Below are 72,089 nucleotides of genomic sequence, written 5' to 3' on the forward strand. Positions count from 1 at the left end.
CTGTACAATGAATGTACAGGTGATCTTGAACTTGTGAGCATAGCCAAAAGCCTTGGGCATGTCCTCTGCTGGTGAGACACAGGAAGAGAAGATAATAGAAATCTCTAGATAACCATATCCAGAGAAATGCTCCAAGGGGCCTGGTTCCAGCTGATAGGGGGCAACAATCCTATGGACTCAAACATCAGGGAGCCCAAACCATGTGTACATAGTATTTCTGTTTTAGTTAGGTCTGAAGAGCCTCAGAGACCCAGCTGGCTGCCCTGTCTACTAACTTTATGACATTTGAATAAAACTGAGACAGAGTGAGCCCTTGTTAGAAGGTCATTGTGAGTGATGTCCCTGGAGCACTGAAGGCCTCTCTTGGATAGTTAAGTGGTTCTCAAAGCCCTGGAGGAACCTCTTGAACCAGGAACCCAAACTAGTAGATCTTGAGGGAACCTCAGAGATCATCTAGGCCAAAAGAATGGAATGGCTTGTGCAGAGGCTCATTATGAGTTAAGTGATGAAGTCTTCCAAATCCCATTCAGGTGCATCCCATCATGCCCTGCAACCTAACATCAATCCGTGGTACACTGTCTCAAATACCCAGTGGGCCAATGGAGTGTTTATAAGTTCAGTATGACCTATTCTTTATGATCTTGATCTGCTAGGTAGAGATGGCTGTTTGAGGGAAGCCATAAGCCTGCGGTTATTCCTGGAGCTCAGTTTCTTATAAGAGTTTTATTAATCAGTTCTCATGCTGCTAATAAAGACATACCTGAGACTGGGTAATTTATAAAGGAAAGATATTTAATGGACTCATGGTTGCACATGGCTGGGGAGGCCTCACAATCATGGCAGAAGATGAAGGAAGAGCAAAGAGACATGTTACATGGTGGCAGGCAAGAGAACGTGTGCAGGGAAACTCCCCTTTATAAACCATAAGAACTTGTGAGACTTATTCAGTACCATGAGAAGGGTATGGGGAAAACTGCCCCAGTGATGCAATTATCTCCACTTGGCCCCACCCTTGACATGTGGGGGTTATTACAATTCAAGGTGAGATTTGGGTGGGGACAGAGCCAAACCATATCAAGAGTTAAGGGGATAAGGAGAGTTGTGAGAAAGCCTTTGTGGACATATGAAGGAAGAATGAAGGAGCTATCTGTGATGATTGGTATATGGCTCTTTCATAAATGACTGGAACAGTAAACTTGGGTCAGATCCAGTGGTGCAGGAGCCAGGACAAGTAGCCAAGACGAGGGGGAAGAAAAGAAGCAGATCCTAAGAATGCTACCAGGGTCTACACCCATGCATAAGAAATCTTCCAGATTAGCATCGGCATCCCAAGTCAGGGTCACTAAGTAGAAGTAAGGACAACCCAGGGAAGGGACGAAGTTCCATTATAAATGCTGGGACAGGATTGAAAGGCTGAGGTAATGACACCAATGTGAGGCATGTTGGATTAGAGATTCCACGTGTTGATAACATACCAACTCTTCTATAATAATGTTCATAGTGCAGGCTCATAGGATTCCAGAATGCCAGTGTTTTCTTGAAGGAGACACTATAAAAGCCTAGAAGAAATATGTGTAACATTGGTTTACATAAAGACCACTATTGCTAGAAATATGTAAAAGGATAACCAATTATAAACACAGACTGTCCAATCAAGGAGTTTCAAGGTAGCTACAGAACTGCCTAGGAATTGTGAGGGATAAATGATTGAGTGCCACATTTTGTTCAGTGATAACCTAGGCACCCACAAACAAACACAAGGTCAGGACAGTAGAAGACATCAGCTGCATGGTGAAGCAAAGGACAAAAAAGTGGACTAAGGAAGACCTTGAGAATAGGGTTTGAAGGTGCCCAACTGAATGTGGAGCTAACCTTAGCTTTCCTCACCATAGGTCAATTTGAAAATCATGGGTCTTTGAGTAAACAAGAGAGAATTTGTGTTCTCAGAAATAAAATCTTGAATAACTTTTATGTTAAAAATCAGTCTAGTTTGTCTTTGGCATTTGTTCTAAGGCAGTTGAACAAATTTTATTGCCTGCCTGTGGGCACTATACTTTGTAATAAGTACTGGGGGTATGAAGATTAATCAATAGTCACTTTCCTCTAGGGGTTCCTTGCTTAATAAAGGAAACCAACACATAAACAGACAATTTTGATATAATTTAGTAAGTTCCAGAGAGTTAAGGGAGCAGACGTGAACTACATAGTTCAGGATAGGATGTTATAGAAGCTTCTGGAAGGAGAGGATACTTGATTCCCCAGCGCGGCCAGTAATGGAACAGTGGGGCAGGAGGAAAACCAGGGGACATGGAAACCAAGAGAATGGAGAGATTCAAGAAGCAGTGAAAAGACAACAGTGCCAAATACAGCAGATAAGGACAAAAAAGTGCTTTGTTGGATTTGGAAATGAAGAGGTCATTGACGATCTTAAAGATAGCATGTTTCAGTGAACCAAGAGTGGGGTCCAAGAGCCGGTATTGAGGACTGAATGGAATTGAGGAAGAAGAAACAGGCAGCATAGCCTACCTTCTGAAGGGTTGTGACTGGGAGGGGAAAGAGAGCAATGAAGTGATGGACAGTGGTCAAAGGAAGTTAAAGGGAGGACTGGTGTGTGTGTGTGTATGTGTGTGTGTCTGGATTAGAGGGATAGTTATCATGTCTATAGTCTGAGGAGAAAGTGAATAGAAAGAATGCAGTGTCAGAAAAAAGAAGTGGGGTGAGTGACAGAGCTGTGAGGGAGTAGCTGGCCTTGAAGAAGAAGGCTACCCTCATTCTCTGAGATCAGAGGTGGGACTGAGGAGGGGTGGGTGCCATGCAGTTAAGCCAGTAGGTGGGAAAGGGCGGTGGTGGGGGCAAACCTCCATGGCTTCAAGTTTTATCAATCTGTAGAGGCACTGACATCTTCAGCGAGTCCAGGCTGTGGAGGCTGGGCTGGAGGCCCGAGAAAGGCAAAATAGGCCTGAAATGTCCCTGAGGGGAATGAGAACGATGCTAAGCAAGGACCAGCTATGTGAAAATCAGAGCTTGCCTGGGTCCCCAGGCACTGTGGTGTGGTGATGGCACTGCTTTGTATGTTTCCTTCTCTGTCAAGGTCACCCCATGACCTATAGCTCTGCTGTTTGTGATTATGCCCTTGACTTTGCAGTCATTGGTTCTGTGTCTCCCTGGGGAAGAAGAACATCCCTAAGGTTTTAGAATAACCAGGAGGCTAGCCAGTAGGGCAGAAGGTGGAGTTGGAGAGATATCCTGACTCCCTGCAATCAAGGTTGGGCACCTAATTAATCCTGCCATTCTTCAGAATGGCTCTGCCCTTACTTTACAAAGGTTTGTTCCAGGCCATGCAGCAGGCCAGAGTGAGAGTCCTGCATAGAGTAGAAACCTCTACTGCAGCCATTGTCCCCTACTATGGCTCAGTTGCACCCACTCCTTCCCAGTTTAACAGCCCAGCTGAACTGCCTGCCATCTTTCCTGCCCGCTGCTGAATGCTGTGAAGCTGTCCATGCATGGTTCAATCCCACCCTCTTCATGACCTCAGGCTCATAGACATTTTGACTGTTCCCACTGCAAACTCCATTCCTGTCCTAATGCAATTCACTTGAATTCAGTGCAATCACTGTAAGTTTTATTTTTTACCACTCTCTTGACATTTATTATCTACTGCTTTTTATTTCTAGTTTTTCATGTTAGTTTATCTTATCCCCCTCTCCACCCAACAAAACAGTGACCCTGAAGGCAGGAGGGAATCTTGCACATTTTGTTTCGGCATTCCTCAGCACCAACCTAGAGTTGCTGCTAAATAATTACTGGTTTATTTGGCTGAACTGATGGATAAAGCAGGTATGAGGTGTGCTTTGCCTTAGAGTAAGCTGGTTCTTTTCTGACCCATGGAATATCAGAGTTTTGAGAGCAACCTCCCTCTTTGGGTGGAGCCAGGGAAAAAGTTACCAAAAAACATGACTTTCTTATTGAAAAATGTGTGACTGGTGATTAACAGCTGCTGGCTAGTATTTCCTGATTGTCTGAGACACTGTGCAGGAGGGCATTTGGAGAAGGATGTGAAATGGAAATCTGCACCCTCTGTAGCTCCTAGGTCTCCTGTGTACCCCTCAGCCACCCACTCCTCCTGAATCTTGTCCTTGTTTCCAGGCACACATTATTGCAGATTATGAGGGCTGCCAGTCACTTAAGTGGCCCCACAAAGCAGAGGGCTTGGTGACCCAGCACACTCTCTGCTTGCACATGATGTGTCCTGCTACAATGGCAAAAAAAGGACTTTATTATTTTCCTTCCGATTTATGGAGCAGGAAAAAAGATCATGTAAGTAAGAATTACAGAGATAACTAGTATTCCTTCTTGGGTTTTATTGGAGACTTTTCAAGATTTGTGCTTTGTGAACTTTGGCTTCGCCTGCTGAATTAGCTGCACCTGGTTACAGGGCCAAACCATGGAGAGTTGGGAGGCTGAACTCTTTAAACGTTGATCTAAAGAAAGCGCTTCCTGGGATTTTCAGTGGTGGAACATTACTGGATGAGTAATGGTCTTGAGCATTCTTGTTAGGTAAGATGTTTGGTCTTAAAACTGGGACAAATCAAAAGGCCATTTCATTGCTTCTTGTGGGTGAGATGTGAATTAAAATCATGGATTTTCTAATTCACTTAAGGCCAGACTATCCTTCATTTTAAGCCTTGATGTGCTTGCATTTATCTTGGTTTCTTAGGTTGTTTCTCACACTACAAAAAAACAATGTAACACTTGGGCAATGCAGAAAAGGTTTCAAGGCATTTTTGTTATAAAATCTAAAATTCTCTTTGTTTGTCCGAGCTCTCCATTCCAGGCCACATGCCAGGTACACTTTACATTATACTAGACAGGTCTCTTATGCCAACCCTTCCAAAATACCACCAAATGCCACCAGTGTTAGAGAACAGGGTCATGTATTTTAAATAATGAGAGAACACTTAAAGGGTAGGAATGGCAATATGCTCACTTTCACCACCCTAAGGGCTCTATCTCCTAACATTGAATTTGTGGATTCCGGAGCAGTGGTTTAGCTCTGTGAAGGTTTAGTTCTCACTTAACCTATCCTCTCAGATGACATTAGGTTGTGAGATTCACATTCTCTTTACTTGAGACTAGACCCAAATTCTTGATTCAGCATGGAATCACTTGAGTAGCAACTGCTGGTCTTTCTGTAACCACAGGAACCTCTTTTGGCCTATTTTGCAGGCGGGATGGTCTCCATGCCAAAGATCCTGTACTATTGTCTCCATAAATATGTTCATAATTATCAGGTCATGTGTCTCATATTTGAATTGCAATATATGGCCATTGATAGCATAAGACAGCAACAAAGCCACTTTTTTTTCAACTCTAATGTACAACAGTGATTCTCAAATGTGAAGGCATCTGCAAACCACCTGGGCAAAATGCAGATTCTGGCTCAGTAGGTCTGGGAAAGGGCCTGAGACTGCATTTTTAACAAGCACCCAAGGGGTACCACACATAGATGCCGTTTCCCTTAAGTACCTGTTTAAAACCAGATCCTAAATATGTATTTTAAATTTGGCAGGACAAAACTATCTGATAGTATTTGGCTTCTGATCTAGCCTCACAGCCCCTTCTTAACTCTCAGTTCATCCACTTCTGAACCTACAGGACTTGAGTTATTTGGCTTTTAATTTCAAGAGACAGGAACCTTGGGGATCTGCTTATTATTAGTGCTTGATGAATGTTGTTTGTTCATACTGAACCTGATTATGATTATCCTTTGAATGTTAGGTTCCAAATCTGTCTTTCAAACATAATAACACCTAACTAATTTCTGTCCTGTCTCACCTCCATTCTCTCGGGCCCCCCAAGGCCTTTCATCAGGCCACACTATTTACTTGGTTTTAGATTCAGCTAGTATTTGTACAAGCTAAGACCTTATTCTGTAATTCACCTGCTTCCCAAGTTCGGGCTCTTCCCACTTAATCCAATGTGGAATCATAGCAAGTCAAGAACAAAAGGGACATTGGAAGCCACAACCCTTGTACATCATTTTGGAGCTTCCTTTGGACTTCTTTAGGTGACCTGGAGTTCTCCTGCCTCATGAAGCAGCTTGTTCCATGGTTGTGATGCTCTGATTGAGGGAGAGTTCTTTAGTATTTTCAGCCACACTTTACCTCTCTGTAATTTTTGCTGTGGTTTTGCCTTCTAGAATTAACTTCTCTTTTAAATATGGTTCTTCAACCCATTAAAAGCTACTCTTGTGACTCTCTGTTTCTTTTCTCCAGGTACAAGTGTCCCATTTATTCATTTAGTTCTTGTATATCGAAGTTTCCTGACCTCTTACTCTCCTGGTCACTAGGTTCTGACATGCTCCAGTTTGACAATGTCCTCCTTCCCCTAGTTTCTCTGCTATGATCTGGCCAAGCCTGGTTCTGAACATCTATGTTGGCAGCCATGTTTTGCTGTTGACTCATATCAAGCCAAGAAATCCCCTGGAGCTTTTTAAAAGGGAGTTGAGTCTCCTTAACTAGTGCTGCTGACTATTTGAATCCAGCACAGATGTTTACATTTATCTTTACGGATTTTACCTTGTTTCTTTCAACAATTCCTTCCATTCATTTGAGATCTTGAGTCCTGATTCTATCACTTGTTATATTAGGGCTTCCTCCCAGCTTTGCCATCCACACACATACTAGGTACATCCTTTATAGCTTCATCATTGGAAATAAAAATTGAAATGAACAAGAATGAATGCTGACTCCTGTGGCCTTTCACTCAATCTATTTACCACTTCTAAACTCCCATCCATGATTGTCAACTTGTCATCAGGAGACTCACATTCTACTGTGCCTTTCTGATCCTACCTGTCATCTGCCAGGCCAGCCTCCCATTCTTCTTATCACCTGTTTTCCTTATAAAGTGAGAACCAAGGCCCTAGAATTTGGAAGGGAAAGGCCCAGAGACTGAGTATAAACATGCAGTAGGCTCTACAGTGAGGATTAGAAAGGGAAGAGGAAAGAAAGGGAGAGAGAAAGAGAAGGGGGCAGGGAGAGAAAGGTGAAAGAAATCCCATGCAGAGGAAGCTGAGAGGGGACCCTTTGACTTCTTGGCTGGTTGGTTGTGGTTGAATGTATGTGTGAGGTGAATGAGTATAAATCAGGACATGCCTACATAACCAGTATGTAGACAAGCATAGCCTCTGACGTGAACAAAGCAAGACTTGATGGTTTGACTCTCTTCAGGGAGGGTAGTCTTCCCCCAAACCGAATGCAAACTGAACAAGTCTTATTTCTACTCATTGTTAGGTAATAGAAAGTCACAACTGAGTAATTAGAATGTTCCATTCAAGATGTGATAAGTCACAACTCCAAGCCTGGCTTGCCATTAAATCTTCTCTGCCTGGTTCAGGTCTCTTTTAATCTGAAAGGCAGCATTGGGGAGGTAGAGTAGAGGAGAGTAGAACTTCTCCTCTCTGCCTGTTCACCTCTTCCTCTGTTTGTTAGCTGTCATTTTATTGCAGCCACTAATGAAGCTTGGAGAGGGAGGAGAGGCCAGGAAGCAGATAGCTCTGACTCGGCAGTGACGTTGCTCTTTTGGGGCCTCATTTTCAGATGATTAAAGCTGGGGCCCTGGTTGTGGGCATGGAAGATGGATGAAGCATGTAATGGCCCTTCCCTCTCACCTAAATGGCCCCAGGCAAGAGGCAAACTCTAACCCACAGTGTGCTTTAGCTTTTGTGGGTGTAAGTGAGGCCCCCTGTGGTTACTAACCATAGCGAATATATTGCAAAGCAACTTGAAGGTCCCTCACTGGACTTGGGGTTAAAGAGTAACACCCCAACCTCTGTTTTAAAAGGAAGAGAAGAGGGCATTCACTGCAGAGCTATGACTCAGTTCCAATCTCCTCACATACAAGCCTCTCTTCCCACACTGGCCATTTCTTGTATTTTCTAAATGGGAGATGGGTTTCAAGAGTTCTCAAGAATAGCCATTTAAGAAAGCGGTTTGATATTACCTCCTAAAGTCAAGCATTCACACATCTAGGTCTATCCCTAAGAGTAAGTTTGGCATATTCAGTAAGAGACACGTACAGGAATGTTCATAGCAGCTCAGTTCTCAACCTAGGGTTGTCAGATAAAACGCAGGATCCCAGTTAAAATTGAATTTCAGACAAACAGCAAATAGGGTTGTTTTTTTCTGTCTGGCCTAAGTATGTCCCAAAGATTGCATAAGCTATAGTTCAAAAATTTCATGTTTTAAGTTCAAATTTAATTCAGTGTTCTTTATTTTTATTTGCTAAATCTGGCAACACTATCCTAAACCAAATGCCTGTCTAAGGGTGAATGGAAGAAAAATTGTGGTATTTACACACACTGGACATACGCAAGAGTCTAAATAAATGAAAAACAGTTACACAGAAAAATATGAATGAATTTCAGCAATATGAAATCTGAAAAAATAAGGCTCCAAAATATTACATATGGTATGGTTTTTTGTTGAAATTGGAAACAACTAAAATAAAATATTTCTATATTTTTAAAGGAATCTATCTAGTTGCAATAAAACTACATAAAAAGGAAAGGGAATGATGAATATATATATGATTCAAGATGATGATACATTTTCTCAAATGGGGAGAAAAGGGTATAAATTGATGGTGTGATGAAGTGTAGGCTATTAGCAAGGTTCCAAGGTGCTAGCTTTTGTTTTGGGTAGTGGCTTTCCTAGTACTTAAGGGGTGTGCCTAGACCAAAGATGAGAATATTTCATTAGCCAATGCTTACAACTAATTCAGTAATCTGCAGCTGATATCCAAAAAGAAAATAAAAATTTAAAGAGAATGAAAAAGAAGAAACAACTGAGGCTGGAAGAATTCTATTATAGAAGCATACAGTGTTTATCTAGGCAGGAAGGAAAGCGGTATTGGCAAGGAAGATGCCTCCGAGGAGGTAACAGCTGAATTGGCCCTTGAAGTATGAATAGAAATTCACTAGATGGAGAAGGAGGGCAAAACATTCCAGGAACAGCATGTCAGAAAGCAAAGCAGCACAACAGAGCCTGGCCTTCTCAGAGAACAGGCTCAGGATGATCACAGTCAGAAGTAGGTGACAGTGGCAAGAACAGAAGCCAGAGAGGTAGGGAGAAGGATAGGGTGTGGAAGACCTTATGTGCCCTGTCAAGGGGTGTGGAACTTACTATTGGGCCTCAGGGTGGGAAAACAGCAAAAGGATTATGCAGGAGGTTGTTATTGTGGATCCCCAGAAGATTGTTATACCAAAATGGGAAGTCTCTTGGCTTCACGTATGCAAACTATTGATAAAACTGTTGCATATGGTGGAGGGTAGAGAGGGCAATGAGGCAGGTTCTAAAAAATCATAGCCTCATGGGCTTCATGGATGCTGAGTAAAAAATAGGCAAGGGATGGATTATAATTATGGTTCAAAATCATAGATACAGTATGATTGACAGCTCTGAGAATAAAGATGGTTATTGATTTGGTGGGAAAGTAGGGAATAGCAGGAAAGGTTGGATAATTCTCCAAAGGGCAGTTCCAAGAAAAACTTGAAACCATTAATAAAGAAATATGAGTAGATTCCCTTGATGGCGCCTCTAGATTTCTTGTGTATTGTCTGCATCAGCCACTCCTCTTCTGCCAAACCCTTAGAATTTGTTCTCTCAATTCATTCTGTTCCATTTAGCAAAGTGTACTGTGCAACTATTATTGAATGTCAGGTAGAATGTTGGATGCTAGAGATACTAAGATAGATAAAATACAGCTCATCTCCTCATTAGGATTACATCTGAGCAGGAACACAAACCATCAACAAGTATCAATAATATATGTGAAAAGTACTAGAATAGATACAAGTTACTACACGAATATAGAAGGGAGAGCAACTGGTGCCACCTGCAGTGGGAGTGTCAGAGACGAGATGGCATTTGAGTTGGATGAGCAAAAGTTCAAGGTTGAGCAAAAGTTGGACAAGCAGATGGGAGAGGCATGCAAAGCAGAGAGAACTGCAGGAGCAAAGGCCTGAAGGTGAGGCTGCCAAGAGGAGGCTGCAGCCGGGTTGGGACAGGCTTTCTAGATCTTGCTGAGAAGTTCAAACTTTGTTGTACATGCTGTGGCTTTTAAGCAGGGTGGGGTCAGGAGCAGATGTGGGTCTTTGGAACAAGCCCGCTGGCCATGTGTGGAGGATGGAATGAAGGAGTTTGAGGCTGAGGTCACAGAGATCAGCCAGGAGGCAGCTGCAGGACTTGCCATGAGTCACAATGAGCCTATAGGACTGTGGAGGTGGAGAGCCAGTGAGGTCGGGATCAGAAAAGGCCTTGGTTGTGGGGTAGGTTGTTGCCCTCCCTGCCATCCACATGGGTGGGCTGTGTGAGAGGGACAGCGGCCTGCAAGGAGGCCAGGAGCGGGAGTGGATTTGGGAAGGACCTCAGTGACAGGAAGGGTGTTTCCACTGTGCAGCTGCCAAAAGAAACCTGTGACTCAGTGGGTGGCATGTCTGATATCCAGAAACTTTATAGTCCGAGTTATCCTGGCTCCTATCTACTTCCGTAAGTCAACACTGCTTCACAGGTGGGATGGCAGCCAATGGGTGGGGTCCATAATGCCTTTTCTCAAATTTAAATAGTGTCTACACCAGCCACGAGCCTATTACAGGGGAGTGCCTTTGTAGGAGGCACATGCCATGGGAAGATTGATAAGGAGCAGGAAAAACATCTTTTTTTAAGGCCTGCAATTCTCACACCCAATTAGAGTGGTCTTGCTTGTGTAAGAATTGAGTTGTATCAGTCATGAATAATATCAAGGCAACTCCTGTTTAGAGAGGACCCACTATGTGCTATAAGCTAGGTGATACACTCTTCCTCACTATCTGATTTATTCTCCACAGTAATCACACAAGGTAGTCATTTCTTGCTCCGTTTTACAGGTGGAGAAGTAAGGCTGAGAGAGTCCTAATGGGTTGGTCATCAGATGGAGTCTAGAAATATTCTCCCTATTCCAACTGGTGATGGCATTGCTTGGCATCTCACTAGTATATCGTTTTCTTTGTTAATGACCAGGGCACTGATAGCAATCATGCTAGATGCAAAACCTTCCCTTCCTCCCACACTGCAAAGTCCTTCTCTACAGAACAATCATTCCAAGAACGAGGTTTAGTTGCAAGGTCTTTTTAAAACCCAGTCACCATGGGAATTGCATTCCTGAAAGACTAGGGCTGTGATGGTTTTCAACAATGCCTGGTGTTCTGTTTGCTTCGGCTCATGCTTAACAGTCCAGCAGTTAGAAGATGGAAAATAATTATTCAGTCTAGCCGGGAGATGGGGTGATAAAAGGAAACTTTGGGCTGCTGATTGCATTGTTTATTTAAGCACAAGCTTGGCTATGTCTTCAGCATAATGTGCTGTAGGAAGAAGATAGGGATCGCTCCTTATGGAGAGACACTGACAGGGGGGACTGAAATCCCCACCTCTGCTCACTCCCACAGCTGCCTCTCTGCAGTGCCCTGAATCTTTGTTTCCTGCTTGGCTCTGGGTTTTGAGGACTTTGTGAGGCTGGGATTGGGCAGAGTAACAGAATAGTAGAGCTTTTTGTCCAAGCTCTGCATTTTGCAAAAGAGAAAGCTGAGGTCAGAGAGAGGTTGTGATGGTGCTGGGCAGGCCAGAGAATGTCCTGGAGTCTGGGTTCCTTGATTTCTGGTCCCGTGTTCTCTGCATTATTGCATGCTCACCCAAGTGTGTGTACATCACCTTTACAAAACATCTTTTGCCTTTTACCCCTCTTGGTCCTTTTCTGCATTCTTCTCCCTCTGGCTTTTGAAACAAAATCAGCTTTCTTTAATCTCTTTTTTGTGCACTATTTCTCTTTATTTTCTTCCTCCTTCCCTGCATTAGAGCATGTACAAATTGTACATAATGCATAATTTAAACCCTCAGTTTGCCTATATTTTGAGCGTACGCAAACTCAACTTTCAGGAAAGTACTAGACCAGTAGTCAGCAAACTACGGCCCACAGGCCAAATCTAGCCTGTGCCTGTTTTGGTAAATAAAGTTTTATTGGAACCTGGTCACCCTCATTTATGTATTGATTATGGCTGTTTTCATGCAACAGTGGCAGAGTTGAGTAGTTGCAACAGAGACTGTAGGGCCTGCAAAACCTAATATATTTAGTATCTGGCCCTTTACAGAAACAGTTTGCCAAGCCCCTGCACTAGAAAAAGATATTACTGACTAAATTCTAATTTAGGGCATTCCTGCCTCCAGAGAGCCCGGGCCTAACTTTTATGCCTGCAGAATAACAAAAACACAAGCTGTGTTTAAGTTGAACCATTGAGAGCGTGAGGATTCAGCAAGAATATTGCAATTCACTAAGCTAGGATTTTGTTTCTAAACTTTAATTTTTGATACTTTGAATGCTAAGGAAACTCAAGTTTAGTTCCCTCTCCCACTTTTAAGCCTTTGTGACTCGTCCTCTGAGCTCCATATCCCAGACCCTCACAGCCAGGCTGGCCCTTCCTGCTGGCCCTGCTCTGCACCTTGAGGACTCCTGGCTTGGAGCTGAACCACCTTGCTCCAGCTGAACCATATCTTTGCTCTAGTCATACATCTTGCAGGACAAAAGTTCAGAGGGTGGAATTTCCAGATCACAATCTCCTTTAGTGTTGCCTCAACTCATCTCACAATAAATGAAAGTTCTTTCCAAGAAGTGCTATCAGTTAAGACATTCCTTCTGGCATTTTCTTTCCTTCCTTTCTTTGCATTTTGCTTATGCTGATGTGGGTTCCTTTAGCTCGATTTAGATTTTGTCGATGCTCTCCTAAGCTCATGGAATTTTGGAGGAGATCATCAAGTCTAGCCCCTTTTCCACCACGAGGAAGCTGAGGCCCATGGCAAGGTAGTCTTTAAAAGACACTTTCTTTTCACGCTTCATTTCTTTGGTTGTAAATGAGAGTTTTTCTTTTCTTTTTAAGCAATTTAATTTTTTTCCAGTTCCTTTTCTGAATTTACATCTGTCTTTATTGTATATGGTCTTTCCTTCTCTTTCCTCTCCAGGTGCCTAAAAGTAGAGTCTGCAAAGGGTATATTTTGCAGAAAGCTCCCCACAGATCATAGTGCTCACATTTATTTGCTCAGAAAAATTCTCCTTAGGTTTTATTAGAGTTTTCTGGAATCACCTAGAAGGTGAATTCCTAGTGGAATGTTTGGGTTCAGATTGTTAATTGAATTGTGGGCAGCCTAAAGGTCTTTCTGCAACCTCCTGGAATTTCTCAGCCTGAATGTTAAAGATGGAGCATGGATCTTTGCCACCTGCAGCTACCACTTAATCAGGTGACTGATGCCAGTCCAGCAGCATGCTGGATCTGAGGTTTGCCACCTGGGAAGATAGATGATAATGCTTCTCTCCTCCTGGCCTGGATAAGGGGGAAAAATGGCACAAGGCGCGTGTGCTCAGAACATGGAGTTCCTCTTAGGATTAGGGCTAAGATGCTAGAGTCATTCTAGCCAGTGGAGACTCCCAAAGCTGCAATAGTATTGGGGCTCTCTTGGCACCTCAGCACACAATGCAGGTTGACCTGGTACAGCATGCTTTCCTAGCTGGCTGTCAGATGAGTGAGAAAATAAGCTGCTCCCCGTATGATGGATACCCCAAACAGTTTTCTTTAGGCCAACCCCTAGATGTCACAGGCAAGGAAACTGAGGCTTGATGTCAAAGTCACTGTGGTGGCTTTGTACTGTAGTAGCTAAGCTGGAACTGTGTTTCCCAGAATTCCTTTCTTTTTTCTCTCTGATTGGAGTTGGCCAGAAGAGAAATTTGTGTGCAATTTGTGGGTGGAAGTGAAGCAGCAGTCATGCCTATGCTCTGACTGTCAGGAGAAGGGCTAGTGGGCACTGTTGCAGCTCACAGGTGTCATCACTGATCTGAAGGCTTACCTTGCTGATGTGGGTGACAGCCAGGCCTGCAACCCCTCCAGTCCCATCCAGGCCTCCTACCTTGGCTTTCTGGGGTCCCAAGGCTGGGTGTGTGTGCAACTATGTTGGTAAAGGGCACTGGCCTAGCCTGAAGGTCACCTGCATCAGTAAAGTTGAAGATGGTGAGAAACTGATGGGGTTTTCATCTGTTGAGGGTGGGTTCTAGTTCGTCCATGTCCTCCCCTACTTCATGTGCATCTCTCCTTCCTGACAGCCAACTCTACTGTGTTCAGGCTCAAAGCTAGATGCAGAGCAACAGACCTACATAGACTGCTTAATCAGATTCTACACCTGTGGAAGGTTCAGTCCCTATCATAAGGCCTTCATTCTAGAGCCTCATGGTGGTTTCTGCTTCTCTGACTGAACCTTAACTGATACAATCACACAGCCTTGCAGTGGAACCCAGGCGCCCCAGGCTTCCAGGACAACAGGCTTCCTGCTTCCAGTGTCACCTCTGCTTAGAGGCTGTGTCTGCATGGCACATTGCTGGTGTTGATGAATGCTGGAAAGCAAATGAGGAGGTTCTGGCCAAAGAAATCTTCTGGGTGGTCAGCCACAAACTTGTCATCAGAATGCCTGGGTCACCCCCTCAAGCCCCATCTCACATTGTGCAGGGTAGACACTGCTTGCATTACGCTTTGTGCCAGGGCATTTGAGTACGTAAGTATGACAGAGACCAAATCAATCCTAGATGCTTGAGCCAAAATCAGATGAGTCCAAGATGCAGTTCATTTTCTCTATTGGTTACTCCACTTTCTTATGGGAAAAGGTGGTGGGGGAGGGTCAGGCAAACTTTCATTCAATCACTCTGTGTATGGTGAGATAGGAGAAGAAGGAGGGTGTTGTCTGCAGTAAGCCCGAAGGAGTTGGTGAGCGACACTTTAAGTCACCCTCTCTCTTTCTACGTGTCTCCATCTCCAAGATGCACTATGAGGAGCGCTGCTCAGAAGATGGTGGCAGGGGATTGTGTGGGAGACCCCATGGTCTTAGGTACCCAGCACTTCAAAGCAGGGAGAATTCAGCATCTCTCAGTCCTCTCACAGCATTCCAAGATTGCTGCTTGAGGTCTGAAGCCTGATTTGTCTTTACAGCCACCCTCATTGAAATGCAGGTGAGCTAAGGACTCAGAGGGGTGGGGCATTACTCATAGTTGGTTATTAATTAAACGAGACTGTATCTGAGACTAGGTGTTAGTTAATGGAGAACTAAGGAGTCCTACGAACCCTGCAAGGTGGGTACTGAGATCTCCGCCTGGCAGAGCAGGCTGATGGAGCAGTGAGGGCACCAGCTATAATGTTCTGTGATTTTCTACCGCACTCAGGACCTGCAGAGACACACAGCCTCTCCACTTCAGCTCCACTGGCTCCCATGGTGCACTTTGGCTCTACCAGGCATGCTCTTGCCTTAAGACATTGGTGCTCACTGTCCTCTCTACCTGGGTCCCTCTTACCCTAGAGAGCCTTCTGGCAGGTTTCATTCTCTCATTTCTTCACATCTTTGCTCTAAAGTAACTTCACCTTCATGAACTTTTCCCTGACCACCCTACTATAAATTGCAACCCTCCCCACTCTCCATGCTAATGTAGTCTTACTATAGTGGGCATTGCCGTCTACCTTCCTACATAACTTACTAATGAGAAGGTAAGTGTCACTGGGGCAGAGATTTGCTTTATATGTACTCTGGTGTATCCAAGTGGTGGCACCTAGCGGGCACTCATTGTGGCCTTTGCCTTTCTTCACTCCACAGGACACCGTTGGCACTGCATTCCCTGTTGCATGGTGCCCCCTGGAACACAGCTTTATAGACTTCAATGTGAATAGTGCCCCCTAGAACTGTGCAATTTGGCAGTACAGAGCCTAATATTAGTTGAAAAGAGGCCACAGGCGATCTACTCTCTCTGCTCATCTTCCTGATCCAGTGGCCTCTGAATTCCTTCCGGCGGCTTCTAATTGTAAACCTTCTCATACTTGAAACCTTCCCTGTGTCAGGATGAGGAAGCTGGTATGAAGAGTGGGCTGATTCCGTTTGTTTGCAGTTTATGATCAAACTTGGACATCTTATTTTGAAGAGATATAAGAAAGGCATTTGATAAGCTGTCTGCAGCAGTTTCTCCTAAGGGGTCTGCCAAAAACGGTGTGGGATTTCAGGGTCTGGTTTTCTTTGCCTTCTCCAGGTAAGCTTGTTTATAAAGAGGAAACATTTGTGCCGCTCAGCAGATTTGAGAGACCCGGTGGGAACTGCTGTTTATTTGTCTTTTGATCACAAAGCCTGGGGTTTGGCTCCAAGGCTGAAGGTCTCGAGGCCTCTTTATCTCCTCCCCTTGAGACTTTAATCTCTCCTCTGACAGTCCTTTGGCCCATGAGGTGGCTGGGGAGTTAAAGGAGGGGGAGTACTGCAGGTGGACAAAGATCCCCTGGCCTCATCAGAGTATCTGTCCTTAGTCTGACCTCCCACCAGGGACTGTGGTTCTTTTTGAGATCGGCTCTGGAGCCTAACCTCCCCCTCCCCTTTGTCCTACAAACAACTAAAAGGAAGAAACGACAAAGCCACCCACCCTCCCCCAAACCCCAGGCAACATTTATTTTGGGGAGCGAATCTTTTGTATTTGAAGCCACATCTTATCACTTGCCTTTTATGGAATCCAAGAGGTGAAGTGAGGTGAAGGGTCGTGGCATGCAATTCGCTCATTTTATAGATGATGACACAGCAGTCCTCAGGGCTTCTGGGGCCTGCCCAAATCACGCAGCCTCTCCATAAAGGTGGCTGGGCCAGTCCCCTGGTTGTGTGGCCCCCCCAGGTGGTTTTCAGGGTGCCCCACAGCCCTGTGCAATGTGAGCTGCCCATGACTGGCCTTAAACCCCTGTGAGCGGAGACAATTTTCTTTGAATCAGCATGCACACCATGCAGCGTTTCCCACAGGGGGACATATTGAGAAAATGAAATTCAAATCACCCCTCTGGTACAGTTTTCACTCCCTTTCCTGATAACACACAGAGAGAAGCCGATTCTGTGGGTGAGCAGGTGGGTTTTTATAGGGCCAGGCAGTAAAACCTATGAAGGCCACCCAGGTCCTTCTCCTGTCCCTAGGTGCTTCTGACAGGAGCCACAGAGAGCAGCCTAGGGCTGGGGACACAGATGAGCCTCCAGCCAGGACTTTGCTCCCTGACTCGGGGCTCACTTCCTCAAGTAGCTGAACATTTTAATGTATATGGCTGCACCCATATCCCACTCTCTTACTTGGCACTAGGCTGAGTGAACACCTGGTATTCAGTGACCTCGAGACACTGTGAACCCACTTTGAACTTACTTCAAGTCATTCAGCTACACAGTAGATTGCATGCAGTCTGTCTTTAAAAAATAAATAAAAAGTCCTTAGTTTGGTGAAGTCATTTTACGCGCACAGAAAAAAATGTAAAGGTAACCATGAAATTACAAGAACAAACCTTTATGCTCTCTGGGTCTCTTGGAAAAAGAGGGCAGGCAGGGCTTGTGTGCACAAGGCAGGAGCTGCTCGTGCAGAAATGGAAATGCTCCCCCATCTTTCCTTCTACTCTAAGTCGCTTCATTATATTTTCAGGCGAGCAAGTCATGGGTTCCTGGTGCGCGGTGCTGTCTTTTTCAATTAATGCTTTTCACAGAAGTTCAGGTTTTAAACATCTCCCCCTCTCTTCCCAGGTCTGTTACATTTCCCAGAATGGTTCCCAGTGCTGGAGATAATTCCTTTTCGGAGAACCTACATTTCTCACCTGCTGATTGCAATTAGCCACTACCAGCTGGGGCCTGGTGTGCAGCTGAAAAGCTAACAAGAAGTGGAGACCACGCGGAACCCAGACAGGGCACAGGATGTGCATAAATAAGCAACGGTGCCTGCGTTTATGAGATGCTCCTGTGAATTCGAGGCTTCCCCACCCTCTGCATAACTCTCCCTCTTCTGGCTTTGTGCTGCACACCCCTCCTCTAACTATATTTTTTTGTCTCTGGTTTTGTAGCCTACATTTAACATCACAGTCACGAATTTACCACTAAGTACTTTTTGTTAGGCAATAAACAGCCTTGGAAGAAAAATGAAATCCAACTAGGACTTCTGTTCTAATAATGTTTGTGAGCTGTGGTGGATTCAGGCAGGCCCCACATGCAGGTCTTAGAGCTAACCTTGACCATGAGGGCTAGCGGGGCTGGGAGAGGGCTCAGGGACCCCAATTCAACTCCCTTATTTTATGGGGGAGGATACTGAATCCCAGAACGGGAGCATGGCCTGTCCAAAGTCTTAAAGGAAGTCACGGGACTGGATGAAGCCCATGTCTCCCAACCCCCAGCTTAGGGCTTTAAACACTGAACTGCTTTGCTTTCAAACATCATGGGCAGCAGATTGGTAGTTTGTGAGGAAAACACCAAGGAGACTTCTGAGTGCTAGAAGGCAGTTTCTGTTGGACAATGTGGTCTCCAACCCAAGGCAATCTTTCTTTCCTTCCTCACGGGCCAGGCATGCCTCCTGTGCCAACGTTGTACCCTTTTCATTCAGAGTGGATACCCATGTTTCCGTAGCTCACAGCTGCTGAACCCAAATTCCTACTTGCCCCCTAAGGTGAGTGCTCTCGACCTTTAGAGTTGTCTTGGGTTTTTGCTGCAGGGAACAGCAGAGAACAGACAGGCAAGCAGGGGGAAGTTAGCAGCTGTCCCTGCCTGGTAGCTCTGCGGTGTAAATGGAGGGAGGCCAGCCTCGTGAGGTCTGTGGCTTCTGGTGCAATCATATCTGCTGGCTGGGGATGAGCTGGATTTTTTCTAGCCCTCTCCACTTAGAGGGTCAGCCATTCTATACGCAACTCAACTTCCATCAGGAGAAGCCATCTTGTAGGATTTAGAGTCAGGGAGTTAGACTGGCTTCCAGGTAGCAAGCAATAAAGTGTACGGGGACTTTGGACTCCAGTTCTGGCTTTGTTCTGCGGTAGGCATGCCTCTCAGCCTCTGTTTCCTTGTACGTAACATGGAGACTCATAATGCATAGTTCAATGGGCTTTTCTGAGAGGGTAAGGGAAGGAGTCAAAAATAGTTTTGCTATAAATGTGTTCACTTTACTTCCCTCTAGTACTAATTTCTGTTTTACTGATAAGGAAAACTGAGGCCAATGGAAGTAGAAATACTCTCCCAAGGCCACAGGTTCTTCTATTGCCTCCAGCCACCTGTTTGTATCCATCAGGCACTCAGGGGAAAAAAAAAGCTGCAATGAGCTTCACTAACACAAAATCCTTTCTCCAAAAATCAGTGGTTCTACATGCTGGTAAATATTTAACAATTAGCTGGGGGGGTGGAGGAGGAAAGGTGGGAGAAAGCTCTGCTTTGTAGACTTGCTGATTTTTATTTCAAGAGAATTGTAGATTCACATGCTGTTATAAGAACTATTATAGAGAGATCGCCTATACCCTTCATGCAGTTACCTCCGATGGTAACATCTTCAAAACTATAATACAATGTCACAACCAGAATACTGACATGATATAATCCACGAATCTTTATATTTTCCCAGTTTTACTTGTACTCATTTGTGTATATATGTGTGTGTATTTAGTTCTATACAGTTTTATCACATGTGTAGGTTCCTATGACCACTACCTGTATTCACAGTCAAGATACAAAATAATTCCATCACCACAAGAACTTCTCTGTTATAATCTTTACCTCCCTGCTGCTCTAACTCACCTTATCATTGACCCCTGACAACCTCTAATCTGTCCTCCATTTATTTAAAAAATTTCATCAATTCAAAATGTTATATAAATGGAGGCACACATATGGAATCTTTGGCAGTTGGTTTTTCACTCAGCATAATTCTGTCAAATTTCATTCAACATGTTGTGTGTATCAATAGTTAATTCCCTTTTATTGTTAAGTAATATTCTATGGTATGAATGTGCCACAGGTTGTCTAACCATTCACCTGTTGAAGGATACCAAGGTTGTTTACAGATTTTGGTTTTTGTGTATAAACATACTATGAATATTCATGTATAGGTTTTTATGTGCACAAAAGTTTCTATTTATTTAGAAACTTGGCATTCTATCCAATAAGTGATTGCTGGATCTCATGGTAGTTACATGTTTAGTTTTATTTTTAAAATGCTAAATTGTTTTCCAGAGTGACTGTACCATTTTATATTCTCTCCAGTGATGTACAAATGATCCAGATTCCCCACATCTTCACCAGCATTTGATGTCATCAGTATTCTTTATTTTAGCCATTCTGATAGATGTGTAGTGATATCTCATTATGGCTCTAGTTTGCATTTCTCTAATAGCTAATGAAACTGAACATCTTTTCACGTGCTTGTCACCCGTTTATCCTCTTTGATGAAATGTCTCTGTCCTTTTTTTTTTACTTTGCAAATTGTCTAATTGGACTGTTCATTTTTGCCTATTGAGTTCTGAGAGTTCTTTATATATTCTAAATACTAGTCCTTCGTGTGAAATATGTGGTCTGCAAATATTTCCTTTCACTCTGTAGCTTATCTTTTCATCCTCTTATGGGGTACTCCACAGAGCAAAAGTTGCTCATATTGATGAGGTCCAATTTACTAATTTTTAAAATTTTATCGAGTGTGCTTTTTCTGTTATTTTTAAGAATTCATTGCCTCTCTCTAGTTCTTGGAGATTTTTCTCTTTACTTTTTCTAAATGTTTCATAGTTTTATGTTTTACATTTAACTCCATGATTCATTTTGAGTTAATTTTTCCGTAAGCTGTGAGGTTTAGGTCAAGGTTATTTTTTTTTTTTTTGTGGTTGTTACTCATGTGTGTCCAATTGCTCTGGCGTTATTCATTGAAAGGCTGATATTTCTCCATTGGATTACTTTTACATCTTAGTAAAAATTTAGTTGGGCATATTCGTGTGGGGCTATTTCTGGGTTCTCTATTCTGTTCCATTAATTTATATGTCTATTTTTCCATCAAGTCCACACTCCTGATTATTGTGGCCAAATAATAAGCTTTAATATAATTGCTTTTCATTTCTCACCATAGAAAATATAACAAAACAATTCTCATAAGGGAGGCAATTAAAGAGAAAGCAATTAAAAACTGTAGGGAGAATGTATTATAGAAGTGTGTCAGGAAGTTAATTAATATAAATATTGGATTTAAAAAAATTTTGTGATGATTATGGTATTTTCAACCTTTTAAAATTTATATTATTTATTGCAATTCATTCTCGTGCTAAATGAATGTTCATTTTCCTACTTAAAAATAATAATAAGCCTTAATACTGCAGAGAGTGATTCCTTATACTTTATTCTTCCACTTCAAAATTGTCTTACCTATTTTAGGGCTTGTGACTTACCATATAAATTTTAGAATAAGTTTGTCTATCTCTACAGAAAATCTTGATGGGATGTTGATTGGAATTGCATTAAACCTGTTTATCAATTTGGGGAGAATTGACATCTTTACTATGTTGAGTCTTCTAATCCACTTACTGGAATGTCTCTCCATTTATTAGATCTTCTTTGATTTTTTATCAGCATTTTGTAATTTTCAGTGTACAGAGCCTATAAAAGTTTTAAGTGTATATCTAAGTATTTCTTACACTGTACAGCTCTTGTAAATGTTTTGTTAAGAGCATACCTAAGGTTATAAGCATTTGCAATCACATTGGAGTTGTTATAAATGGTATTGTGTTTTAAATTTCTGTTTCCACAGTTCATTATTAGTATATAAAATATGTTGATCTTACATCCTGCAACCTTGCTGAACTTACTTCTTAGTTCCAGGAATGTGTTTTTTTGTTTGTTTGTTTTTAGATTCCTTGAAATTTTCCGCATAGACAACCATGTTATCTGCAAATGGGGACAATTTCATTTCCTCCTTCTAATTTTTGTGATTTTTATTTCTATTTCTTGACTACTGCACTAGCTAGAACTTCATATACTCTGGTGAATAGGAGCTGTGAGAGTGAACATCTTTACTTTGTTCCCGATCTTAAGGGGAGAGCAAACAGCTTTCACCAGTGAGTATGATGTTAGCTGTAGGTTTTTTGTAAAAGTTCTTTATCAATGTAGTTCCCTTCTATTTGTAACTTACTGAGAGTTTTTAACATGAAGAGTTCTGGATTTTCAAATGTTTTTTTCTATTTCTATTGATACGATTTTTCTCTTTTGCCTTGTTGATGAGATGGATAAACAGCCTTGCATACTTAGAATAAATCCCGCTTGGTCATGACATGTAATTATTTGTACACATCATTAAATTGGATTTGGTAATATTTTGTTGAAATTTTTTGTTTCAAAGTTTATGAATTTATATTGGTATGTAGTTTGCTGTTTTGTGCAGTCTTTTTCTGCTTTTGGTATCAGTGTAATACTGGCCTCATGAAATGAGCTCTAAAATGTTCTCTCCACTTTTATTTTCTGGAAGAGATTGGGTAAAATTGATGCTAATTCTTTAAATGTTTGGAAAAAAAAAATCCCTGCGAATTCATCTTTCCTTTCCCATGCTGAGCCTCTGCTAACTACTATTCTACTCTCTATTTCTGTGAGACACACTTTTTAGATTCCACATATGAGTGAAATCATGCAGTATTTGTCTCTCTGTGCCTGGCTTATTTCACTTAATAGTATGTTCTCCAGGTTCATCCATACTGCTACAAATGACAGGATTTCATTATTTTTTTACAGCTGAATTGTATCTCATTGTGTGTATATATATATATAACATTTTCTTTATTCGTTCCCTTCTTGGACACTTAGATTGATTCCATCTCTTGGCTATTGGGAATGGTGTTGTAATGAACATGGTTGCAAATATCTCTTTGATAAACTGATTTATTTTCCTATGGATAAATACCCAGTAGGATTCCTAGATCAAGTGATAATTCTAGTTTTAGTTTTTTTAGGAATCTCCATATTGTTTTCCATAATGGCTATACTAATTTACATTCCCACCAACAGTGTATACGAGTTTCCCTTTCTCCACATTCTTGACAGAATTTGTTCTTTTTTGCCTTCTTAATAATAGCCATTCTAATTGAAGTGAGGTGATATCTCATCATGGTTTTGATTTGCCTTTCCCTGATGATTAGTGATGCTAAGCGTTTTGTCATATACCTGCTGGCCATTTGTGTGTCTTTTTTTGAGAAATATCTATTCAGATCTTTTGCCCATTTTTAAATCAGGTTATTTGTTTTGTTTCCTATCGCACTGAGTTTCCTGTATATTCTGGTTATTAACCACTTGTCAAATGCATAGTATGTAAATATTTTCTCCCATTCTGTAAGTTGTCCCTTTGCTTATTATTTCCTTTGTTGTTCAGAAGCCTTTTAGTTTGATGTAATGCCATTTGTCAATTTCTGCTTTTGTTGCCTGTGCTTTTGAGCTTCTATCCAAAAGCCCTTGCCCAAGCCAATGTCAGAAAGCATTTTCCTTATGTTTTCTTATAGTAATTTTATAGTTTTCAGTATTAAATTTAAGTCTTTAATTCATTTTGATTTGTTTTTTTATATAAAGTCAAAGATAAAGATCTAGTTTTATTCTTCTGCATGTGGATATCCAGTTTTCCCAGCAGCATTTATTGAAGATACTTTTTCCTCCACAATGTGTGTTCTTGGCACTTTTGTTAAAAATCAGTTGACTGTAAATGTGTGCATTTATTTCTGGGCTCTCTATTCTGTTCCATTGGTCTATGTGTCTGTTTTTATGCCAATAACAATGCTAGGTTACTGTAGCTTTGAAGTATATTTTGAAGTCAAATATTGTGATGCCTTCAGCTTTGTTCCATTTTCTCAAAATTGCTTTGGCTATATGGGGTCTTTTGTAGTTCCATGCAAAATTTAGGATCGTTTTTTCTATTTATGTAAAGAATATTATCGTTTCCTTTTTACGAAGATTGCATTGAATCAATAGATCTCTTTGGGCAGTGTGGACATTTTAATGACATTAATTCTTTCAATTCATGAGCATATTTCTATTTGTATCCTCTTAACTTTCTTTCATCAGTGTTTTATAATTTTTAGTGTAGGATCTTTCATCTTCTTGGTTAAGTTTATTTGTAGGTATCTTTTTTGTAGCTATCGTAAATGGAATTGCTTTCTTTGTTTCTTTTTCAGATGGTTTGCTACTTGCATATACAAATGCTACTGATTTTTGTATGTTGATATTGTGTCCTACAACTTTATTGAATTCATTTATTAGCTCTAATAGTGTTTTTGTGACATCTTTGGGATTTTCTGTATATATAATTATGTCATCTGCAAATAGGAACAATTTGACTTCCTCCTTTCCAATTTTGATGCCCTTTATTTCTTTCTGTTGCTCAATTGTTCTGTCTAGGACTTCCAGTACTATGTTAAATAAAAGTGGTGAAAGTGGACATTCTTGTCTTATTCCAGATCTTAAAGGAACAATTTTGAACTTTTCCCCATTCATTATGATATTAGTTGTGAATTTGTCATATACGGCCTTTGTTGTATTGAGGTATGCTCCTTCTATACCTAATTTGTTGAGTGTTTTTATCATGATGAAATGTTGAATTTTATTGAACACTTTTTTGCATCTATGGAAATGATGATATGGTTTTTTTCTTGATTCTATTAATGCAATGTATTATGTTTATTGATTTGTGTATGCTGAATCATCCTTGCATCCCTGGGATAAATCACACTTGATTATGGTGAATGATATTTTTGGTGTGTTGTTGAATTTGGTTTGCTGGTATTTTGTTGAGGACTTTTGCATCTATGTTCATTAGGGATATTGGCCTGTAGTTTTCTTGTTGTTGCTGTTGTGTCCTTGTCTGGTTTTGATATCAGGGTAATGCTGGCTTTGTAAAATTAGTTTGGAAGTATGCCCTCCTCTTCCTTTTCTGATAGAGTTTGAGAAGAATTGGTATTTGTTCTTCTTAAAATGTTTGGTAGAAATCAGCAGAGAAGCCATCAGGTCCTGGGTTTTTCTTTGATGTGAGAGCCTTCATTATTGCTTCACTCCCGTTACTCATTATTGGTCTGTTCAGGTTTTCTACTTCATAATGGTCCAGTTTTGGTAGTTTGTATGTGTCCAGGAATTCATTTCTTTTAGATTTTTTAATTTGTTGGTGTATAGTTGTTCATAATAGTCTCTTAAGATCCTTTGTGTTTCTGTGGTATTAGCTATAATATCTCCTTTTTTGTCTCTTATTTTATTTGTTTGAGTCTTCTTCTTAGTCTAGATAAAAGTTTGTTAATTTTGTTAATCTTTTCAAAAAACCCAACTTTTTGTTTCCTTGATCTTTTGTATTGTTGTTTTAATCTATTTCATTTATTTCTGCTTTGATCTTTGTAATTTTTTAAATTCTACTAATCTGAGTTTAGTTTATTCTTGTTTTACAGGTTCCTTGATATGTCACATTAGGTTGTTTATTTGTAATCTTTCTACTTTTTTGATGTAGGCATTTATTACTATAAAATTCTTTCTTAGCACTGCTTTTGCTGTATCCCACAGGTTTTGGTATGTTGTGTTTCCATTTTCATTTGTCTCAAGGAATTTTTAAATGTCCTTTTTAATTTCTTCATTGACTCATTCATTATTCAGGAGCATGTTGTTTAACTTTCATGAATTCATACAGTTTCCAATATTTCTTTTGTTATTGATTTCTAGTTTTTTTTTTTTTTTTTTTATTATACTTTAGGGTTTTAGGGTACATGTGCACAATGTGCAGGTTTGTTACATATGTATCCATGTGCCATGTTGATTTCCTGCACCCATTAACTCGTCATTTAGCATTAGGTGTATCTCCTAATGCTGTCCCTCCCCCCTCCCCCCACCCCACAACAGTCCCCGGACTGTGATGTTCCCCTTCCTGTGTCCATGAGTTCTCATTGTTCAATTCCCACCTATGAGTGAGAACATGCGGTGTTTGGTTTTTTGTCCTTGCGATAGTTTACTGAGAATGATGTTTTCCAGTTTCATCCATGTCCCTACAAAGGACACGAACTCATCATTTTTTATGGCTGCATAGTATTCCATGGTGTATATGTGCCACATTTTCTTAATCCAGTCTATCGTTGTTGGACATTTGGGTTGGTTCCAACTCTTTGCTATTGTGAATAGTGCCACAATAAACATACATGTGCATGTGTCTTTATAGCAGCATGATTTATAGTCCTTTGGGAATATACCCAGTAATGGGATGGCTCCCGTCCAGAGTTGTTTGCCCTCCTGGTGGGTTTGTGGTCTCACTGGCTTCAGGAGTGAAGCTACAGACCTTTGCGGTGAGCGTTACAGCTCATAAAGGTGGTGCGGACCCAAAGAGTGAGCAGCAGCAACTAAAATATGGTTTCAACAAATACAGAATTCATGGTTGACAGCTGTTTTTTTTTTTTTTTTTTTTGGCACTTAGAAAATGTTGTTCCACTTCCTTTTGGCCTCCATGGTTTTTTATGAGAAATTTGTTGTCATTTGAATTCCTGTTTCCTCTAGGCAATGCATTGTTTCTCTCTGGTTGCTTTTAAGATTTTTTTTTCTTTGTTTTTAGTTTTCAGATGTTTATTATTATTTTTCTTGGTATGAATTTCTTTGGGTTTATTTATCTGGGTTTTATTCAGCTTCTCAAATCTATATGCTTAGATCTTGTGCCAAACTTGATAATTTTTCAGCAATTATTTCTTCAAATACCTTTTCAGTCCCATGTTCTTCGTTTTCTCCTTCTGGGATTCTGATGATATAAATTTAGATCTTTTTTTGGTGTTCTAAAAATCCCTGAGGCTCTGTTCTTTTTTTCCATCTATTTCTTTGTTGTTCAGATTGAGTAAATTTTCTTACTCATTTATCAGGTTCACTGACTCTTCCTTTTGTCGTCTCTACTACGAGCCCATCTAATGAATTTTTTATTTTGATTATTGTATTTTTAAGCTCTATAATTTCCATTTGGTATCTTTGAAATAACTTTTATTCCTTTGCTATGTTTTTTAAATTTTTAATTTGTTTAAAATAATTCATAACTTTATTTGTTGAAGCAATTTTATGGTGGATGCTGAATAATCTTTGTCAGATATTTTGAAATCTAATTCATCTTGCCATTGGTACCAGTGGATTACCTTTCTTGTTCAACTTGTGATCTTCCCAGTTCTTAGTAAGGTGAGTAATTTTTTTATTGTATCTTGGACATTTTGGATCTTATTTAGGAGACTATTTAAATCTTCTCTTATAGCAGGCATTTGCACCCTTTAGGCTTAGCTTATGGGTTCTCTCCTACTTTTGTGACTTGTAGTTTCAATGATAATTTAGTTTTCTGAAACTTTGTGATAATATTCTGGTCTACTTTATTCATCTAATTCTACATGAGCTTTCATTAGACACCTGCTGGTGCCACTTGCAGAAGTGGAAGGTGCTTCTCTGGGTCTCTTAGTATTATTATATGGCGAGTAGGGTATTCCAAACCTACAAGTAGGAGAGCATTTCACCTAGCCTGTTCACTGGTCACTTGGCACCATTTCGCTTCCTACTCTTACTTATTCAGGTGCCTCTGAAGGAGTGAAGAGCCTACCTGGCTGCCTTCTGCCACTGAGTAAAGGATCAGGAAGCACAGGGTCTGGGCAGTTCTCTGCCATTAAGTGGAGGGTTTGGAGACACTCACCTTGGGCCATTTTCTGCTACCAAATCAATGGCTGGAAACCGTAGAAACTGCTGGCTCCACTGATGATATTGCTGGCTGGTGTAGGGTGTGGGTGGATTGTTCAACTCAGGACCCACTATTGCTCCTGCTATGAATATATTGGGTTTGCTGCTATTGTTGGGTGTGGGACAGGAGATGGATTGAGCTCTAATGCTACAATTGTGAATAGATTGGCCTGCCACTGCCACTGGGTATGGGTCTCTGTGCTAAGTCATTGCTAGATTTCTCTCTTCCTTGTAAAAGAAAAAAGAAAAAGAAAACCCAAGGAACTCACAGCAGTGTTGTTCTTCAAGTCCTGAGGTCTCTAGTCAGTCCATTTTCTTCTACCCAGCATTTAGAATGAATCCTTTTTATCATTTTCTGTTGATTTATTTCTAGGATATTTCATTATATTTAGAGGGTAAAAGCAGGAAAATTTGCGTCTATGTCGTCTTGTCCCAGAACTGGAAGCCTGGAACGAGCTTTTTTTAAAAGCCAAAATTATTGCTCAGAATAGTAGTCTTTTCTGGGTGATGGATATACAAATGTTCATATTACATTATTTTTATACATTCTTGTGAGTTTGAAATAGCAAAAAATGGCTGAATGTAAGGTTATGCCAGATATAAGATAATCTCCTGTTGCCATTACACTGTCTTTCCTATTTTGGTTTACTTTATCTATTTTGATTAACAAAATACTTGTTTGGTCAAGACACAGTAGCCAGAAATTGTTTCAATCAATACTAGTTTTGGAGGATCATCTGACAGAATAGATTTAAAATTAATCAAATAAATTTAATGCATATTTCTCATTATACGTAGGGGCATGATTTCACAGTTGCAAGAGTTAGATGTTGATGTAAGCAAGTCATTTAAAAATTGCTTTAAAAAGTAATGCAGTAAGTGGATACCTTTGGAAATAGTAAATATAAACCCACAGGACAATTTTATTTTAAAAATTTCCTAATATTGTAAAATTTTTCTAATAAAATAAAATTTTATTAAAATAATTTAATTTAAAATATTCTTAAGAACTTGAAGTTTCAGATATTTCCAGTGACAGCATCATACACAGAATAAAGGGTGCTGTATCTCACCTTTGAGGAAAATGAAGATAATATGAACAGAACTGTGTTACATGGCTCAAAAATATCCCTATAATTACTAAGAAGGTTACTGATGTCAAAGATGCATGATTAGTTTAAATACGATTGTTTAATAAGGAAAAAGGATATCTCCAAATTAATAATTTGTTTTATATAAAATATGGTTTTAAATATGTATATATAATTTAATTAGAAAATTAAATATTCTAAGTAGATCTCTCACTATTCTATTTCTTTAGAAGTTTATGAATTCAAAATGACCAAAAAGTGTTCTTAAAGATTTTTTTTCATTTGGATAATTGGAGGTTATGTTATATTTGATATGGACTTATGTATAGTGATTTTGGTACTTCAGATGCCCACAAAGTGAGAGTTGTGAACCCATCACCCAGATTTATAAAATATTAGGCTCTTGTCACATTTACCATATAATTCGTAAAAGAAATAGAGTGCACAGTGTAAGTCCTTTGTGTACCTCACTTCCATCTCATTCCCTCATTCCTTCCCCTAGATAAGGGTTATGTATCATTTCCATGCACGTCTAATGAGATTACCACATAGACATATACCTGAAAACAATACATGGAATTAATTGCTCTGTGAGTTTTTAAACATTACATAAATGGTACCATGCTATACATATAATTTTGCATTACTGATATATTTGGACTAATTTTTATCAGCTTATTTCATGTTTTCTGCTTTTGTTATCCTTCCAAACTTCTGATGGATTGGAAAAAATTCCCTTTTGTTTCCTCCTACTGCTAGTTTAGAAGATATATGCTGCATTTCTATCTTGTTTTACTAATATCCTTACATTTTCAACATGAAAATTTAATTATAAATGTTTTATCAAAGTCTAAAAGTATTTAATATCTTTATTCTTCTCCCCCAAACCTTTAGCTACCACCTGATAACCTTCCCATGTTACTTGTTATTTTGTCTAGAATTTTAGTTCCATCCTTTTTTAACCACACAATTTATAGCTCTTACTTTTTAAATGGTCACTTGTTAATTAATTTTATCAACCTATATTATTATTATGTATTTCTTTGCTCATCATGATTTCTGGTAGCCCACTCCTCTCTGAATTCACTTTTTTACTTATTGAAACATATACTTTAATTGTTCATTTAGTGAATATCAATGGGTCTTTTATATTTGAAAATACCTTTATTTGTCTTCATCTGTAAATGATATTTTAGCTGAAAATGAAGATCTAGGTTGACAATGATATTCCCTCAGCAGTTTGAAGATTTCACTGTCTCTGGCATCTATTGTGGATGAGAAATCTGCTTTAAGTTTAATACTGTTTTTTTTTTTGAAGATAATTTATCTTTTTCATTCTTGTAGCTTTTAAAATTTTCTCTTTATCAATAATGTTCTAAAATTTCAATACAATTTGTCTAAAATTTGGATTTATTTTTATTCATACCATTTAGAGTTGGTGTGTCTTTTAATCTGAGTACTTACTAACCTTATATAATTGCCATAATCCTGGAAAATTCTGTTCCTTCGTTTTAAACTCCAATTAGTTGTATGTTGAAGCCTTCTCTCAGTCTTGCTTTTAACTGGTCTTTCATTGTATAACTAGGAATACAATGTACTCTTTGTTCTCTTTTACAAATTCCACAAGACTATCTTCCAATTCGTTAATTTTCTCTTTAAGTCCAATCTAGAACTGACTTATTTATTGATTTGTTTATTGCTTTACTTTCATAATTGTATTTTTATTTCTAAGATTGCTAAATGGGGCCAGGTGTGGTGGCTCACGCATATAATCCCTGCACTTTGGGAGGCCAAGGCGGGCGGATCACGAGGTCAGGAGATCGAGACCACGATGAAACCCTGTCTCTACTAAAAATACAAAAAATTAGCCGGGTGCAGTGGCGGTCACCTGTAGTCCCAGCTACTCGGGAGGCTGAGGCAGGAGAATGGCGTGAACCTGGGAGGTGGAGCTTGCAGTGAGCTGAGATCACACCACTGCACTCCAGCCTGGGTGACAGAGCGAGACTCCGTCTCAAAAAACAAAACAAAACGAAACAAACAAACAAAAAAATTACTAAATGGTTCTTCTTCATTTCCACTTATTCCAGTTTCATTTTAGCCACTTTGCCTACTTGCATTTCATAATTTTCTATTTTTTCTCTCTCTGTGTCATAGTCTTTCTTTTGTCTTTTTGAGGATCCTAGATATACTAATATTAAAGTTATTCTCATATTATTTTGTTAATTTTGTTTTATCTGAAGAAAATTTATTTCCTAATTGTTGATTTCGTCAGCTGTCTTTCTTAATGTTCATTTCTTCATGTGTTTGGAAATTTGGTTTTCAGGCTTATTTGAGTGGGAGTTTGATGTCAGTATTTTTCTTTCTTTCTTTACGTGGTCACTTCTTTCTGTCTAGCAGTTTTGGAGTTGCTTCCACGTGATCCACTGGGACCCCAGGTTTTATGTTGCTTGCTCAAAGCTCCCATTTCATGACGACATTGGGATGTCACCAATCCAGTCACAGAGCCATGAGTAGCTTCAACCAGGTCCTAGTTATAGGATATTCTTAATCCCAGTTTAACCTGTAATTACTGAACACCACCTGCTTCCCTCGGCTTAAACCTGTTCTCGATTCTGATTTATTGCCAAAGAGGCTCTTAGCTTTTGTTTAATTGCTGCTTTGAGTTTCTGCTTTGTTTATGTTTTCCAGAGATTATTTTATAATTTTTGACCTTGGCTAGGTTTTTAAAATTTTATCTTAAAATATTTGATCTATCATCCCTGTTGATCTATTGGACAAAAATAAGTATAATATTAATTTTATTTTATTTCCTTGCCTTTATTTTCCCTTGGCCTATTTTCTACATCTATTTAGATAAATTATTATATCAAATGAGTTTATTCAAACTACCTCCACTCTTCCCTGGTTTGATGAGGAGTACAAACAAATAAATATAGAAAGATAAATAAATAATACATTATATTCCACCTAAGATTTTTGTGGTTGGTAAGGCATCAAATCTCCCTCACTTGAACCCCGTATTTTTGCTTATCAGAACCAGATCTTCAGATAACCTTTCAAAAGTGATTCTGATTACCCTACCTCCTAGGTCCAGTCCTGCAGTTTGCTGTTGGCTGCAGAACCCCTATCATTTCATTCCCATGATACAAATATAACCACTATGGCTTTTGATCTTACCATTTTGACTGTATAAAAAGAAAAAAATGATCATTCTTTCAACAGACATTTGTTGGGTGATTTACTACGTGTCAGGCATTATGGTAGGCACTGTACTTACACAGATGAATGACATAGATTTCTACCTTTGATGTAACCCATGTCTAGTTAGAAAAAAAGGCAAATTAGCAAACAATTCTACATGGTATCATACGTATTATGACAAAACCATGGTGGTCTGTAAGTATTGAGCAGCGCTACTTAGAAATAAAAAAAAAGCAACCTTAGGTAAAAGCTACCAAACAAAATCTTGCAGGCCAGGTAAAACTTTTTTCCAGGTGAATAAAGAGGTGGAAGTACATGTCTGGTAAAGAGAACAACTGTACAAGGTAGAGTAAGAACTACTGTGTCTGTTAGTACCTGAAGAAGAGGCATAAGGAGATCTAAGGAGAGGGTGAGAGATTAAATGAGAGAGGTGGGAAGAAATTAGATCCTGAAGAGTCTTGTGCACTCTGTTCTTGTGTGTGATTTTTTTCCTGAAAGTATTATAGTGGGCAGTCATTTAGCAATTGTAAGCAGAGGAATGACATCCTTAGGTTTGGGTCTTAGAAATATCACTCTAGATTGTAGGAACTTGCAGCTTGATACAGTAAATAATGAACATATGGGTTCTGGCAATGAGTAGAGGGGTTGGAGAAGATGGGGTGAATTCAAGAGATGCTTAGAAGGCAGATATGACTGAGCTTGGCGACAGAGAGGCTGAAGGGTCTGAGAAAGAACAGAAGTCAAGAATGACTCACAAGTCTGTGGATTTTATAATTGGATAGACAAGATGTTCTCACTATAAATAAAAAGAAGGAGCATATTTGTGGGGAGGATATGGGAGTGATAAAGAATCAGGGTTGGGACATGTTAAATTTGAGGAGCTTTGGGGTCTTCCAGATGAAGACGTGTAGTAATAGGTAGTCATGAAGATCTGAAAGTCACAAGAGAGCTGTTAACTAAAGACATAGAATTGAAAGTAATAGTTAACATCAATGGCCAAAGTCATAAATGTTGATGAGCCTTCAAGGGAGAGCACAAAAAAGACAGGAGAAGAAAGTTTTTGATACTGCTAGTTCTTTGAATATACGTAAATTGTTAGCATCACCTCAATGATAGAGGTGATTTTTCTGTTTTCCACATATCATCATTCTCACAAAGACCATAGAATTCCCAAAATCACTGACAAATGAAGGTGATAGTACCTGGAATCATGTTCCAAGGAAGACAAGACCTGAGACAGGCTTTCAATCTCTCTTGGAGTGTAATGGGATTCCATTGTTATCCCATTTCTATTTACTAGTTGTATCAGGCCCCTCCTCATTCAAACTACCATGTGGAAGAACATGCTTGGCATCAGCCCAGTTAACACATAACACAGGAGTTTTACCTATTCGTCAGTACTTTTCCACTTCATGAAAAAAAACATAGATAACAGGAACCAGTGTGTTTTAGGTCCACTAAACAACAACGACAACAAAACTATACATCGGTTAAAAAATATTTAGGTTAAACACAAGGAAAGCTTCCATAAGGATCTTGGCTAAGTGCAGGAATGGTTAACCCAAAGTGTCAGGGAATCTCCTTCCTCAAATGCTTCTAAGAATATAACATTCATTCTATTGGAAAAATTTTAAAGTGGCTCAGTAAAAGCATATTTTTTTTTTAGTAGCACTTCTATTGCCCTCAGGATGCAATACAAGATCTTAACAGGGCTTACATAGCCCATTATAATCTCTTCCCCATCTAACTCTCACCTCCTGCCTCCATCCACCTCCAAACCTGTTGAATTTTTGCTCTCTGCAAAACCCCTTGCTCTTTCCTCTTGGGTCTTCTTTCTATTTGGAATCCTCTTCCTCCTGCATTATATGTCTCTTGCCTCTGATTCATCCTTCAAGTCTCACCTTAGATGCTACTTCCTGCAGGAAACCTTTCCTGATCTTCTAAATCATGGCTGTCCCTCCTATGTGCTCATATTTATTAAATAAATCATATAATAAATGTTTTTAAGGACCTACTATGTGTCAGGCACTGTGCTAAATTCTGAAAAATATTAGAATCTAGAATCTACTGGAGAAGAGAGACAATAAACAAGTCAACCAACAGTATTAATTAGTGCCAAAAGTGAACCACTCTACTAAGGTATCCACCAATAATATAGCATGAAGAACAAAGTGCTTTATTTCTATTTCATGTAAACAATTGGAGGTGAGTGTTCCAGGTCAATGGGCATCCCAGCTTCAAGCGGTTGTGCAAGAATCCAGACCAAGTGTGGCTGTGCCATCTTCAGTGCTTTGCTTCCAAAGTCACTGTAGTCCAGTGCTGTCTAATAGAATATTCTATGATAATGGAAATGTTCTATGCATATCTGTGCCATCCAGTATGGTAATTACCAGCCACATGTGGCTATTGAACACTTGAATTGTGGCTACTACAATCAAGGACCTGAGTTTTAAATTGTAATTAATTAGAATTTAAATAGCTACACATGGCTAGCTAGTGGCTACCATATTGGGCAATGTAACTCTCTTGCCACTCCAGCTAGTGGAATGGGAGAAAAAGTGGAATTCGAGACCCTGGGATTGCCCCTTAAGCAAGTGATGCCAAAGTTGCTTCCATGGCTTCTGCTAACATTCTATTGGACCTACTGTGTTTCATTGCATTCAAGTTGACATCAATTGTAAGATGAACCATGGTTTTATATGCAGCCAGAAAAGAAGAAAAATGCTCCAATTAAACTGCTGTAATGCTTTTTAGATATCACATACTCCTTTTTATTTTATAAATATTAGAAGTTCTTTTTTGATGTACTAAGTACACATACATGAAAAGGAAAATATAAATGAGATAAATTTCTAAAACTTCTTTCTATCTAGTCTAACTCTTCTGAGATGTTTTTAAGCTCAGAATTGTCAATGTCTGGCTTGCCACAGAAGGTCTTTCTCTGTGTCCCAAAGAACATCAGTGATGTAGAATTTCTTAAAAGAGTGCTCTACTATTGTTTCCAGGATTTTCCTCCGAGATGATGAATGGGCATTTGGCTAGTTTTGATTCTGGTGCTTTACCATTTGACCAAATTAATAGCGTTATCTTTTCCTCAGTTGAAACAAATGTTGCTAGAAGTTGAGCAGTTTATGATAAACAGATGTTCACTGTCTTAACAATGGTCTTGCTCGACACATGAATTGGTCACATCAGCCTCTCATGGCTTTGAAATTTCCTTAGCTTGTGCTGAAGGATTTGGCAGTTTCTCTGCTTACAACTGCATTGTTCAACATGAGATAAGGTGATCTTTTTGCTCATATGTCAGAAGCAAAATGTAACATAACTTCATCTACTTGTAGGTGTCTTCCTTTCTTAGGTCTTATAAAGTGCTTGGTTGTTGCTTTGCAAGAAAATATGAAATTACTGCCATTCCTCCAATGATGAATATTTGCTTTGCTAATATCGAATTTATGCCCCATTGCTCTGTTTACATGCCTTTCTGTGTAATGATACCTTTTCATTTCAATGCTAAATCATGGTATAATCTTTCTGAAGACATTTTAAACAACAATTCAATTTAGCATATGTAGCACCAGCAATACACAAATCTCAATTGAAGTGATGACAATGTGAATAGCTATGATCAACTTTGTATATACAAGGGCAATGACAACTCTTTCATGACTGCCATCTAGCCTACAGCAATTGTAAAATGCCATTGATTTGGGAGTAGAAGTCAGTGCCAGGACAAACCACAGCCAAAGCCAAGCCAGTTATGGGTGAGCTAAGGGGATTCTGGACTGTCAGGAAGAGGAAAAACCCACATATAGGCAGAAAGAGGCAAAAGTAAAAGCCTGTAATACCCAGAGCAGACGAAGGAGGGAGTAAGGAGAAGAAGGAGGAAGGGAAGGATATTTGTTTTCTGAAGACTTCTGAGCTTTAGACCAGTTTTATATACACATATGTATAAACATACACATACACATACATATACATGCCTACATGTTTGTATGTTTTAATAAACCAATTCTTACTTGAGCTACTTCAATGGGGCTTCTGTGCTGGCAAACAAAGACTCAAACACTACTCTTTTAAGATCTGTTTCAGTTCAAGAACTGACCTTCAGAAAAAGTCTAAAGAAGCTCATCTGAACCACCACAAAGCAACTGCATCGGCTGGGTCAGTTTGAGGGATTCTAACTAAAGAAGAAACATGAATTTCATGCAGCTTAATATGAACTGACACTCAAGCACATACCCTCTGTAGGATTTCACCCATGACTAACAAGCCCTTTAATCATGGCAAGAAGACACGGAGATTTTGCAAACATGCTTTTACAGTACCCACATTTGGTGTTCCTGACCCTGTTTTCTTGCCAGATTGTGAGAAGCACCTGCTCCTTTTCAAGCAGTTGTCAGATCAATATTTAATCAATGGCCTTTTGATATTTGGTAGCGCTGAATAAATGGGATGCCAATATTTCTGCTCAGAGCCGTTCCTCTGGTGTACCTCATTCGTTTTCTGTGAAAGCCTTCAGGAACCTGTGAACACTAAGTGGCATATTCTCCGAATTCTGTGGCATTCCTCCCTCTACTGCGGAAGGGCTCTGTGGCTCGAGGAGGCGCGAGACGCTGGTGCCTGTGCTACTCTTATTAAAACGATGTCCAAACTGAGTCATGAAAGGAGGAGAGCAGAGCCGCATTTGGGACACTGGGGAGGGGGACTTTGCCAGGTGAGGGCTATTTAATGGACCAGACACATTAAAGAAAGGTGGTGATGTAGTGAAAGGAGCCTAATGAGCAGTAGTGAGGCTACTGTATCTAAAGAGAAAAAATAATGAGCTGCGAAATATCCCCCAAGGCGAGATTGCCAGCCTTCTGGAAGGAGGTCTCAGCCTGTAGGTAAAAAAGGCTCATGTGGTCCCTTATCCTTGTATGGTAAACAGAAGTTTTGTGGGCAATTAGGGACTGAGCTGAATGTGAGATTTGAAAACTGAGAACTATGTCTCCGACTCTTTGGAGATTTCCACACCCAAGACCCCAGCTTTAATTCCCAAAGGAAACAGGGAACATACTTTACCTGTGAATAGAAATGATAAACATCCTATCATCAAAAACAACCTTCCTGGTGTCTGTGCAGCAGACGGACATCTGGAAATCTTAGTTCTAGCAAGCTCAGGGACTAGCACTACAGAATCTTTATAAAACTGTCCTTAGGGGCCATGCAATAGGGCTGCCTTGAGGGCAAAACCACTTTTTAATGAGGTCCTCTTGGTCTTTCAGTTATGACCCCTCCTAGAATAAGATCCATGATCTTATATAAGATCACGGGTAAGGCATGCTCAACTTGGATCTTATTCTAGGAGGGGTCATTACTGAAATGCTAGGGCAGATTTTGGTACATCTAGGTAGGAAAAAATTATTAAACTCAAAGCTTTACTACATTACTAATGTGGAAAAAAAAAAGATTTGGTTCCCACCATCAAGAAATGTACAAACCTATACCGCATAGACAATACATTATTAACAGAGCACCTTTTCAAGTTCACATAGTGGAAAAGAGGATGGTGCCCATGCTTCCCAGATGGGGAAAGAGACAGGAGAATAAAATACACATAAGAAAGCTGTGAAAATAATACAGCTTTATGATGTAAATCCTTATCACTTATAAAGTGCCTTCTTTAGCATTTTCTAAATAGGTGCTTATAGCAACTTTATGACACAGACAGATTTGGTATTAGTCCCCCATCTTACATGCAGAAAACTGAAGCTCAGAGGGGTAGAGTCAGAAGTTCCTAATTTTGTAGCCACTGGGGGAGCACAAGGATGAGTAGCGTTCACATGCATAGTACACTCCCATGGCCATATCCAAGTTTAGAAGAAATTCAAGTTTTTAGGGTAAACAAATAGTACTATATACTGCTCTTTGAAGGATGAGGCAGGGATAGGCATTGTATTCATAAAAATTTTACAAATACATGAATAATAAAAATAATTATTAAAAAATACCAAAGTATTATCAGGAAAAAACCCAGAAAGATGTCCAATCAGTACTCACAAAATCACTATATTAGTTTGGATTGATCAAGCAATCCATAGGGCCATTCGTGGACCAATAATGATAGTGTATGTCCCATTAAAATTACTACACAACAAATCACACCAAAACTTAGTAGCTTCATACAATGGCAGTTTATTATCTTTCACTGTGGCTAGGGGTGATTCTGGCTTGGGATCTCCCATAGGGTTGTAATCAGATAGTGGTTGGGGCTGAAATAGCTAGGGTGTCTCTCATCATGCAATTTCAGGGCTTCTCCAAGTGGTCTTGCCATGTGCTCTAGGCTGGACTTCCTTACAGCATGGCACTTTGGGGCTCCAGCCTGAGTATGACAGCAAGCGAAGCAGAAGTTATATCACCTTTACTGGCTTCACCACATTCTTTGGTTACAAGTGAGTTGCTTACCCAGTTTCAAGGAGAGGGGACACAGATCTCTCCTCTCTATAGGAGGAGTGTCCGGGCCATATTATTGATAAGCATATGAGAGGAAGATATTGTTGCAGCTGCCTTTGAAAAATAAAATCTGTGGAGCATGTCTAGAACTAAGAGTTATGCTTAATTTAATTTTATGCCTCTGAGGTCCAATAAGAGGAAAAAAATGTGGTCACTCAAATTTGCTTCAGTGGAACTTATTTTTTGAAAAATGAGTCTTGCATTTTTTTCAGACTTTGATTCCATAGGTAATTTTAATAAGGCACTAAGCATGCAATTGAAGAAAAAATATAAATAAATTTTATTTTATTGTTTAATATCACAAAAGATATAACTTACAGAGTATTAACATCTTATAAATGTGAAGACTATTTTACAATTCCATTCATTTTATCATTTTGTGTGTCTTTATTAGGAAGCTAACTTCTGTATCATAGATAGAAATATATCTAAGACTATTTTCACTCATGTGCACTACTTTTTCTTCCCTTGTCTTTCCTTGCAGTTTGGTCATTAAAAAATTATTATTGTGTGAAATTTAAAGGAAAATGGAAGCAATTGTAGAATCACAACTCATATGTGCTGTATAAATCTATAATCATTATAACTAATACTGATGGAGCATTAACTATCTGGTTTGGCAGAGCATGGTTGAAGAGTTTTTACAAACTTTTCCACTTCAGGACCTATATCAGCCAAGGAGAAAGAATATATAACCCTGAATCCTTGGAGACATAGCCCTATCAGCCTCAAGTCTATGGACGATCTTGAAAATTCAAGGACACTTTATTTTCTCTTCCAGAAGACATCAGTTTTATTATTGTAATATTTAAAAAGATAATTTGGATACCATCCCTTAACATAAAAAAGCCATGTCTATCACATAGGCTTTAAGATCCTCTGCACATCTCCTCATATCAGTTAAAGAGGCAATTGATGGGTCATACTTAGTCCCCATGATGCTGGCTATCATTTCCTTAATATGTTTCCTCTTCTTGAGAAAACACACCAGAATGCAGGTAAATAAGAATGATATGATTATTTGCATTACTTTGAATTCACTTTATGTATTTTAAATTACTGTCAAACATCAGTACTTGGCTATTATTGTTAATTAATTACTTAAGGCACACCTCACAGTGATTATGACACTCTAGAATGTCCTTGGCACCTCTGCTAAGAGTTGCTGGGATTATTGACTAACTCAAGGTCATGTGGTTAATTAATAACAGTGCTGGTATTCAAACCCTATCTCTGGACTCCTTATCTAGTGTTTTCTCTGCTACACTTTGGAGTTACAAAGACTACTAACAGAAATCCACATTCTTAATAAGGCTGGGGACGGGAGGTAGGTGTAAAATAACATTTTGCAAAGAAGGAAAATGTAACTTATGCTATGTTACTCACACATTCAATTACTTATTTAGTCCTGAAAAGTTTAAAGGAGAAACATATAGTACTGAAGAGTTTCTGCTTTGTAAACTGAATCAGACTTTGTGATCTCCGTATCACAAGGTTCTGCAACAGTGCCACTCCATGCTGGTCCTCATACCTTATACCCAAGGGCTGTGCAGGTACTGGTGATGATGGATCCCCACTGAGCTTTGATATGATCAAGTAGAAATGCTATGTCATTGGCCTTGCAAAGTGAGGATTGTGTTATGATCAGTTGAGGTGAGTATTAACATCTTATAAATGATGTTCTTCCTCTCACAGCAAGGTTGCTTGAGCCACAGGGTGTTATAGACTTCAGTGTTATAGTTGCTTCAATTATCTGTGGGAAGAAGAACTTCAGTGGCGGTGAGGGGTCAGGATCCATCATCTTGTAGCAGAAACCACCATTTGCCTCAGAGGCTTAGGTTCTGTGTTAAATGGTTTTCACTCCTTTCCTTAAGGGGAATTACCTCTTAGGGTTCTGTTTCCCTCCATGAAATCTTGCTTCTAGATTAATAGCACATGTATTTATGTGTCTGAACCTCAATATTTTTTTTTAGCCGAGAAACTTCTTAGCTCCTGTTAAAACAGTGAAAGCAAATATGTATATATGGTGGTGGGGAGTGGGAATGTCACTTGACTGCACTCACCATTAGCATTCAAGTCCCACCTTTGTATCTTCTAATAGAGTTTGTCACACTGCTAAATGTAAAGCCTTAAGAAGGCCTTTGGCAAAGAGCCCCAAAAAGAGAAAGACATTGGTGCTAAGATAGAATTGCCAAATTAGTTCACTGCATGCACTTAAGTCCACCAAAAATACTGAATAAAAAATGTGGATCTACCATTCCACCCAGCAATCCCATTACTGGGCATATACCTAGAGGAATATAAATTATTCTACCATAAAGACACATGCACACGAATATTCATTGCAGCACTATTCACAATAGCAAAGACATGGAATCAACCAAATGCCCATCAATGACAGATTGGATACAGAAAATGTGGTACATATATACCATGGAATACTATGCAGCTATGAAAAGGAATGAGATCATGTCCTTTGCAGCAATGTGGGTGCAGCTGGAGGCCCTTATGCTAAGCAAATTAATGCAGTGACAGAAAACCAAATACTACATGTTCCCATTTACAAGTGGGAGTTAAACATTGAGTACACATGGACACAAAGAAGGGAACAATAGATACCAGAGCCTACTTGAGGGTAGGTAGTGTGGGAGAGGGTGAGGATCATGAAACCTATTGGGTACTATGCTTATTACCTGGGTGGTGAAATAATCTGTATACCAGACCCCTGCAACACACAATTTGCCCAGGTAACAAACCTGCACATGTACCCCAGAACCTAAAATAAAAGAAAAAAAACGTGGAACACATACCACCTGGGTGTTATTGTTGTTGCTGTTGTTGTTTGCTTGCTTCTTAAAAATCATCTTTATTTTATAAGGCTTGAGATGTTAGAAAAACCCTGGAATCCCCTAGCCTGGGTTTCAAATCCTCATTCTTCTTAACTGGCCTGGCAAATCCCTCTCCTTCCTGAGCCTTAGCCTCTCATGCTTCCTGGAGGGTTAGATTAGATAGTCTCTCAGAGACTTTCCAGCACTGTTGTGCTACAGTTCCATGAACTTGTGAATTCTGCAAAGTGATGATAGTTGTGAGAATCCAGCACAATTGCCCCCAGCAAAGTCTCCTGTAAGCTTCATAAGAATATTTAGCAAACTGGCTAATTGACTCATGTGGCTAGTGCACCGGGCTCTGTGACTTTAATGCGGGCCTGTGTAGAATCCTGGAACTTGAACCTGTTGGTTGAATGCCCCTTTATAAGTCTTAACAAGTAAAAACAAAAAGGAATAGCTTGTCATCTGCTACATTCAAAAAATCCAAACGAAGAGAATGCATGCAGGCAACCTATAATAAGAAGGTAAGAGCTTATATTCCAGAAACAAAAGTCCCTGAAAGCAAGTGTGAGTAAAGCACACACACTTGTATTGAATCCTTTGCAGAGTTTTGAACCCTCCGTTGTTTTGGACCTTCTGCAGAGTCAATAGGCTGAGTCAAATGTCTTCTTGGCATAGATTTTGTTGCAATTGTCAACAGGGCAAGAGAATAATGCAGTGAGTTGTTAATGAGAAGACCTGCTCATCTTGCTTCTGGATCCCAAGTCCCCAGAGGACCCTGGCTCAACTCCAGCTTAGTGTTGGAACTCTAGCAGGTAAGGATAAGCAGGTAGAAAGAAAGGGGGAAAAGGCTCACTCTGTCTTGAGTGATCCAACTCTGGGTTAACAGAGCTTCAGAAGCACTCAATGGTGACAATTCGGGTTCAGCTCTCTCTTCAGAAAGCCTGGGCTTTTACATCAGGAGAGGGCTTTCCAGTCTCACTCAAGAAAAGATCTCAATCCCCTAACTAGCACCAAAACGATCTAAGTCTTCCAGGTCCAACATAAGAAAGATTATTATATTTAAGAATCCTTTCCTCATTCTTCTGCTTGATCACATCTCATTTATTCATCAGTACCAAGCTCAATGTCGCATTCTCCTGGAATTCCCCAGATAGAACGAGGAATTCTCTTCTCTTTTCCCAGAGCACCAAAATCTTATCACAAGCCACCCTCCTGTTATAGGACAGATCATGTTATATTGTAATTACTTCCTTTTAGTTTTGTATGTTAAGATTTTTATTTCATTTCAAGAGTCCAAAAGCAAAACAAAGCTACTGGCTTAAACCAAAATGAGAATGTATGAGTTTGTGGCACTGAAAATTTCACCTTCAGTTGCAGCTTGATTCAGTTGCCCAACAGCATCTCTATGATTTATCTGGGTGAGCTCCAGCCTCAGGTTTCCTGTGTTCTCTGGCTTTGCATGTTGCTCCTCAGGAGCCTCAAGTTTAAATAATCTCAGAACTCCTGCCAAGAAGGGAAAGAGCCTCCTTTTCCCCGAAGGTAGACACAAATCTTCTTGATCCTGATTGGCCTGGCTTGCATCATGAACCCATCTCTAACCAATCACTGTGATCTGGAGGATGAACTTTTCTAATTGGCTTCAAAGAGGTCACATGCCCCACTCGTAGAGTCCGGAAGTGGAGCTGAATTGCCTAAGCCTTGTGGGCTGAGGGCAACAGTGGGGTGGTTCTTACTACAAACAAAGAAAGTGAATGTTGGATTGCAAAAAAATAAAAAAGTTCAAAAAATCCCCTATACTGTAAGCTCCCCTGCACATAGCACTGTGTCTGACACAGAGAAGGCACTTAACAAATGACAACTGAGTTTGTGAATAAAGAAGAGAATGAATACAGCTTGGCCCCACCACCTTCTCTCCTCCCTGCTCTCATCTATTACCCGCTCATGACCACTGGACGCCATAGCCTTCTTGGGGTTTGGGGCCTAAACAGTTGACATTGTTTTACACTTTTCTCCCTCCTACACTTCTAGCCAATAACTTTGATGGGTCATGATTAAATTGCTTTTGTTTAGAAGGCACAGAAAGAAATAATTTCTTGTTAATATTCTTGAAGGATTTTGCACAAAGTGATTAGATTATTGCTAATCTAGTGACACCATATAAATAGTGATATTAATAATGTTATGTGATTTTTTTCCAGCTATCTTATTGCTCACTCAATGAAAATTTTTGAAAATTTTCTTCCTGAAAAGCTTTGGATGACTAAGCTATAGATATAGTTAGTTGCATTACTCTGTAGTCACCTTATAGCATATTAATAAAAACAAACAAATAAATAAAAACTTAATATTCATATCAGGGTAATGGAATTATGTGTTTTATTTCCTTTTTATGCTCATCTGTATTTTCACTCTCTCTACAGTGAGCATTCATCAATTTATACTTTAGAAACTCTTTTTTTTGAGAGAGAGAGTGGAGCTTTGTAAGAGATTCTATTCTCATCTACTTAATTATCACCTTGGGGCAGGCTCCCTCCAGATTGAGATGGGTTGGATTCAGGGGCTTTTTGGTGAGTACCAGAAGTACATGCCACTAACATTTGCAAAACCAGAGTGCAAGTGTAAGTGGAAACCTGCATACCATATATCTAGCTATTTACAATATATAATTAAGTTAATAAAATGTTAAGTAAAATATCTCCATCCACCTACCTTGACAATATACCTTCAAAATGATCTGGATGTTCAGCTTTGATTTTAGAATCCTTGGACTCCTCAGAGATGGATTCCTTGGACTCTACAGTGGGTTCCTTCCTGGTGGCATCTGAGGGTGGGCCCCTGGCCCTTGGCCCACTCTCCTTCTCTTCCCATTCCTGGCTCCAGCTCCCATTGCAAGAGGCTTCACATGTATGCATGAGGACACTTGAGCCTCCATGTCCAAGATCCATTGCCCTACTTTGGAAACAGCCATTCCTTAACCACCTCTTGGGGATAGGGGTGCACCTCAGCTATGTGATCTATCCTCAGAAGGACCTGGGGAAGAGGCCTGCATAGCCCCTAGGTGTATTCCCTTGCCGCTATGAATTCCTCACCTGATAAAGACGAGTGTAGCCAGACGAAGGCCAGAGAGGGATCCTCTAAAGCATAGGGCCCAGGGCAAGAGTATTTTGTGCTTGAGACCAGGAGAGGAAGTGCTCATGACTGAGGGTGCTGGGTCACACCTAAGATGGAGTGGCCTCTCTCATTATGACTAAGGTTCTAGGGACACTCCCTTCCACCACACACACACACATAAAAGCGGGCCATGGTCTGGGTCTTAGAAATGATCAATATAGTAAAAAACAGCGTGTTCTCAGATGGGGCCATAGTTGAATGTGGATGCCGCTTTATGTGTACTCTCTGGTCCTGGGGCCCTGGGTCCTTAAGGGCCCTGTTAAGGGGCCAGCTTACAGTGACCGAGACAAGTATTAATGGAGACTTCAAAGCTGTTGTAACAGATGTTGTTGCTACCCTGCCCATATTTCCTCAACGCTCACCATTGTAGTCTCTGCCAACGATGTCATTTTGTGAGCACACCAAACTCTCCACCTGAAAGATTCTCTTTGCTAGAGCATGAGTGAGCCAGAACTACTGTCAAGGGGCTGATGATTTCTGGAGCAGCACTCAGCCAATAATGGGTGCAGCTGAAGGGTGAATACCCCAGCTCCCTCATTCCTCAGATAGGATCATTCTGAGGCATAAGTTTTAGCCTCTCTCCCAGAGGTGTCCAGTGGGATTGAGTCTTCATTGTTCATGATGGTAGCCTGATCATTAATGGATGCTTTATCAGTTTCTTTTTATTTCCTGTCACACTGCTTCATTCCTCTACCCAGACTTTCTGGGATATTTTCCTTGGATACTTCCCTAATGAACTCCATGCACCCAAATGTTTCTCACCATTTGCTTCTGGGGTACATAACCTAAGACAGTTTTCCATTTCTAGTTTCACTGATTTTGATTGCTTATGGCATGCCAGGCACTGTTGTCTCTATTTTACTATTATAATCTCAGTTTTACAGATGAAGAAACCAATGCTCAGGGGAGTTAAATAACTTCCCGAGATTTCACAACTAGGAAGCAGCAGAAACAGGATTTGAACCAAGTGGTCAGACTTCGCAACCCAAACTATTGATGATTGAGCTCTAATTGCATACATATGTCACCATAATGCCCATACTTATTTTAGGCTTAGAGTCAAATAGAAGAGCAGCAAAGAGTGTTTGGAATCAGGTTCAGGTCCCCAATCTATAACTTTCTAGATGTCTGACCCTCCATGCTCTTCCTTATACATTAGTGTTAATAAGAATAGCTGCCTTCCAGGGTTACAGGGGAAGTTAAATAACGTGATGCATTCACAGTGCTTCACACCTTGCCAGGCATGTGGGACATTCCTTGTACATGTTAGTTGGCTTCCTGCCTCCCCTCCTCCTCCTCATCAGGTTCCTTCCCTGGTTTGACAGGAGGACAGGTAATGGCAGAAGAGAATGCAGCCTCAAAAGCCTGTTGTTTCCAGAAAGTATCTGGCTAATTTATTTCAAAAGGTTTTGCTTCTATGAAGTTTAATAGAGTTGATGAGTATTAAAGGAATCATTTAATCTTCATTTGAATGTGAGCAATAAATGTGTTTTGGAGATTATATTCATTCCCCAGTGACTCCAAGTACTTTCCTATTCCAAAGCTGATTTTCATACATCAGAGCAAAGGGTTTTCAGCTCCGTGTAGCTGGCTGAATGAAATGCAGTTCTCAAGCAAGGCAGCAGAGTCTCCTTCTGGCCACACCCACTGAGGGCCACAGTGCAGACATCTGGCTCCCTCCCGACCCATATGTTCCTGTCTCAACCTGTTCCCAAACATGTGCAAGGCTTCCTGTCTCTGTAAAACAGGCTTCGCAAACACAGGACTTAGCCACAGGGTCTGCCTCCCTCTTGCAACTCACTGGTTCTTCCACTGTGCTGCACCTAATGGAAGGTCTGCCCCTCCACCAAAGGTGAAGCTGCTAAGATCTGTCAGAGGAAGCATTTCACCAAATTAATTTTAGTAGCTTGGAATCAGGTTAAACTTGTGAAGAAGGAAAGAAAAGAAGCCTTACTTGGTATCCAATGCATGATACTAAATTTTACATCCTGTAAGCACTTGGGATGTGCATGTTGCTTTAAGGGTATGAAGAATTTTCACTTCCCTGCTAGAAGCAATTCAGGCTTTTGCTAAGCCCAGCATTATCTGAGGAAGGGCTTGGAGTTTAGGGTTTCTTTTCTGCATTCGTAAAACATTCCCAAATTAGGACAGAGCACTGATGGGCTAGTTATACAATAAGTGTGCATTGAGTCCAGTTGTGGAGTGTGAAGGGTAACAATCAAGGAGAAGGCAGCCAAGGGTTTCCCAGGGTGTTTAGTGGGCCCCATGCCTTCTCAGTTGGATCTCTCATCCTCTCAGGTATCTTCTGAAGTGTGCCCCTGGGCACACACCTAGGCTTGTTTTGACAAATGGGAAGATAAAGAGATTTAAAAAACTGGCCAAGTTCCAATCCCACTGGGGATTGGAACCCAAATCTTTCTGTGGCCAAAGCTTGTGTTTTGGTTTTTTTTTTTTTTTTTTGGCATTGGGACTAAGAAGACCTGAATTTTAGGCTCAGCTCCAGCAATCATGTGGACTTGACCAAGTCACTTACTCTGTTGGACACACAGTGCCGTCTGCAAAATGGAAATAATTGTGATTTTCATGCATTATAAGACTGTCATGAGGAGCAAATGAGATAATACACATGTAAGTGCTTTAAAGGCAGTTAAGTGCTAGTCCAATATAATGCACTGTCATTCATTGATGATTGTCATGATGACAACAATGGTGGTAATCATTGTATCACCAGAAACATCCAATAGAAGAATCTTTCAAGTAGGGACGCCCAGTAGCATGAGTCTCTTCGTGAAGAAATCCATGGGATTTAGTATCTGTGAGGCTGCCTTTGACAAATAGAAAGATGAAGCCAGATACTAGGGAATCAGAGGCAGTGTAGGTTGAGAGGAAATGCAGACATGTTCGAATACTCCGGCGGTGAACTCAGACGAAGGAGCAATAAATAGGGCAGTAGCTGAGGGGTCGGCAGGGTCAAAGGCCAGCAAAGCAGCAAAGGAGGGGGCAGGGGAGAAGCCGGATGAGACAGCCCTGAGCAGCAGTGAGATCTGAGTGTCTTTGTTAGCTGCCAGTTTTAGGTCATATTTTTGAACAGTGAGCAAGCAGCCTTATGCCAAAACCATCTGGGCCAGCTCTGGGACAAGCCTCCAGCTGCAAGAGTACATGGAGGTGGAATCTTACAATATTTATGGACTTCAGATGCATGGCCTCTGGAGCTCCAGGAGGCAAAAGCACATTCCACATGCGTATAGGCTGAGTTTCAGTGTGGGAGACACCATGGGAGGCTCTGGTTATGAAGGTCTCACCTGAGGCTGGGTTGCTGCAGATAGAGGCGAGGAGTCCGGGAGCCTCAGGGCAAGCGGGTTTCAGGGTGAGCAGACTCTGAACTCCTCATGTTGCTTTTTGGAGAAATATCACAGGGAGACCCTTACCCACGGGATTTATTTAAGGTGACCGTGTTAGTGTTCTCTTGTGGGAGTGAGTGTAGTGAGCGTAGCTAGCAGTTCTTCCTCCCCTGTTAGAAGTTGCACTCCTCTGGGTGAGAAAAAATAGGTTACCCTTGTTTCCGACGGAGCTAGAACTAATTCCAGCACTTCATGGGTGTTTGTTATACAAGAGGTGGCTTGTTCCCAGTGGCTGGGGTGACTTCAGTGCCTTTGGCCCCAGAGCTTGGTCTCAAGCCTTTGGGCAGAGAAAGTTCACAAAGAAGTGACTGTAAGAAAGTATAAAAGGCCACAGTCTGCTCAAGGTCAAGGGGTAAAGAAGGGGAACATTTCTCATTTCTGAACCACCTGAGGCTTCTCAGGTGTGACTTTGATCTGTCCATGACTCTGATAAGGTGTCCCTTCTCCAGACACATTATCTATATCACCTTTCCTCACCAACCCTTCAGCAGCTGGAAGATGGCAGGGGCCCTGTGGAGGCTGTGAGGGAGGGAAGTGCCAGGGGAAGAGAAATTGGGCATTTTATGATTTAAGCCAACCTCAGTTTCTGGTGGGTAAAATGGAGATGAAAGTAGGACATTCGGGTGGCTAGTTCACCACAGCTGAGGTTCCCCCTCACCTCAGAAGGAAGGAAACATCCCAGACAGCCCTTCCCAGTGAGAAGGGAGGATGGGATGGCTCTCTGGAAATGTGAGGACAGCCTTTGCCCCTAAACTCAAGATACTTGGAGCTCTCCATGGAAGGCCTCTTATGCCAGGAAGAGAGGAGGCCCCAAAGAAACAAATGATACTTTATTTATTTATTTATTTATTTATTTATTTATTTATTTTTTATTATACTTTAGGGTTTTAGGGTACATGTGCACAATGTGCAGGTTTGTTACATATGTATCCATGTGCCATGTTGATTTCCTGCACCCATTAACTCATCATTTAGCATTAGGTGTATCTCCTAATGCTGTCCCTCCCCCCTCCCCCAACCCCACAACAGTCCCCGGAGTGTGATGTTCCCCTTCCTGTGTCCATGAGTTCTCATTGTTCAATTCCCACCTATGAGTGAGAACATGCGGTGTTTGGTTTTTTGTCCTTGCGATAGTTTACTGAGAATGATGTTTTCCAGTTTCATCCATGTCCCTACAAAGGACACGAACTCATCATTTTTTATGGCTGCATAGTATTCCATGGTGTATATGTGCCACATTTTCTTAATCCAGTCTATCGTTGTTGGACATTTGGGTTGGTTCCAACTCTTTGCTATTGTGAATAGTGCCGCAATAAACATACGTGTGCATGTGTCTTTACAGCAGCATGATTTATAGTCCTTTGGGTATATACCCAGTAAGGGGATGGCTGGGTCAAATGGTATTTCTAGTTTGAGATCCCTGAGGAATCGCCACACTGACTTCCACAATGGTTGAACTAGTTTACAGTCCCACCAACAGTGTAAAAGTGTTCCTATTTCTCCACATCCTCTCCAGCACCTGTTGTTTCCTGCTTTTTTAATGATGGCCATTCTAACTGGTGTGAGATGGTATCTCACTGTGGTTTTGATTTGCATTTCTCTGATGGCCAGTGATGATGAGCATTTCTTCATGTGTTTTTTGGCTGCATAAATGTCTTCTTTTGAGAAGTGTCTGTTCATGTCCTCTGCCCACTTTTTGATGGGGTTGTTTGTTTTTTTCTTGTAAATTTGTTTGAGTTCATTGTAGATTCTGGATATTAGCCCTTTGTCAGATGAGTAGGTTGCAAAAATTTTCTCTCATTCTGTAGGTTGCCTGTTCACTCTGATGATAGTTTCTTTTGCTGTGCAGAAGCTCTTTAGTTTAATGAGATCCCATTTGTCGATTTTGGCTTTTGTTGCCATTGCTTTTGGTGTTTTAGACATGAAGTCCTTGCCCACGCCTATGTCCTGAATGGTATTGCCTAGGTTTTCTTGTAGGATTTTAATGGTTATAGGTCTAACATATAAGTCTTTAATCCATCTTGAATTAATTTTTGTATAAGGTGTAAGGAAGGGATCCAGTTGCAGCTTTCTACATATGGCTAGCCAGTTTTCCCAGCACCATTTATTAAATAGGGAATCCTTTCCCCATTTCTTGTTTTTGTCAGGTTTGTCAAAGATCAGATAGTTGTAGCTATGTGGCATCATTTCTGAGGGCTCTGTTCTGTTCCATTGATCTATGTCTCTGTTGTGGTACCAGTACCATGCTGTTTTGGTTACTGTAGCCTTGTAGTATAGTTTAAAGTCAGGTAGCGTGATGCCTCCAGCTTTGTTCTTTTGGCTTAGGATTGACTTGGCGATGCGGGCTCTTTTTTGGTTCCATATGAACTTTAAAGTAGTTTTTTCCAATTCTGTGAAGAAAGTCATTGGTAGCTTGATGGGCATGGCATTGAATCTATAAATTACCTTGGGCAGTATGGCCACTTTCACGATATTGATTCTTCCAACCCATGAGCATGGAATGTTCTTCCATTTGTTTGTATCATCTTTTCTTTCATTGAGCAGTGGTTTGTAGTTCTCCTTGAAGAGGTCCTTCACATCCCTTGTAAGTTGGATTCCTAGGTATTTTATTCTCTTTGAAGCAATTGTGAATGGGAGTTCACTCATGATTTGGCTCTCTGTCTGTTATTGGTGTACAAGAATGCTTGTGATTTTTGTACATTAATTTTGTATCCTGAGACTTTGCTGAAATTGCTAATCAGCTTAAGGAGATTTTGGGCTGAGACAATGGGGTTTTCTAGATATACAATCATGTCATCTGCAAACAGGGACAATTTGACTTCCTCTTTTCCTAATTGAATACCCTTTATTTCCTTCTCCTGCCTGATTGCTCTGGCCAGAACTTCCAGCACTATGTTGAATAGGAGCGGTGAGAGAGGGCATCCCTGTCTTGTGCCAGTTTTCAGAGGGAATGCTTCCAGTTTTTGCCCATTCAGTATGATATTGGCTGTGGGTTTGTCGTAGATAGCTCTTATTATTTTGAGATACGTCCCATCAATACCTAATTTATTGAGAGTTTTTAGCATGAAGGGTTGTTGAATTTTGTCAAAGGCCTTTTCTGCATCTATTGAGATAATCATGTGGTTTTTGTCTTTGGTTCTGTTTATATGCTGGATTACATTTATTGATTTGCGTATGTTGAACCAGCCTTGCAACCCAGGGATGAAGCCCACTTGATCATGGTGGATAAGCTTTTTGATGTGCTGCTGGATTCGGTTTGCCAGTATTTTATTGAGGATTTTTGCATCAATGTTCATCAAGGATATTGGTCTGAAATTCTCTTTTTTGGTTATGTCTCTGCCAGGTTTTGGTATCAGGACGATGCTGGCTTCATAAAATGTGTTAGGGAGGATTCCCTCTTTTTCTATCGATTGGAATAGTTTCAGAAGGAATGGTACCAGTTCCTCCTCGTACCTCTGGTAGAATTCAGCTGTGAATCCATCAGGTCCTGGACTCTTTTTGGTTGGTAAGCTGTTGATTATTGCCACAATTTCAGAACCTGTTATTGGTCTATTCAGAGATTCAACTTCTTCCTGATTTAGTCTTGGGAGGGTGTATTTGTCGAGGAATTTATCCATTTCTTCTAGATTTTCTAGTTTATTTGCATAGAGGTGTTTGTAGTATTCTCTGATGGTAGATTGTATTTCTGTGGGATCGGTGGTGATATCCCCTTTTTCGTTTTTTATTGCATCTATTTGATTCTTCTCTCTTTTCTTCTTTATTAGTCTTGCTAGCGGTCCATCAATTTTGTTGATCTTTTCAAAAAACCAGCTCCTGGATTCATTAATTTTTTGAAGGGTTTTTTGTGTCTCTATTTCCTTCAGTTCTGCTCTGATTTTAGTTATTTCTAGCCTTCTGCTAGCTTTTGAATGTGTTTGCTCCTGCTTTTCTAGTTCTTTTAATTGTGATGTTAGGGTGTCAATTTTGGATCTTTCCTGCTTTCTCTTGTGGGCATTTAGTGCTATAAATTTCCCTCTACACACTGCTTTGAATGTGTCCCAGAGATTCTGGTATGTTGTGTCTTTGTTCTCTTTGGTTTCAAAGAACATCTTTATTTCTGCCTTCATTTCATTATGTACCCAATAGTCATTCAGGAGCAGGTTGTTCAGTTTCCATGTAGTTGAGCGGTTTTGAGTGAGTTTCTTAATCCTGAGTTCTAGTTTGATTGCACTGTGGTCTGAGAGACAGTTTGTTATAATTTCTGTTCTTTTACATTTGCTGAGGAGAGCTTTACTTCCAACTATGTGGTCAATTTTGGAATAGGTGTGGTGTGGTGCTGAAAAAAATGTATATTCTGTTGACTTGGGGTGGAGAGTTCCGTAGATGTCTATTAGGTCCACTTTATGTAGAGCTGAGTTCAATTCCTGGATATCCTTGTTAACTTTCTGTCTCGTTGATCTGTCTAATGCTGACAGTGGAGTGTTAAAATCTCCCATTATTATTGTGTGGGAGTTTAAGTCCCTTTGTAGGTCACTGAGGACTTGCTTTATGAATCTGGGTGCTCCTGTGTTGGGTGCATATATATTTAGGATAGTTAGCTCTTCTTGTTGAATTGATTCCTTTACCATTATGTAATGGCCTTCTTTGTCTCTTTTGATCTTTGTTGGTTTAAAGTCTATTTTATCAGAGACTAGGATTGCAACCCCTGCCTTTTTTTGTTTTCCAGTTGCTTGATAGATCTTCCTCCATCCCTTTATTTTGAGTCTATGTGTGTCTCTGCACGTGAGATGGGTTTCCTGAATACAGCACACTGATGGGTCCTGACTCCTTATCCAGTTTGCCAGTCTGTGTCTTTTGATTGGAGCATTTAGCCCATTTACATTTAACGTTAATATTGTTATGTGTGAATCTGATCCGTCATTATGATGTTAGTTGTTTATTTTGCTCTTTAGTTGCTATAGTTTCTTCCTAGCCTCGATGGTCTTTACAATTTGGCATGTTTTTGCAGTGGCTCGTACCAGTTGTTCCTTTCCATGTTTAGTGCTTCCTTCAGGAGCTCTTTTAGGGCAGGCCTGGTGGTGACAAAATCACTCAGCGTTTGCTTGTCTGTAAAGTATTTTATTTCTCCTTCACTTATGAAGCTTAGTTTGGCGGGATAGGAAATTCTGGGTTGAAAATTCTTTTCTTTAAGAATGTTGAATATCGGCCCCCACTCTCTTCTGGCTTGTAGAGTTTCTGCTGAGAGATCAGCTGTTAGTCTGATGGGCTTCCCTTTGTGGGTAACCCGACCTTTCTCTCTGGCTGCCCTTAACATTTTTTCCTTCATTTCCACTTTGGTGAATCTGACAATTATGTGTCTTGGAGTTGCCCTTCTCGAGGAGTATCTTTGTGGCGTTCTCTGTATTTCCTGAATCTGAATGCTGGCCTGCCTTGCTAGATTGGGGAAGTTCTCCTGGATAATATCTTGCAGAGTGTTTTCCAACTTGGTTCCATTCTCCCCATCATTTTCACGTACACCAATCAGACGTAGGTTTGGTCTTTTCACATAGTCCCAAATTTCTTGGAGGCTTTGTTCATTTCTTTTTATTCTTTTTTCTCTAAACTTCCCTTCTCTCTTCATTTCATTCATTTCATCTTCCATCAGCGATACCCTTTCTTCCAGTTGATCGCATCTGCTACTGAGGCTTCTGCAATCTTCGCGTAGTTCTCGAAACTTGGCTTTCAGCTCCATCAGCTCCTTTAAGCCCTTCTCTCCATTGGTTATTCTAGTTATCCATTCTTCTAATTTTTTTTCAAAGTTTTTAACTTCTTTGCTATTGTTTTGAATTTCCTCTCGTAGCTCAGAGTAGTTTGATCGTCTGAAGCCTTCTTCTCTCAACTCATCAAAGTCATCCTCCATCCAGCTTTGTTCCGTTGCTGGTGAGGAACTGCATTCCTTTGGAGGAGGAGAGGTGCTCTGTTTTTTAGAGTTTCCAGTTTTTTTGCTCTGTTTTTTCCCCATCTTTGTGGTTTTATCTACTTTTTGTCTTTGATGATGGTGATGTACAGATGGGTTTTTGGTGTGGATGTCCTTTCTGTTTGTTAGTTTTCCTTCTACCGGACAGGACCCTCAGCTGCAGGTCTGTTGGAGTTTACTAGAGGTCCACTCCAGACCCTGTTTGGCTGGGTGTCAGCAGCGGTGGCTGCAGAACAGCGGATTTTCGTGAGGCCACAAATTCAGCTGTCTGATAGTTCCTCTGAAAGTTTTGTCTCAGAGGAGTACCCAGTTGAATGAGGTGTGAGTCCGTCCCTACTGGGGGGGTGCCTCCCAGTTAGGCTGCTCAGGGGTGAGGGACCCACTTTAGGAGGCAGTCTGTCCGTTCTCAGATCTCCAGCTGCGTGCTGGGAGAACCACTACTCTCTTCAAAGCTGTCAGTCAGACAGGGACATTTAAGTCTGTGGAGGTTCTTGCTGAGTTTTTGTTTGTCTGTGCCCTGCCCCCAGAGGTGGAGCCTACAGAGGCAGGCAGGCCTCCTTGAGCTGTGGTGGGCTCCACCCAGTTCGAGCTTCCTGGCTGCTTTGTTTACCTAAGCAAGCCTGGGCAATGGCGGGCGCCCCTCCCCCAGCCTCGTTGCCGCCTTGCAGCGTGATCTCAGACTGCTGTGCTAGCAATCAGTGAGACTCCGTGGGCATAGGACCCTCCGAGCCAGGTGCGGGACACAGTCTCCTAGTGTGCCGTTTTCCAGGCCAGTTGGAAAAGCGCAGTATTAGGATGGGACTGACCCGATATTCCAGGTGCCGTCTGTTTCCCCTTTCTTTGACTAGGAAAGGAAACTCCCTGACCCCTTGCGCTTCCCGAGTGAGGTAATGCCTCGCCCTGCTTCGGCTCGCGCACAGTGCGCTTCACCGACTGTCCTGCACCCACTGTTAGGCACTCCCTAGTGAGATGAAACCGGTACCTCAAGCAGAAATGCAGAAATCACCCGTCTTCTGTGTCGCTGGGGCTGGGAGCTGGAGACCGGAGCTGTTCCTATTCGGCCATCTTGGCTCCACCCCCCTAGAAACAAATGATACTTTAAAACCTCAACACTAAAAATATTTTCCGGCAACCACAGGAGAAGCTCTCACCAATGGTGATCTCATGGGCTTCTGAGAGTCATTGAGCTCAACATTTGTGTTTGACCAACTTCGAGAATGGGGAGCAGAGACCCCAGTTCCAGCTTCCAGAACCCCAGCCAACTTTCCACTGCTCCCATGCATGGGCTCTACTTTTCAGGGTGTTTTTGAGGAAAACTATACAGCATCCATGATTCCAATGTGTAACAACCTTTTCAGTTGAATTCATCCAATGGCAGTGACTTCGTCACTCTTCCTCAGCAGAACCCTTGATGATGTTCTGCTGGTCAAGTCCAGTCCGTGCATATTCCTCCTTCTCAGGGTCTGTTGCTCAGCTCCTACAATGTGCAATATGGAGCATCCTTCTAGTAAATTCCTCTTCATGCCAGAGTTGATTTTTGGTGCTTCTAATTGAAGAACTCTAACTGATATTCCTATTCATGTTGCATTCATTCATTAAATCATCATTTATTCAGCACCACCATCTGCCAGGCACAGATATCATTAGGGAAAAAGCATAGCCCTTGCCTTCAAGGGCCTCAGAGTCTAATGGGGAAAAGATACAAGTATGAAGGGCCACGATAGAGTTATTAGGTAGGTACCAGAGAAGCAGAGGAGGTGCAAGCAGCTTAGACTTGGTGGAGCCAGGGAAGGCTTCCAGAGGAGAGGATGCTTACGTTTTGATGAATGGGTAGAGGTGGTCCAAACAGAGGAAGGAGGAAAGATGCATTCTCTTTAGGCAGAAAACCATTATGTGAAGGCTTGAAGATATGCAGAAGCTGGATAAATCTGAGGCACTGCTAACAGGTTAGCTGGGATATAGGGCAGGCATGAAAATGCAGCAGGAGGGGCAGCTTAAAGAGGTTGGCAGGAAGGTGCCAGACCAAGATATATACTAATGATGAGTCAAGGAGGCTAAACATTCTTCCAGAGGAGTCACTGAAAAGTTTTAAACAGGGAATGCTTTGGTCATGCTTATGTCTTAGAAAAGTCATTGTATCCCCAACTACAGAGTGATTTGGGAGAACCCTTGGTCAAGGAAGGGAGGTCAGTCATCCAGAGGGATGGGGGGGCCTGAACCAAGTTACTTTGACATAGGAATCAGAATGCTAAGGTTAAGATCAAGGAGAGGGGCATTTAGAAGGTAGACTAGAATATACCCATCTAGATAGGAGATGAGAACAAAGAAAAAGCCAGAAGCTGAAGTCACACTGTGCTCTTTCTTTACTCCCACCTCTTACATCTAATTAGATCATGCCATTTTTCTGGTTAATATATTTCTGGTTTCCCTTAGCTTTCAGGGAAAAGTTCAAACTCACAGGATAATCAAACAAAGCTTTTTCTAATATGGTCCTTGATGATGTTTGTGTTGGCAGGAGCAGGAGCAAAGTCTGTTTGCTTGTTTTCCCATATTTCAGTATGAAAATTTTCAAAGCTTAAGAAAAATAGGAAAAGAGCACAATGAATAACTGTAGGCTTTACCTAGATGCACCAGTTGTTACCATTTTGCTGCATCTGCTTCATTTCTCTCTTTCTCTCAACTTCTCCCTCTTTCTCTCTTTTTCAATATATGCACATTCACACACATTTATATTTTTTAACTGGGCCATTTTGGACCATTTGTAAGTTGCAGACATCATGACACCTCAATCTCTAGATACATCAGTGTGTATCTCCTAAGAGCAAGAACATTGTCCTAGAAAACACCAATATCCAAGACATTTAACATTGATTCAATAATATCATTGAATATACAGTCCACACATACATTTCCCAGCTGTCCCCAAATATATGCTTAATGGATTTTTAAAAAGTCTAAAATCCAAGGACCATGAATTGTATGACTCTGTTCTGTCTTTAGAATGCCCTATCTTTCATTTGAGGCCCTTTCCTGTCCTACTGAAATATCACCCTATTCTGGGGCATACAGTGATATCTCTTTAGTCTGCTTTGATTTACAAAAGTCTCCTCTGACTTTCTCTTTCATGACGTGATCTTTCCTAAGAGTCCAGGCCAGTTGCCTTGTAGCATGAACCACAATCTGAGTATGGTGGATTGTTTCCTTATGGTTAGATTCAGGTTTCACATTTTGGGTGAGAATTCTGCATAAGTGATGTTATATCTTCCCTGCTGTGTCCCATCAAGAGACACATAATAGCCGTTTGTCCCATTATTAATGATGCCAAGTTTGATCTCTCCACAACAAAGGCACCTTTCCCCCCATTGTAATTAATCAGTACTTTCAGAGGTGATACTGTGTGACTGTGTAAATATCTTGTTCTAAACTATGTTTCACCCATTATCATCCATTAATGATCCTTGCCCTAATGAATTATCCTATAGTTGGTTGTAAAATATTGATTTCCTAAAACCTGTCATTTCTTATACATTTGTTAGCCAGCATTCATTCGTAAATAAGAGCTTTCCCTCCCTACTTCCACACTTGCTTCACACTTTTTAAAAAAGTATTACTGTGGACTCCTGGATTCTGTTTTTTATATGTACAATGTTATAATTTATTACTGCCATCACTCTTTTCGATGTTGTGATTGTCCCAGATGTGGCCAGTAAGATTCCCTTCAAGCAAATTTTTGTTTCCTTCTGACATATCCACAGTTGCCTTTGAGTACTTCCTTGCTTTCTGACATAATGTTATTTTGCAGCATCATCTGTTACTTTCCTGAAAGGCAGAGTTTTGGGGGAGAAATGGTGTTTAGTTTTGGACATGCTGCATTTGAATTTGGTATATCTTTATGATATCTGGTGTCTAGTAAACAGTTGCATATTCACATACACACACATACACACACACACACACAGACACTTAAATACATCTCCAGCTTTGTTTCCAATGTACTTGAGTGGTGGTCTTTCCTCTTGACAGGGTAGGCAGCCCCCTTCCAGCTATGCTGCATCTATGGAAAGGGAAACATGAACTACTGGCTGTGTCTGCCATAGGGAGTCATTGGTTTGTCAATCAGTAGTCTCCAAGAAGGATGTGAGCAAGATGATCCATTAAGAAGGAAAAGAAGGGATTGGAACTTCTATCTAGATTTATTTTTGTCTAATTTTTCACATTTCTATAATATACAGGTTTTATAGCATAATGAGTAAATAAGTATAGTAATACATGTATGTCACCTTGTAAGTAAACAACCATACACACAGAGGGGTCTATGTTCAATTTAAAAAAATGAAAACATGAAGAAAAATATTGGAGAACCCTAGTATAATTGCAGTGGAAGCTATGGGTTGAAAAGAGTCATCTGGGAGGTGTTCGTAGGAAGAGAAGAGTAGAGGGTATAGAATGGAAGCACAGGGAAGCCCCAACCCTTTGGAAATGAGAAAAGGACTAGAGTAGACACCAAGAAAGGAGACTAAGAGAAAGCTAGTCAAGAAGCAACAGAAAGATCTGGAAGAGTGCTGTCGCAGACACACAGGGAATGATGGAAGTGTTTCATATAACCAAAAAAGGTTGAGGAAGAGAGGCCAGAAATGTGCCCACTGGATATGGCAATGTGGTGGCCATCATATTGCTGACAGATCACAGTGGCCTAAAGAAGGAATGCCAGGAGGTATGTAGAAAGTGAGGATGAGTCAACAACTGTGGCTATAAAGGGGGAAGAGATCAGACAGACCCTGGAAGCGTGTGTGGGACCAGCTAGAACAATAGTCATTTTAGCTGCTGTAACAAATTCAACCCAGCTAGGAAGTGGGAATAATAATAGAATATGATGTGGAATTTTGAGAGACCTGTGAAATACTCCGAGGCTCCGAGAGGAAGGGTTGCCGAAGTCTGCCTTGATGTGATTGAAGACAATAGCACAAGGCACTTTGGGGCATGTGTTTTAACAGCACAATGTCAAGCACAATCCATATTTGCTGAATAACAATGACCTTCAACTCTCCTCCACCAAGGCTGGGCCCAGTCTGAGGTGGCCCAGTGTTACCCCTTACATAGCCTGAATTTTTCTGGCAAAAACCTGTGACAAACTCTGTTCTGTCTTTAGCACTGCCTGTCTTCCATTTGGGGTCCTTCCCTGTCCTATTGAAGCATCGCGCCATTCCAGGGCACATAGTCATGTTCTGTGCCCCACCAGGCCCTTTCTGCGACTCTTCACCTGAGCAGAGCTTTTACTTTGGACCTCTTCCCTACACTTGTACTCTAGAAGCATTGGCTGCTCTCAGGAGCCTTATTCTCTGCTGGATGATACACAGAAAATAACCTGTGCTAAAAGGTGAGCTTGCTAATGTGCTTGCAGAGAAAGAATTTGGCCCTGCTTTGGGTAAGAAGTCACGGAAAGGGCCCAGGTGTGCAGGTCAAAGAGGCTTTCGGTTCTCCTCTGGGCTCTTCTACATTCCACATTTAAGGCCTGGGGCAAGGGCTTAAGCCTGCCAGGCCCAGTTTCCTCACCCTGAAAATGGGGACAATGATGATAATAATATCTAGCCTGCAGGTCATCATGAGAATGAAATTAAGTCATCTTCAGAAAGTCCTCAATATGTACCAGTAAGTATGTTAATAAATTCATTCATTTACTAAAGATGTACTGTGCATGTATTTTAGACCAGACATTGTCCAGGCACTGCGGATGTGAGAGTGCAAAGAATTAAAAAGAAAAGAACAAATGCTTGCCCTCATGGAGCTTGAATTCCACCGAGGGAGGGGAAAAGTAAGCAAATAAGTGCATAATACATTGTCAGACAATAATAAGTTCTATGAAGAAAAATAAAGGAGGATAGGGCCTAAGGAATAAATGGGAGGTAAACTGAGAAACGTGCTGTGAAGACCTCCCTGAGAAGGTGACTATGAGTAGAAACCTAAGTGAAGCGAGGCTGTGAGCCGCAAAATGATGGAAGCGAGAGCATTTCAGGCAGACGGATCTGCAATTTCGAGGGGCACAGTAGGGAAGCACCGCGAGTGTATGTGGGGGTGGGGTGGGGAGAGCAAAAGGAGATGAGATCAGAAAGGTAGGCAGATGTCAGATCATATTAATCTTGTAGGCCACTGGAATCTTTTGGGTTGGATTTTATTCTAAACGTGTTAGGTAACATTGGAATGTGAGGGCAGAGAAAGATGATATGATTTATTTATTTTTTAATGATTCTTCTGGCTTCTGTGTGGGAGATAGATCGTAGGTAGGGGCAGGAATGGAGTGAGGAAACCAACTAGAAGGCTCTTCCAGGCATCCAGGCAGGAGATACTGGTGACTTGAACCAGGACAGAAATAGTGGGCATGGTCAGACGTGATCAGATTTGGGATATGTTTTAAAGTTAGAGCCGACAGCATTTGCTGATAAATTGGGAGTGGAATGGGAAAGAGCTGAATCAAGGATGATGCCAAGGTTTTTGGCCTGAGTAACTAGGAAAATGGTAGGGTCTTTAAAAAAAATATTGGGTATATTAGAGATTAGCAGCAGCAGCAGAAGCATCTTGACATTCAACCCTATTTAATGACTATTTGGAACAGTATCGAGAAGGTAAGAGTTCCAAGGTCATTACCAGGCTTAGTAGAAAAGTGGGAGTTGACTGGTTATCTCTTTCTGCCATGAACACAGGAGCAGAGCTAGGTGTTTTATGTCCTGAATAGTTATCAACCTGGGCCTATAGCAGTGTTTCTCAAAGTGTGGCCCAGCAGTGTCAGCATCACCTGGCGACTTGTCAGAAACGCACATTCTCAGGCCCCACCCCAGACCTGCCAAATCAGAAACTCTGGGAGGGAAATGCGCCAAGAACTCTGTTTTAACAAGCCTTCCAGGTGATTCTGATGCATGCTTAAGTGTGAGAACCACTAGCCTAAGGTGTTTCTATGCTGATGGGCACCTGCAGAATGCTGCAATGTTTCCCAGGGATGGGTCATTACAATGTGTGTTCTTAGAAGGTCTGTGTGACAAGAGATCTCTGCTTGGAAAGGGAAGGGAAAGGAAAGAAAGTGGGGGAAAACCTAGGAATCTAGAAAAGATATTGTTTAGGGCATTAGAGTCCTGAAAAATAGGCCCATGAGCCAAGTGAAGAATCAGCTAGAATAGAATCAGAATCCTTTACTTGATAAACATGACTTGCTTAATATTTGTTTGAGGGGTAGGGTGGGGGAGTGGGGAGTTGTATTCGCTTTCCCTTGTTTGTTCCTAGAATTTTAGAGAGATTTTATTTTGAAAATTCATAACTTTCACAGCAGCCTGCATGGTTAAAAGGAAGGAATCATTTATCTATTCTAGGGCCAGAGTTTTAAAGGGAGAAGCCCCCAAGACTAGCCACTAAGGTCAGGAATGGCAGCTATGGGAGCCAGAGAACACTAGAGGGATGATGAAACTTAAGGTGGGGATTCCTCCCTGACCTGACAACCTATTCTAAAGATAGTCCTTTTGGAAGGTTATCTGCTCTCAAACCTAGGAAGTGTTGAGGCTTTGTTTTTATAATGGCCACTTCTCAACCTAAACAAAAAAAACTAACAAAAAAGTCACCCTCCTTAAAATAAGGCCCTAAAGGTCAGACTTTTAAAATGGACCAGGTGGGGCAGGGTGCAGTGGCTCACGCCTATAATCTCCCCACTTTGGGAGGCTGAGGTGGGAGGATTGCTTGAGGCCAGGAGTTTGGTGGCATGAGCCTGTAGTCCCAGCTACTCGGGAGGCTGAGGCAGGATGATCAGTTGAGCTCAGGAGAGCAAGGCTGCAGGGAGCCATGATCATGCCACTGCATTCCAACCTGGGTGACAGAGCAAGACCCTGTCTCAAAAAAATACAATAAGATAAAAAATAAAATGGGCCAGGCCATCTTTCCAACGTGGCCTGCTTCTCTTCACTCCAACTGCCAGTTGCCAGGAGCAGCCTGCTCTGCCTGGGAGTGAGGCTGACCCTCTGATCCTTATCTTTCCTCAGTGGCCAGCTGCAGGGCTTCCAATTGGCTGACCCCATTAGTTCTAGTTTCTTTGAGTAACCATAGAACACTTGCTCACATTGACACAGGATTCTTTCAGTGCCACTTCACCAGCCAGAGATCTCCATGGCTGGCACCACCTCTGTCTGGACTTCTCTTGGACCCACTGGGCTCAATCTTCCCACTCTGCCCAGCAGGTTGTGCTCGGCTTAGGCTGCCAGCCTCGGCTCAGGCTGCTCAGGGAGTCCTGAGGTCTGAGCCACCAGGGAATGTCACAGTTCTCTCTCTCTCCCACCGCTCACAGCTCAGTGAACAGGAGTGTGTCATAGCTCTAGGCTCTGGGAGTCCCAAGGTCTGGGCCCCCAGAAGGGTCATAGCTCTTCACTTCTGTAGTCCATTGAATGGGAATGTGTCACAGCTCTTTTCATTCATGCTGCGTGCAGCTCGGCGAGCCAGCCAGGAGTGTGTTACAGCCCTTTTTTGCTCCTGCTGTTTGGTGGGTTCTGGGTTCTTGTCCCATGATGAGGAAGAATGAGGTACATGGACACTGCAGAGTGAGCAATGCGGAGAATAATTTTATTGAGCCACAGAAAAGCTCTTGACAATGAGAGCAGACCTGAAGTGGGTAGCTCTCTGTGTGAGAGGGGGCCTGAAAGCAGGTAGCCGTCTGTGTGGCTGAGTCCGGGGTTTTTATAGATTTGGAATGAGGAGGCATGGGTTGTAGGTAGCTTTGGAAAAGGCAATATTTGATTGGTTAGAAAGCATTATTCAGAAAGAACCAATCGGGAAAGAGTGGGCAAACAGGAATAGAAGTTTTCACTTCAGTAGTGGACTGTATCTGGAACTGGCAGCTCAGTTTTCAGGCTTTAAATTGTCTTTGGTTTGAAGGTTGGGTTTCACTGGGGACCCACCCCTGTCTGCCTAGGAATTTTTCTGTCTCTTTCCACTAATGTGGGTCCCATGGTGCCAAGGAACACCTGGGGAAGCATGAGGTCTGTATTGTCTCTCGTCAGAAAACTGCCTTTTCATGGAGAGCTTCAACTGTTCATTGCTTCAGGCTGAGTTGCCCTTTGTGCTCTGGCCAGGGTCTCTGCAACCAACTTGGTGGCCTTGAAATGCTCCTTCTTCTCTTGAGGGCTCTCTCCCTCCTCTACATTGTGGTCTGCTGCACGCCATTGTCACTGCTCTCATCCTGAGCATTTTCCATTTCTCAGCCCACCCAACTTCTTAGAAGCATTTGGCACTGACGGCCACCCTCCATCTTGAAATTTGTTTTCTCCTTGTTGTCTGTGACCTCCAATCCACTTCCTTGCTCACTCGACAGCTGCTAGCAGGCTCCTTCTTCTATGACTATTTCTTAAAGGGTTCTCCTCAGGATTCTGTCCTGTGCCCTTTTTATGCATCCTTGAATGGCCTCATCCATTACTGGGATCTCAACTACAATCTGCCCATGTTCTAATGTGTCCCAACCACCACCTCAAGCCCAGGCCAGACTTCTGAGTCAGACCCAACATTTACCTGGGAGTCCCATGTCCCTCTCAAATACAATATGTTAAAACGTGCTCATCACCTGCAGTACCTGGAAATCTGCTCCCAGCCTGTGTCTCTGATATGATAACAGTGAACTGCTCCACCATCCCTCTAGTCCCTCAAGCCTGAGCCATACACATTGTCCTCACCTCCTTCTGCTGCTCCTCCACTTCCCATATCCAGTCACTCACCAAGTCTAAGTCCATTTACAAAATGCTTCCTAGATCCATGCTCCTCTCTCCATCTGCATCTGCCCCAGGATAGACCCACAGCATCTCCATTCCCTTTGCATACTCTTAGCCCCAGCCATGCCAAGGTTCTCTTTTGCCTCCAAGTCTGAAGTCATTCATTGGGCTACTTCCTCTCTCTATAGCACCTTGATCTTCTCTGTCTCACCACCATTTCCCTTTGCTGGCTTACTCCTCATCCTTCAAGTTTTAGCTTAGATGGCACCTCCTCTGGAAGTCTTCCCTTATCTCCTCACTCCCAGCCCAAGACTGGAGTAGGTATCCTGCTTTGGGGTCTCACTGTACTGTTATCGCCTCCTTATTTGCCTGGATTCCACTCCAGCCTTATCTGTTTGTTTGGTTCATCTTATTCATCATAATAGTCTGCACTTATCAGAGAGTCTGGCACATAGGGACACAGAAGGAAGAAGCCAGAGAACTTATTTTCCAGCACACCTTTAGACTAGGTCAGGGACTGGTCTGAGGCTTAGAGTGAGGTGGGTTCATAGGCAGACCCTCAGTGTGGGGCCAGCAGCAGTTCTTTCTCTCGATGGGCTTCCTCTTTGTGCCCTGTCTGGCATCAATATAGGGAGGGCAGAAGACCCAGCAAGAATGCCAGGCATACCTGCAAGCTCCTTTCATCTGGGTAGATGACCCTTGCAAGCTAGTGGACTATAAATCAGTGCCCATTACTTAGCACACTGTAAATGAACATACATTGATGAAAAATGGTCCTATTTGGCTCAGTCATCTTGGGTGAAGTACAAAAATGGCACCTGTTTCCAAATTGTTATCTATGGAGACTAGAACCTCCTTGTATTCTCATAGCCAGCAGGTTGCACATTCCTATTATGGCATTTGTCACACTGGTTTATAATTATTTCTTTGTGTTTCTGTCACTTTGGGAGCTCTTCGAAGGCAGGAACAGATTTTACTCATCTCTTGGGCCTCAGCTGGTGGCATGGAGCCTGGCAAAGACTAGGAGAACATAAGAGTTTGCCGAACAAATATCCCAGGTATATACTGTTTTGCTATTGGATATAAGCCAGGAGTGGTAGTGATGAATTACTGCCACAGCCCCTTTCTGATTCTAGGAGCCCTGGCCAGCATTATCTCAGTATTGTGTATGGGAAAGATGCCACAGGCTCCTTTGAAATGATGCTGGTGCCACTACATATGTAATAACAGGTCATGAGGCAATATTATGAGGTCAAAGTATGATGCAAGGGCCTCCTTGCAACACCCAGCAAGGAGGAAGTGATGTGAGAGGAGAACAGGATTGACGCCCCTGGACCAGGTCCAGAGCTTTAAGAGCTTGTGCTTCAGGGAGTGTATCTGGGTGACGCCACCTCTGTGAATTTCACAAACCTGTGTGTCCTGTCAGGAAAGGAACTGAAAGCCTGGGCCACCCACCCTTTCCACAGTATTGGGGCAGATGTAAAACGGGACCCAAAGGATTGCCTTTTTGCTCTGCTAGAGGGTAACTGTATAAGCTATGTGAATTCAGGGAGGAAACTGCTCTAAAACATGCCCCCATCCACTGAGCCACATCCCTTTACCCAAGGATGTAGTCTTTCTTCTCTCTCTCTCACCCTAGAAGGAAATGAGGTGTCTTAGGTTGCGTTTCCTGGAAAACCCAATTTGAGTCAGCAACTGATGTGCAGGAAGTAAGTTTATTGGGAATGCCCTGGGGAGCAACACCTATTAGGGAGGGAGAGGGCAGGGGAGCAAGTGGGAGAAGTTGAACTGCAATGCCAGTGTGCTTGCCACAGAGGCCACAGCTCATCCCTCAAGGGCCTCCAGAGCTGGGGTGGCCTTGCAGAATTGGCCCAAATTGAAGCAAAGGGGCTGGGCCTTTGTATTGCCCCCACCCATGAAAGAGGGGGTGACCTTGGGCAAAAAAAGTTCTTATCAGCTGAGAGCAGTTCCCAGAGGAGGACTTACCAGCCAACAGTCATGGTGGCTGAAGGAGGAAGTGCCTGGGAAAGAGCACCTGGACATCACAGCGTCTGCCACAGGAGGCTGAAAATGCAAATATACCTGAGAAAAGTAACAGATGGTTTTCAATGGATACCAAGAAGTAAATGACTGACCCAGAGCCCTTTTGGATAAGGATCATGGAAGTGGATTTGAGATTGAAATGAACAAGACCAAGATCAGGGAAGAGAAGAAGAGGATGTGCAGTGTCAAGGAAGGAGAATCTGGATTCAGACTGTGGAGACCTGCCCTGGGGCTTCCTGCTGTAGAATTCTGCTAGCAGCACAGGAGTCGAGTTTAGTTGTCCAGGACCTGGAACTGCACCTTACCTCTGAGAGACCTTGGGTAGAAGTTCTCTATTTCAGCTCTCCCACTTGGCAAATGAGGACTGGTGATGCCAATCTCATCTAGGGACTTCAGTCTTTAGGGGGAAAAAGATATAACACCACATCTATATTTGCAGCAAGGGACACACAGATAAAAAACTTCGTTAATATGAAATAAGATATAAATCATTATCAGAATCACAGAAGCTGGGATGGGCAAGTTCAATCCACTCATTTTACAGATGAAGAAACAGATTCAGGGAGCAGAAGTGACTTGCCCAAGGTCTCCCAGCAGCTCCTTAGCCAACAATAAGCCCAAAGTTCCTAACCCCTGCTTCAGGGCTCCTTTATAACACCCAGCTTCCAGAAATCTTTATGGGGTTGCCTGTCTTTTTTATTTTTATTTTTATTTTTTTGAAACAAAGTCTTGCTCTGTTGCCCAGGCTGGAGTGCAGTGGCGCTATCTCGGCTCACTGCAATCTCCGCCTCCCGGGTTCAAGCGATTCTCGTGCCTCAGCCTCCCGAGTAGCTAGAATTAGAGGTGCCCACCACCATGCCTGGCTAATTTCTGTATTTTTAGTAGAGAAGAGGTTTCACCATGTTGGCCAGGCTGGTCTTAAACTCCTGACCTCAGGTGATCCACCCGCCTCTGCCCCTCAAAGTGCTGGGATTACAGGTGTGAGCCACCGCTCCCGGCTGCCTGTCTTCTTAAAAGCAACTTCAAACTCAGGCAGATTCCAAATTTTCTAAGGCAATTTTGTCTTAAGTACCCCTCTCTGTCGGAAGCTCCTGTCCTTCGCAGAGTTCTGTCGCTGCCACTGCTCGCCAGTGCCAGTGAAAGGCCGGCCAGCCAGAGAGGCCTTGGAGACATTTGCATTTGGGTGAAAGGAGCTGATGGTCTTGGACTCACAGCTGAAGGTTTTCTGGGGTGGAAATTAAAGTGGCAGCAGGAAGCAGAATGCGACCTAATTAGCAGTTTGGTCTCTGAGGCTGACCTCCTTTCGGGAAAGCTGGCACTCATAGGCGCATAAAGCAGCTGTCGCCTCTTCCCTGCGTGGCCAGGTGGGCTCAGAGCAGTGCCAGCCCAGCCGTCACCCCATGGCAGATGCCCTCCTGGAAAGAAGTCTTGCCTCACCCCTCAGCTCTCCATCTATGGCTCCAAGCAGGATTGTGAAAACGAGCAGTACTCCCAGCATGAAACTTCTTAAAAAGGAGGGAAGGAAGACAGAAGACAAAAGCCTTTCATATCTCTGGTGGGGACTTGGGGGGAGGCTTAATGACTTGAATGGGGCTCAGGAGGTGGAGGGAGGGGGATCAGAGGGCTGCGCTGTGGGCAGTTGATGTGTTCACCAGCGTCTCGCACCTGTTGTTGTCTTCTGTGACCACACGTGCAGGCAACCCTGGGAGCTCCAGCTAAACAGGCGAGGAGTGTAATTAATCCATTGTTTAGCATTACTGGAGCTCACTGCTGTGCAGATTCTTCCTGGCAGTTCTCCCAGCCTGATGGTGGCGGTGGAGGCAGTAGCTCAGCGAGCAAGGAGGGGGTTTGGACGGATTGAGATGTCAGGTCTGGGGAAGGGCAACTACTTATTAAAGAAGGCTCATGCCTGAGGGTGAGGGGAGGACAATGCCCAGCTCTCCTCCCTGGTGGCTCACTTCCCACTGCTAGGAAATAATGTCTATCTATTTGGCTCCCGCTGAGAAAGCCCATTTTCCTCCTTGTTCCTGGGAGGCTGGCTGAGCTGTGAGCACAGTGTGGATGATGTTTGCCTAGAGGCCTGGGCCTGGTCTCTGTCTCAAACTGGGCTGCTTCCTACTACCTGGCCTCTTGTCTGGTGCGGTCGTTGGCTTTCACCTGAGATAATAATCCAGCATCAGCCTACGTAGGAGTCTTAGCAGCCTCCCCAAGGGTAAGAGCCAACACTTTGACAGCTCTTACTAAGTGCCAGGCATTGTTCTAAGCACTGGGCACGTATTACGGCATTGAATTTTCACAACAATCCTACGAGATGGCTGCTGTTCTTATCCCCACTTTACGGATGAGGTAAAGGAGGCACAGAAAGGCTAAGTAACTTACCCAAAGTAGCACAGCTAATAAGAGGTAGAGGTGTGATTCAAACAGAGTCTGGCTCCAGACCTTGTGTGTTCAACTGTTGCAATGTACAACCTCTTCAGCTCACACTCCTAGCACCAGTGAGACATAAAAAACATTTCCTGGTATTTCAATCCCCATATCTACCTGCCAGGGGACATTTCTATTTCTGCCCCATGAGTCCATATCATCCAGTGGAGGAACTTTGCTGGCTCCTTTTTAATAAGCATTAGGCATACCTCTCATGATTTGGTCTGTTTGAGAAATCCTGGAGATAGGGACTTACTTCAGCTCATTGATTCACAAACTTAGGTGCCAGGAACAAACACTCTGGAGGTTATTAACAATATCAGTTCCTAGACCCCTTGGACTACCCGTCCCCACCCGCCGCTCCTGCTAGATTTCTGGTTTTAGATCCACTGGTTGTGTTGCATCACTGTCTGTCTGTAGCAGATATGATAGGACTATTCATTCTTTATTCCTCTTCACTCTGTTCTCGTACCTGCAGCCAGGAAGTCCAGAGCTGCCCTAAGCATCTTGATTGTGCAGCACTGGTCTGAGGCAGCCTTACAGGGCTCACTGGTTTTCAGAGGCATGGAGAGGAGAAAGGCAGGCTGAAGAACTGGCTGAGGGATCACGAAGCAACCTCAGTGATGTTGCTACTTAATTGGGTTGTTACTGGATTGCCAAGGCTGGGCCTTGTTGGCTCTTTACTTAAAAGCATGCAGAAGCCCAATCTGAGACAGCAAGAGTGGCTTTTTGCTTCTCTGGACTCATGTGGATAGTGGTCAGTGTTTTCCTTTCTCTCCCAATTCCTGGGAACACATTCATGGAACTTGGCATTATCAAATAATAAAACAAGGACCATCCAAGCTTATGTATATATAAAGCCGAGTCTATTAGCTTTCTAGGCATGGGAGCATAGACCTGTGAGTGGTTCTCTGAGGGGACAGGTCAGGAGTTTTTATTTTTTCTAAATGGAGAAGCACTTGATGTTTATGCTAATTAAGAATAAAAAACTAGCATTGGGGACAGGATGAGAGAATATAAAGCTTCACACACAGTTGGTTAAAAGCAAGTCCAGTTTTAACTTAGGAAAGTGTCTTCAGTTAGGCTGAGTGAGGACTGGCATCTTGGGTTCTTTGACCACACAGCATTCGGTTATGATACCTCCTAGGCAAGTGGTGCTGTAAATAAAAAATTATCCTTTTACAACTTGCCAGGGCTGTAGCTGTGAGCAGGCCCAGAAAGACCCAGGTTTGTTCCTTGAGGTCATTTTGAGCCCCTTCTGGGTGGAAATACAGCTGTTTCCAGTCTCCTAGAGCCCAGGCTGGTGATCCTTCCCTTCAAGGGTAGAGCAAAGCAAGCAAGGTATCTGGGGGCAGTATTTAAGGAGGTACACACTTTCATGTTTGTGCAAGTGCAGAGTTGACCCTTGAGAGTGAGCACCTCCTTAAATACTGAGTTGGTGTCAGCCTACAGCTGCTGTCTTCCAAGATGTAAGGGAAAATGTTTTCAGCGTTGGTCTTGCTATAAAACATTCTCCTTGGATGAACTATGATTGCCTTTGCCCCAGATACATAATATTTCCAGTTGCTCTTGTTTCCCCGAGACTAGAAATGAATAGCGTGTGGACCAGGAAAGGAGAGTAAGGAGGAACGAATCTGAGGATGCGTCAACTCTTGATCATGTTCTCTGTAATTTCAAGGATTTTACTCATGTGACCAGATCACAGTGGCACAGACAGTCTGTCCCATTACAGAGCTGTACTCAGTGTTCTCCCTCCATTCCCTCCGGCCAGAGATATTTTGTTTCAGGAGATATTTATTTGAAGTTTCAGGCCACATGGAAATTACTCATATCAGATCTTATCCATGGAATTCTTTTTGCCTGGCTGTTATAAAACATCATCTGCAAAAAAAGTACAGGAGAATGGCTCCCTAATTCTGGTTCCCTTAGTGTGGCTTCTCCTACAGTTTTCTAGAAAGGCATCGAATCCAATTCCAGGTATCCTGATTTGCAAATAAACATGGGCCTCTGGGAGCCTCCACATGCAACTGAATTATCCATGCCCCTGACTCTGGGTTGAATTGGGCCTCAATAGTCCTGAGCAGATAAAACTCTGTTCTATTTTTTTTAATTATTATCATTTAAGTTCTAGGGTACATGTGCACAATGTGCAGGTTTGTTACATAGGTATACATGTGCCATGTTGGTTTGCTGCTCCCATCAACTCGTCATTTACATTAGGTATTTCTCCTAACACTATCCCTCCCCCAGCCCCCAACCCCCAACAGGCCCTGGTGTGTGATGTTCCCCTCCGTGTGTCCATGTGTTCTCATTGTTCAACTCCCACTTATGAGTGAGAACATGCAGTGTTTGGTTTTCTGTCCTTGTAATATTTTGCTAAGAATAATGGTTTCCAGCTTCATCCATGTCCCTGCAAAGGACATGAACTCATCCTTTTTTACGGCTGCATACTATTCCATGTTCTATTTTTAATGGCCTCTCATTAAGGCAAGCTGTGATCTATGGCAGTCCTGATTTCAGGGGCTACCCCCTCCCCCAGCCTCAGGACTGTCTCATGATAGCATTGCTGTGTTGATAAAAAGAGTCAAACTCTGTAAAATATTTGAAGAGATTTATTCTAAGCCAAATATAAGTGACCAATGGCCAGTGACACAACTCTCAGGAGACCCTGAGAACATGTGCCCAAGGTGATCAGGGTGCAGCTTGGTTTTATACATTTTAGGGAGACATGAGACATCAATAAATACATGTAATAGTGTGTCCAGAATTGGTGGGTTCTTGGTCTTGCTGACTTCAAGAATGAAGCCGCGGACCCTCGCAGTGAGTGTTACAGTTCTTAAAGATGGTATGTCTGGAGTTTGTTCCTTCAGATGTTCAGAAGTGTCTGCAGTTTATTCCTTCTGGTGGGTTCGTGGTCTCCCTGACTTCAGGAGTGAAGCTGCAGACCTTCACAGTGAGTGTTACAGTTCTTAAAGGTGGCACGTCTGGAGTTGTTCTTTCCTTCCAGTGGGCCGTGGTCTCGCTGGCCTCAGGAGTGAAGCTGTAGGCCTTCGTGGTGTTACAGCTCATAAAGGCGGTGCAGACCCAAACAGTGAGCAGTAGCAAGATTTACTGCGAAGAGCAAAAGAACAAAGCCTCCACAGCACGGCAGGGGACCGACTGGGTTGCCCCTGCTGGCTGGGGGTGGCCTGCTTTTATTCCCTTATCTGGCCCCACCCACATCCTACTAATTGATCCATTTTACAGAGAGCTGATTGGTCCATTTTACAGAGAGCTGATTGGTCCATTTTGACAGGGTGCTGATTGGTGCATTTATGAACCTTGAGCTAGACACAGAGTGCTGATTGGTGGCACATTTACAATCCTTTAGCTAGACACAAAAGTTCTCCAAGTCCCCACTAGATTAGCTAGACACAGAGCACTGATTGGTGCATTTACAAACCTTGAGCTAGACACAGAGTGCTGATTGGTGCATTTACAAACCTTTAGCTAGACAGAGTGCTGATTGGTGCTTTTACAATCCTTTAGCTAGATAGAAAAGTTCTCCAAATCCCCACCCGACCCAGAAGTCCAGCCAGCTTCACCTTTCAATGGCCCTCGCCACGGGACTTTGCAGCACCCAGCCCGGGCACTCTGGCAGCCCAGAGGGAGCTCGTCCCCCGATCAAGCCCATCAGGCGCCGGCCTGCCGCACCGAGTGCGGGCCTGCCGAGCCGCGCCAACCTGGAACTCCTGCTGGCCCTCCCTGGAGCGCCGCGTGCAGCCGGGGCTCCTGCCTGCGCCTCTCCCTCCACACCTCCCTGCCAGCAGAGGGAGCCGGCTCTGGCCTTGGCCAGCCCCTGAAAGGGGCCCACACAGCGCAGCAGGGAGAGCAGCCAGAGCGGACGCCAAGGCCGAGGGGGTGCCAAGAGCGAGGGAGGGCTGCTAGCACGTTGTCACCTCTCAATAGGTTGGTGCAAAAGTAATGGTGGTTTTCGCCATTAAAAGTAATGGTGAATACTGCCATTACTTTTGCACCAACCTTACAAGACATACATTGGTTTGGTCAAGAAAGGCAGGACAACTCGAAGCAGGGGGTGCAGGGGGCTTCCAGATTGTAGGTAGATTCAAATGTTTTCTGATTGGCAATTGTTTGAAAGAGTTATTATCAATAGAAAGGGATGTCTGG

Source organism: Symphalangus syndactylus, chromosome X (assembly GCF_028878055.3).
Source record: "Symphalangus syndactylus isolate Jambi chromosome X, NHGRI_mSymSyn1-v2.1_pri, whole genome shotgun sequence".
NCBI lineage: Eukaryota > Metazoa > Chordata > Mammalia > Primates > Hylobatidae > Symphalangus > Symphalangus syndactylus.